The 57,542-nt window shown below is 35.2% G+C and overlaps 1 protein-coding gene across 5 annotated transcripts; it reads right to left on the bottom strand.

Annotated features, from left to right (window-relative positions):
- Nucleotides 1–5,725: 5,725 nt before the first annotated feature.
- Nucleotides 5,726–56,208, bottom strand: LOC117983566 (uncharacterized). 5 transcript variants are annotated; one of them, XM_034970164.2, is made up of 3 exons: nucleotides 56,020–56,208; nucleotides 7,681–7,806; nucleotides 5,726–6,801 (listed from the first exon to the last, which is right to left on the bottom strand). In XM_034970164.2, exons 1-3 carry the CDS (start codon nucleotides 56,108–56,110, stop codon nucleotides 6,560–6,562), a joined length of 459 nt encoding a protein of 152 aa, XP_034826055.1. In that variant the 5' UTR covers nucleotides 56,111–56,208; the 3' UTR covers nucleotides 5,726–6,559. The 5 variants fall into 5 exon arrangements, with proteins under 5 accessions (XP_034826055.1, XP_034826051.1, XP_034826054.1 ...); XM_034970160.2 differs by lacking the exon at nucleotides 56,020–56,208 and adding an exon at nucleotides 46,178–46,675; XM_034970163.2 differs by lacking the exon at nucleotides 56,020–56,208 and adding an exon at nucleotides 32,019–32,251.
- Between the last annotated feature and the right edge of the window lie 1,334 nt (nucleotides 56,209–57,542).

Here is a 57,542-nt window from a genome sequence, read left to right as displayed (position 1 = left end):
ACAAACGCATGATAGTATATTGTGTAATAATATTTACAGACACAATGAGAAATTCTACATGGAGCCACAAATCAAATATTTATTATATTTATCTAATCATTTATAAAAATTCAAGAAAAGTCGCAAAGTTTCCTACAAACAAATCTGATCTCAAAATAAACGGGCTATTTGTTTGCTTTGGAAATGATTTCAGGCAGTTGAGAGAAATATGGCTTGTAACGAATTGTTTGGTTTTAGACTATTGACGTCAGCAGCTGGTAATGTCAGTATAGTACCCGACAGATCGAGATGGCAATCGGGGAGGGAACGTCCCGCATACCCGCACAGCCTTCACGCTAACCCGGTGCGGGCGAGCGCGGATGAAGTGCGGGTATGCGGCACGTCCCCCCGACCCGATATACCTACCCCGATTGTCAGCTCAAACTGTACTCTTTTGTATGTTTGAAAATGGAAAAACTTTTGTCGTTTACGGATTGTGACGTCATTATTCACCTATCTGTCGTCTATTCCTCTCTTATTTACTGTTGTATTTTTTATTTTTTATTTTTTTATATATATATTATATACATACCTACGTATATTATGTATATTTATTTTATTTAATTAGTACACCTCTTCCGCTTTCTTGAATTTTTATAATATCCTCTACCCTAAGGTTGCCTGGAAGAGATCGCTATTTTAGCGATAAGGCCGCCTATTGTACTTGCATTGTTATTGAGCACAGAATGAGAATGGCCTACACCATAGTCCACCACGCTAGCCCACTGCGGATTGGGAGACTTCACACATCTTTGTGAACATTCATAACTCTCATCCATGCAGGTTTTCTCACGATATTTTCCTTCACCGTTAAAGTAAGTTATGTTTTATAACTTAAAACCCACATAACCCCGAAAAGTTAGAGGTGTGTGCCCGGGATCGAACCCGCGACAGTTTAGTTTACAGGTTAATTAGCTAGTAACTTAATAGGTAGGTACTTAACTAATAAAACACATGGTCACTCTACATAAAACACGACAGATCCTATAAACTGCCATCCGAAGGTTACACAGCTCAATCTCTCATTTCGAATAATGACCACATATCGACAATTTGCTATCAAAATAATTGGACTATTAACTTGTATTCAATTATATTGGACTAGCTTATGCTTGCGACTTCGTCCGAACTACACAAATTTTAAACCCCTATTTCACCCCTTTAGGGGTTGAATTTAAAAAAATCCTTTCTTCGTCTATACGTCATAATATAGCTACCTGCATGCCAAATTTCAGCCCGATCCGTCCAGTAGCTTGAGCTGTGCGTTGATAGATCAGTCAGTCAGTCAGTCTTTTTACCTTTTCCTTTTATATATTTAGATAATAGTACTAATTTATAATAATTATCAGAAAATATACATTACTAGCTGTTGCCCACGACTTCGTCCGCGTCCCGCGGGGCGGCGGGAACTGTATTTTCCCGTGGATTTTCCAAAAATATTCTTTCACACAAACCTTATCCTGACAATTTATAAACACAAACAAAAAGAATTAACCAGTTTGGTGTTATCGTTCGGAAGTTATATAATATAGTAATATATAGCTTATTCCCACGACTTCGTCTGCGTGGACTACACAAACAAACCCTTATTTTACCCATCATAGACGTCCAAGACAACACTAATTATTTCAAATTGCCCGTCTTAGAACTAGCACCATTTTCATAATAATAATTATAAGGTATTTGCAGGGAAAATTCAGGCAGGCGCTTGCTTTTTCGTCTCACGTAGGGAAAATGTGTAATCGTTTTATTTCCGTTTTGATACTTGACTTAAGTTCGCTTTGAGTCCATTGGTTTACATGTTGTTTGTGAATCCATACTAATATTATAAATGCGAAAGTGTGTCCTGTCTGTCTGCTAGCCTTTCACGGCCCATCCGTTAAACCGATTGAACCGGACCGAACCGGATGAAATTTGTTACAGAGATAGCTTGTATCCCGGGGAAGGACATAGGCTACTTTTTATCCCGGGAAATCAAAGAGTTCCCACGGGATTTTTGAAAACCTAAATCCACGCGGACGAAGTCGTGGGCATCATCTAGTTTGGAATAATACGGTGCATCAATTCTGAAATTCTGAAGCTCTGACGGACGAAGACGGAAAAGTGCAAAATGTCAAAGAGGTGACTTTGCACTTGTCCGTCCGCCCGCGTCCGTGGCACGGATCATATAATATTATCCATACTAATATTATTAATGTGAAAGTGTGTCGGTCTGATAGCTTTTCACGGCCCAACAGTTTAACCGATTTTGATGAAATTTGGTACACAGTTAGCTTACACAGAGAAGGATATAGGCTACCTTTTATCCCGGAAAATTAAAGAGTTCCCACAACATTTTTAAAAAACCTACCTCCAGGAGGACGAAGTCGCGGCATATCTATAGTAATTAATTATTTATTAATTTATTTCAATTAATTTTGATATAAAGGTATGCGTAAATTAGAGTGACCCCTAGATTGTTATCTGATACCTGATTTTCTTAATTATTAGGTATGTGAATGAACAATCAATAGTCAATACCTACAGTCAACCCATGGCCCAATATAGGGTCGTGGACTGTAGTATTAAAATGATATTGTGATTTCTTGTATAGTGGTAGTTTATGGGGCTAGAATTCATTATTAAAGGGTTTCTTGACAGACAGTCAGACGGACAACGAAGAGATCCTATAAGAGTTCCGTTTTTCTTTTGAGGTACGGAACCCTAAAAATTCTAAACTTAAAAGGAATCTTAAAATATGCACCTATAACTGCAGTCAACATACCTACCTACCATTGATATAAATGACAAGATATGCCCAAGCGAACAAAATTTTTCACGGTTTTGGAACCAAATAAATCAGCGCCGCCTCTTAGATACTAATGAACGACCCGCTTGAAATCCAGACGTCACTGAGGTTTCATTGGTGCTAAAGCACCACTGAACCGGTGCCATTTTGTTTGTTCAATAGCCCTGTCCATACAAAGTAATATGTAAGTCAATGCTACCTACATAGTAGCATGAATACCTCGTAAGGAGTTATTGCATAAAACCCGTGTATGTAACATCTTGTTTCAACGCTTAGACTAACTTGATATGTTGAATCAATAATATCTATTTCAATGACTTAATTCATAATACTTAGAATAGAATAGAATAGAATGTTTTATTTATTCATGTAAACTTTTTACAAGTGCTTATGAATAGTCAGATAGTTTTAATTTACCACTGGTTCGGAATGCCGTAGCCTTAGATAGGTAAGTAAGAATTAACACATGCTTCGAGATTTCTTTGTCGTGTTATTATAATATTAGGTACTAGCGACCCGCCCCGGCTTCGCATGGGTGCAATGTAGATACTAATGTGGTGTCAGTGAGGAGTGATTAATAAATAATCCATGCTTCCATATTAATATTATAAATGCGACCTACTTTGTTGTAATAATATTTGTTAATTTTTGATGGCAGCAAAAGCAATCTATATCTACTAAAAATAAAATTGAAGTGTCTGTCTGTAAATTCGAAATAACTACCTCAAATTAAGCTCATATTGTTGTTTGAACTGTACCATAACTGAATCACACGTTTTTAAAAATTTTGTCTGTCTGTCTTTCCGAACAAACTGTTGAGCCGTTCCGAAGATTACTTCGGAACGGCTGAACCTATTTTGACGTGACTTTTACAGACAAGTAGAGGATTAACCAAGGAGTTACAAGACTACTTTTTTGAACGACTTTCAAAAAAGGACGAGTTGTGTTTTCTACCTATAGGTATAATTTTTAATCGAGAGAGAAACTTTGCGACACTGTCCCATAAAAAAATTGGATTCCAACTCCTCAATCCTGATGCTGTATAGGACCTGGCCACAAAAAATTATGAGATTTAAAACTGTTTTTGAGTACAATTCCGAAAAATGCGCTATCAGCAGCTCACCACACCACATCACAACAATTATTTTAAGTACAATGCCGATAAAATTTGTAAGTATATATAAAATTCAAAGTCCTGACTGACTGACATAATATCAACGCACAGCCTAAGCCGCTGGTCTTAGAGACATGAAATTTTGAGGGTGTCTTCTTTGTAAAGTGTAGGTATCCACTTAGAAAGGATTTTTCGAGATTCCACCCCTAAGTGGGTTAAATGGGGCATGGAAGTTTATATGAAAGTCCGTAATTTTTGAGGTTACATCGATCAAAATTGGTATTTGGGATTTCGGTCACAAATGAAGAAATACATGTTTCAGGATTTTTGGAAAATTCGCCCATAAGGGTGGTAAAATAGGAGATGAAAGTTTGTATGGGAAAGTTTTAATTATTGATATATTAACTTGAAATTTGGAAAGTAGGTTTTTTCTTGAGGTTAGGTGTCTAGCTAAGAAACGACTATGAGAAAATCCCCACCTAAAGGGATGAAATGGGGGTTGGAAGGTTATATGTGTTATTCGGTGCTGTTCAGCGTGCGTGTCCTGATGTTATAATGTTTTTTTCTGAAAAAAAAAAATGGCATTTGTTTCCTGTAGGCCACGCGGGCGAAGCCGCGAGCAGAAGCTAGTGTTTCTATAAATTGTTAAGTTTCCGAACGGAAGGAAGTGCATACAAGTGCATAATATACCTACGTGTCTATATTTATGATAGCAGCAAGCACAGTAATTGATAAAAAATGTGTTTCCGTGTCTTGAAAGCATAGTTGTGTATGAAAACGTGTAACAAGTGTCGTTAATTTATACAATGATTGCGATTTATGTGACAATCGAGGGCAACATGTAATATTCTACACTAGCTTATGCTCGCGACTTCATCCGCGTGGATTATACAAATTTCAAACATCTATTTCACCCCCTTAGGGGTTGAATTTTCAAAAATCCTTTCTTAGCGGACGTCTACATCACAATAGCCTAGCTGCATGCCAAATTTCAGCCCGATCCGTCCAGTAGTTTGAGCTGTGCGTTGATAGATCAGTCAGTCAGTCAGTCAGTCAGTCAGTCACCTTTTCTTTATATATATATATATATATATATATATATATAGATAATAATACACTTGCACTAGCTTATGCTCGCGACTTCGTCCGCGTTGACTACACACAAACCCCTATTTCCCTCCCTTAGGGGTTGAATTTTCTAAAATCCTTTCTTAGCGGATGCCTACGTCATAATAGCCTGCATGCCTTTCAGCCCGAACCGTCCAGTAGTTTGAGATGTGCGTTGATAGATCAGTCAGTCAGTCAGCTTTTCCTTTTATATATTTAGATAAACGGACTAAACCGATAAATCAAGTTGCAACTATTTTGATCGCCCGCGCATTTCAAATTTTCAATCAGTGCCATCGCACTGCGTATTAATTCCTGTTTCTGCTTTCCATCCTTAGATAAGTAGGCACTTATGTTTAACTTACTAGCTTATGTCCCTGACTTTGTCCGCATGGTTTTATTTAAATTTTATTTAGGTCTTTAAAAATCCCGAAGAATTCTTTGATTTTCCGGGCTAAAAAGTAGCCTAGCCGTCTTTCAACTATCTGTATGCAAATTAGTTGCTTAATTATGGCGTGAAGGTAGGACAAACAAACACACTTTCGCATTTATAATATTATTATAGATAGTATAGATTCACAAGTACCTACCTAGTTTATATTTGTATGAGAACTGTAAAATGATTTAATTATAAAAAGTGGATTATCATGACGTGTGTGTGAAATAAAAAGAATAGATTCCTTAAAACTATTTGTTTTTAAATATACTATTTATTATTAAAATATAATATTTTTACATTGGTAACATTAAATATAAGTAATACGTAGGTAATTTTTTCACAGTCAGTTCGCATGTTAGTTGTTGTTACTTAAATAACATTAAAAGTAAGTAATAAGAATCAGTCTTACGTCCTCTAAAAAGACTGAAAATTATTACAAAATCTCATTTTGTTTTTGGTTTGTTCGTGTTCTTAACGTTACAATAATGTAACGATATAATAACGTTATTATAATATAATAATATTTCTAAATTTAAAATTTCAATAATATAACGTTATAATAACGTTATTTGAATAATAACATTATATTTCTAAACGTTACAATAATATAACGCTATAATAACGTTAATTAAATAACAATATTATATCCAAACAATTTTTTTTGGTGAACAAAAACAGATTTGATTAATTAATCGCAAATAAAGTATATAAAAAAAATACTTTACGTTAGTAACAATGTTTATTTGTAACCTCTATACATGAACGTATAAAATATACGCTCATGCCTATATTTAAGAAGATCTTGGGTTACATAAAAAAGCTTATCTGAACTTCACGAATGATTTTGTCATGTGTAAGAAGAAAAAACAATTTTAGTTTTTTGATAAAATTGTCAGCGAAATTCAAATAAACTTCTTAAAAATCTTTGATTTTGCCTTTTATGACTCGGTTCGGTACATTCGTAATTCGTATGTACCCCCAATGTACTACACAAACACCATAAATGCATTGCCCACCCAGTTACACTGGTCAATAAATACCTATTTTGAAATCAATTAAACAGTCTGTGAAATCATGAGGACGCTGTGACAGTTGTCCTTTCATTGGTAACGGTAATAACGCTACACGATGTAACGTTACTGGGAACGGTACTGACGGCGTTACTTTGGCTCTCGATATTTGTAACGTTATCTGGCGAATTTGAGCTCTGTGCTAGCGCTGCAGTGATTGGCTGCGTAATTGGTTGTACTGGGGGCTGGTAGTTTGGATAGTGGATTCCCACCACTTCTTCGTAGCTCGGCGGTGCCAATGCCTCTGTAAAATGGAAAAAGAGGAATATCATGTCATGAACAATGGTTGAATGTGTTGTCCATTGATGTTGGAAGGCCACCCCATCGTGGTGTTGCCTGTACTTAATTGACTTTTATTATGTATGTTATATTTATGCGTTATATTCAAACTGCTATCCAATCCAATTTATATTATAATGTAGGTAGGTATGTACAAGAAATTCCAGGATTTTAAAATATTATTTAGTTACATTAGCCCTTGACTGCGATCTCACCTTATGGTAAGCGATGATACAATCTAAGATGGAAGCGGGATAGCTTGGAATAGGTATGTCAGTTTTATCAAACGCTATATGCATCCTATCGGTTCTACAACCGATACATACCGGTAATTTAGCGGTCCGGTATATATCGGAACGCTAAATTTGGCTTTACTGCAGGAGTTCAACACAGGAACATTTTTATTTACTGCGGTTACCACTATTACTATTATAGATTACTACTGCTGCTGCTACATAAAAAGCTGTGATAGCCTAGTGGTTAGGACAGGGGTTTGATCCCGGGCACGCACCTCTAACTTTTTGGAGTTCTGTGCGTTTTAAATGGTTTTAAGTAATTAAATATCACCTGCTTTAACGGTGAAGGAAAACATCGTGAGGAAACCTGCATGCCTATGCCACCAATCCGCACATGGCCAGCGTGGTAGACTATGGCCTAATGCACATGGCTAGCGTGGTAGACTATGGCCAGAGATAATTTATTACAAGTACTTGTAATAAATTATCTCTGACTATGGCGAAACCCTTCTCACTCTCAGAGGAGACCCGTGCTCTACAGTGAGCCGGCAATGGGTTGATCATGATGACTGCTGCTACATTATTATTAGTGTAATGTTTAATCTTACCATATTTGGGCGGTGGGGGCAAATTGGCGGGACTGACGTATATAGTAGGCTCTGCCTGCGACAGCGACGGCCGCTGGCGAGGGGCAATGAACGTTCGTCTCTGTTGCGTGCTGCGCGTCTTTTGTCCTGGAAACAAAGGAAACAACGTGTTATTTACTTTATAAACAAAATAGCTTATTCCCGCGACTTCGTCTGCATGGACTACACAAATTTCAAACCTCTATTTTACCCCCTCAGGTGTTGAATTTTCAAAAATCCTTTCTTAGCGGATGTCTAGGTCATAATAGCTATCTGCATGCCAAATTTCAGCCCGATCCGTCCAGTAGTTTGAGCTGTGCGTTGATAGATCAGTCAGTCAGTCACCTTTTCCTTTTATATAATTATTTAGATGATGACCGAACTAGAGGAATACTCTTTGCAAGGTATCTTTTTGATGTTGCTATTCAGGAAACCTGAATTGTCTTGCGCCTGGCAGAATTTAATAGCAATAAATTTAGTATGACCAAAAGGATGGTAACTGGTAGGTAACTGATAACTATGAATATAGTTATTCAATGAGTATTCATCTTCACATGCATTCCAATATTATATCCACAAGGATTTTATAATTTTTGTATCATAATTCACAAATGACATTCAGTAAAATTAAATTAATTGATGAGGTATGGAAGCCATTTTATAAAATACCTACCATAGCCATTCAATTCATTTATTTTACTTAAACATACTTAATAATATTATTATGAATACAATTTGGTAAAGGAACTATATTTTTTCTGTTGAGAAAATATAGTATACCCGTCGTCTTACAGTTTATATTTATTAAAATAGAGTCACAATAAAAATAAAATATGTAGTTTGTTAATGTAATAGAATAGTCTCCTAGTAATTAGGAAATAATGAAAAGGAATTAAAGTCTTGCTAAAATTATCGTACCTATTAGTAATAATCTTCCAGCAGCCATTAATATAATGACTACCACAAAACATACGCACGATAGTGTTATATACCATACAAAATTAATAAAAGGCTCATTGCTATCATGGTTTTTATCACATTCAACACAACCGAAGGAATTTACAGATCCATTCAAATTAGATTCCATTACTAAAATTAACTAAAAAACAATTAAAATATGGTATTTATTCGCGGTATTATAACATACTTTTTATACAAAAAATATCGGTTTTAAAATACCGTGATGGACTAAAATCACTGTCCAAAAATAACGTTATATATTTCACGTGCCCTTTACGGTGGTTAAAGCATAACTAAAGTCGTTTGTTTTAACTATGTTTATATAAATAATGATATGAATCGTGTAGTGTTATCTTTGAGATTACATGCGATCAAATGGATTACTAAACAGTTCTTTATAGGTACAACGATGACGTCTATAGAAGCCTAAATTACTTTTTTTTAAATTAGGCTAAGCTTGTTGCATTATATATTTTATTTTTCAGAGTTCAACATCAGTCATAGTTTCAACTAGTAAAGTCGTCGTTGCCAACTGCTCAAGTGCTCTCTGGCGCAGTGGTAAGCGCTGTGGTCTTATTAGAGGGAGGTCCCGGATTCGATTCATGGAAGGGATTTGGAATTTTATAATTCCTAAATTTCTGGTCTGGTCTGGTGGGAGGCCTCGGCCGTGGCTAGTTACCACCCTACCGGCAAAGCCGTGCCGCCAAGCGATTTAGCGTTCCGGTACGATGCCGTGTAGAAACCAAAGGTATATTGGGCTTAATAAAAACTGCCATACTCTTTCCAGTTTAGCCCGCTCCCACCTTAGACTGCATCGTCACTTACCATCAGGTGAGATTGCAGTCAAGGGCTAACTAGTATCTGAATAAATAAAAAATAAATAAAAAGTTGGCTGGCTGTTCAAAACCTTAAAGTTGAAAACTGCATGACTTTATACCTAGATAAAATTTCCGTGATACCAATTAATGAAAGATTGAAATCAGATTATTTCAAGTAGAATGCACTCATCATTTGTTACGCAAACCTAGGTACTTAGTTACGTAGAAAGTTTTGTTTTTATCACAATGTGTTATGAATGACTCAATACTGAAGAAAAAGTGTTCCAAGATGTACCTAGGTATCTATTTTAATAAATGACGTCAAGTCGAAAGGCTTATGAGTCAAATATTCAAGGGGTAGATTAGTCCTACATCAATGGCCACGTATAGCATGCGACAAGTCGAGATAGCAATCGGGGTATGAGCCACCCGCGCTCGCCCGCACTGGGATAGCACGGGGGCTGTGCGGGTGTGCGGGGCGTTCCCTCTCCGATTGCCATATAGACCTGTCGCAACCTTATACTAGGGCCTCTCAAATTAGGCGACTGAAGGCGTGCAACGCAGTAAAAGGAAGTAAAAAAACCCGGCCAAGTGCGAGTCAGGCTCGCGCAATGAGGGTTCCGTACTACAGTCGTATTTTTTCGACATTTTGCACGATAATTCAAAAACTATGATGCATAAAAATAAATAAAAATCTGTTTTAGAATGTACAGGTGAAGACCTTTCATATGATACCCCACTTGATATAGTCACTCACTTCGAAATTGTAAATAAATATTAGTTATATAGTAAATACTAATTATTAGTTCATGACCACAATTTAATTTTTTTTTGTGTGATCTAACTCTAAATTCACGGTTTTCAGATTTTTCCCCAAATGTCAGCTATAAGATCTACCAACCTGCCAAATTTCATGATTCTAGGTCAACGGGAAGTACCCTGTAGGTTTCTTGACAGACATACGGACAGACAGACAGACAGACAACTAAGTGATCCTATAAGGGTTCCGTTTTTCCTTTTGAGGTACGGAACCCTAAAAACATACCTACTTATTTAAAAAAAAATTAACTGACCATCTGATTTGAAACAAAATTCTGAAAATAAAGATGAAATTAATTGTATATGCCGATTGTTGCTATAAAGCTGTCAAGCTGTTCTAAAAATTTAAAAACTAAACTTTGTTGATAAAATTGTTGCATACAAAGATGAAAATAATTGATGATTGTTATTTATTGTAAAAGTTCTAAGTTGTCATTTATTAGTTAGGTACTAGCGGATACCCGGCGCGACGTGTGCTACTACGCTAAAAAAAAAAAGAACGCGCCTAATGGTTTTAGTGGTCTATAACCATCTTCACATTAGTACCTTTCTAATGGAACCGATTTGGGGTAGATACATCAATCGATGGTTGTAAAGCCTATAACGGGCATAGGTAGAAACATTTTTGATTTATTTATTATCCACATCTAAAGCTCCTTTATAAAAGAAAATAGCAAAAGTATACCAAAGCGTGATATGATAGAACAACTGCAATAATTAGTTCATCACCACTTTTCATCCACAAAAGAACATGAAGTCGGTTAAAAATCAGGTAGGTTATAAGTTTAATAGGCATGACTTTGTTCTTTCTGTTGGAAATTGATAAAGTTTATTTGGTACCTACTTAAACAGATATGTACCTATAATGGAAATCCCTCACGATAGTTTAAAGTATGCTAAAATTAAGTTTAGTTTGCATTTGTCGCCATATTGCTCAGTTTCTCTCTCTTTTTAGGGTTCCGTAGCCAAATGACAAAAAACGGAACCCTTATAGATTCATCATGTCTGTCTGTCTGTCCGTCCGTATGTCACAGCCACTTTTTTCCGAAACTATACTGTTGAAACTTGGTAAGTAGATGTTATTCTGTGAACCGCATTAAGAATTTCACACAAAAATAGAAAAAAAAAAACAATAAATTTTGGGGGTTCCCCATACTTAGAACTGAAAATCAGGATTTTTTTTCATCAAATCCCATTACGTGGATATCTATGGATAGGTCTTCAAAAATGATATTGAGGTTTCTAATATAATTTTTTTCTAAACTGAATAGTTTGCGCGAGAGACACTTCCAAAGTGGTAAAATGTGTCCCCCCCCCCCCCTGTAACTTCTAAAATAAGAGAATGATAAAACTAAAAAAATATCTTCTACTAATTTTCTATCTAAACTTCCTCCAAAAATTGGTTTGAACGAGATCTAGTAAGTTGTTTTTGACTTATAGTGTAAAATGTCGATAAAATACGATTGTAGTACTTACGGAACCCTCAGTGCGCGAGTCTGATTCGCACTTGGCCGGTTTTTCAAGGAACAGATAATAAATGTCATGTGACTGTTATCATTTGGAATATCTGGAATATCCAATGAAAGAACGATGTGATAAACCGGCTCGAGAATGTGAGATTATGATTGATCCTTCGGTAAGTACCTACCTAGGTACCTATACTTGTGCAGTGGTTTATTTTATACTTTCTATCTAATGCCGGCAAGCGTTTCAATCAGTACCCTTATTAGGTATAAATGCGAAAGTGTGTTTGTTTGTTGGTTTGTCTTTCAATCAGTTCACGTCGCAACGGTGCAACTGATTGACGTGATTTTTTGCATGGGTATAGAATATTAAGACCTGGAGAGTGACATTGGCTACTTTTTATCCCGGAAAATCAAGGAGTTCCCACAGGATTGTACAACCGCTCCACCGAGTCCACGCGGGCGAAGTCGCGGGTATCATCTAGTATTTTATAAAAAAAATTATAGTGGTTTACCTACACTTCAAGGGAATTTCTAAATAATTTTAAATACATATCAAATATTGCGGACCGGCAGGATTCGAACCTTTGAAAGTAGTTTCGATAGCTGCAAAGTGTCACTACTAGATGGCATTAAAATAATAAGTTAAGTACAATACATGGAAATACTTAAAATAAAAATATATATCAAAAACGGAGCAAAAATATTCTATCTATTATCAAATTATCTATCGTAATATGTTCTAGGCTAAAGTAGCTGATATTCAAATTTTTTACTATGCCACTTCACCTATCCAATTACCGAATATGATACACATTACAAAAAATATAATATGATATGCGCGATCTAAATCTAAAGTAGGTAGGTATATCTACACTAATATTATAAAGAGGAAAACTTTGTTTGTTTGTTTGTACTGAATAGGCTCAAAAACTACTGGACCGATTTTAAAAATTCTTTCACCATTCGAAAGCTACATTATCCACGAGTAACATAGGCTATATTTTATTTTGGAAAAAAAATAGGGTTCCGTAAGATATTTGGGTTTTTCGGACACAAGGTGTAAAAAATCAACCAGAAAAGTTACTTATTTTGCGTACGCTGCCTAAACTATAAAAGATAGAACCATAAAATGTTCTAATTAATTGTAGATCTTATAAATATCTACAAAAAAGTCCGCGACACACTATACCCATCTATGTCGAGTGAGGCACAGCAACCATTTTTTTATTTAAAAATCTTGAATTTTTTTGGACTACATTTAAACGCGTTTATTTTACTCATGCTATTAATCCTTATAAAGAACAGTTTATGGAGATAATGTGGCTAATTCCGTTGTACACAATTTCTAAACTAAACTAAAATGACACGTCTAAATCTATTGCTATACCTTTCATAATGTTGCTTGCGGAAAAGGATAGCACTAGTTTTAGACCTGTTAATTTAGTTTAGTTTAGAGATTGTGTACAAGAAAATCGGCCCCAATATTTGGTCTTTGAATGATTAAAATTGGACGTTTGGTTTTGAAGTTATGGCGAAATTAAAATATTACGATTTCTGCTGCACGGCCCGTTGTTATTATATAAAGAGGTAATGTCGTTAAGTTTGTTTGTAGGGGGTAATCTTTAGAACTACTGAACCGATTTTAAAAATTCTTTCACCAGTAGAAAGCTACATTATTCCTGAGTGACATAGGCTATACGGGATCTTTAAAAACCTAAATCTACGCGGGCGAAGCCGCGGGGATCAGCTAGTATTATATAAAGAGGTAATGTCGTTAAGTTTGTTTGTAGGGGGTAATCTTTAGAACTACTGAACCGATTTTAAAAATTCTTTCACCAGTAGAAAGCTACATTATTCCTGAGTGACATAGGCTATACGGGATCTTTAAAAACCTAAATCTACGCGGGCGAAGCCGCGGGGATCAGCTAGTTATAATATATAGTGTATTTCTACGGCTATACTCACGTATTCAGTCAACTGGATAGTATAGCCGTAGAAATATACTATATATAATGGAAATCACTCACGATAGTTTAAACGCTAAAATAGGTATATTATCTAAACAAAATAATACATACTTAGCGTCAGAGCTCGTAAGCAGAAGAAAATCATAATCCAAATAAGGAGCATAGTCACTAAAACCATCAAGTACCACATAGTGACTTGGGCCACGCCCATTTCCTCTTTGTCAATTTCGTACTCGTCTGGCTTGTCATCATTCATCTCATCATATACGGGAAAATTATAATTGGGTTGACCATACGGCGCCATTTTTCCAAAACACTTTTGTCACTTCTTCATTAATTCTCAAACCACTTTCAGAATGTTTGACAGCCAAACAATCTAAGTGACCCACTTCGCGTTTAATTATGAATTATGACACACTCTCAAAAATTTGCTACCACAAATTATTAGAATGGCTTCACTTACACTTTTGTCACTTCTTCATTAATTCTCAAACCACTTTCAGAATGTTTGACAGCCAAACAATCCAAGTGATCCACTTCGCGTTTAATTATGAATTATGACACACTCTCAAAATTTTGCTTCCACAAATTATTAGAATGCCACTTCACTTACACTTTTACAATTACGTCAACACGTAGTTTACAACTTTTGCGTTAAAATTATTAAATTGCCTTTTGTTCATTTTGAAAGACACAATGTAAGAAATACTAGTTTGAAATAATACAAGTGATGATTCCGTGATAATCCCATCTGAAGTCGTTCAGTGTAGCTTTATCTAGGGATTTATCGATTTATTTATCTTGGCTATCTTATCTCTCGAAAAATGAAAAAGAACTGTCTGTTATTCATAAATTATATAATTCCCATTATTACCTACTTAATTGTCCTCGCAACCAATGGTTTATATTTTAACTATTTAAGTGAAGAATTTGATTTTTCTTAGATTTTTCAAGTCACCTTGCTCTAAATCTTTTGGTGATGGGGGTCTACGTTAAAGAGAGTTAATAAATAATAGTTTACAGTGTCTAAGAATACTTAGTAATTTAAAAATTTGAGATTATAAGAGAGATTAAGTATTGTCTTGATATAAAATAAAATAGTTTATTATCAGAGTGTCTACAAAAATATCAAAATGTAGTTAAAATGTCTGATACCGATTTTATAATATTGTTGTAGGCATATTACTAATACAGAACTCTGTATAGGTATGTACTTATACTTGATTAGATTATTTTTATCATAACTTGTCTTTTTTGGCTTGGCTTATCGTAAAAATTTTCCATTTTTAGATTCATGTGCAATAAGTACCTATATATTTACAAATTTACCCTGTCTACCATACTTTTACAATAAAATATTCTCTACCATTCATCATCTCAATTCATCACCGGCCCATTACTAAGGACAGGTCTCCTCTCAGGATAAAGTGTATTTTTTTTAATCTATAGACTAGCGCTTGGCTGCAATCAGACCTGTGGCCCTACCGCGGTTGTTTGACAGCTACAATGTCACAATCGCAATCATCTCTGATTGGTTAATGCTCGCTCACTATTGGCCACAATGCATTGTTGCAACAAGAATAGCACAAATTCAGCCAATCAGAACAATTGAGATTGTAATAATGATTGATGCAGCTTTTAGACAATCGCCCTGCTGCTGCGCGATTGCGGTAGAATGACAGCTACAATGTCACGATCGCAAGCACCGCTGATTGGTTAATGCTCGCTCACTATTGGCTACAATGCATTGTTGCAACAAGAATAGCACAGATTCAGCCAATCACAACAATTGAGATTGTAATAATGATTGATGCAGGTTTTACGAAATCGCCCTACAGGTGACAAGTGATGATGCAGCCTAAGATGGAGCGCGCTTGCCTAGAAGAAACTTGCCTTGCTTGTTTAGGCTTTACCATGCTAACCAAGTGTGGATTAACAGACTTCATATACCCTATAAAAAATATTGAGAAGTCTCACACATGCGGGTTTCCTCGCGATGTTTCAAGTGCTCCGGAAAGCTCGAGATGGGACCGAACCCTGGACAACCCAAATAGGACACCGACGTCTTGACCTGTCTCAACCATTAGGCTTTCTCTAAAATTATTTTTATAAATATTTTCATACCAAACTTAGTATAGAAAATAGCCGAGCAACAGGGGTTCGTAATTCTTTAGATAACTTGATCTCGAAAGTGTGAATAATAAATTTAATATTAGAACTTACTTATCGATGCTACCTTTATACACATTACTACAAAAGACATCACCAACAATGTTGAAAACACCGAAATGTACACTACATTCGAAGTACTTCCCACCGGAGAAGCCGGTTTTACTAACGCGTAATAATAATCAGGCACCATATTATTGACCACTAACCCACTTTTATGTTAACAGTTCACTTTTACGTTAACAAACCACTTTTGCGTTAACATAACACTTTTACAGTAACTTTTTGTTTTTCACTCTCAGAATTCAGATACAGTAAGTAACGTTTATTCTTTTAATCTTTTTACTATTTTCCAATTTAAAACAGTAAAAGTTTAAAAAAACACTTCAAAGTCAACACTTCTAAGTTTGACTAAACAAACTTATGGTGACGTAAAATGAATTCCATGTTGGGCAGTCGTCAATCGTGTACAATCAACTTTTTTGTCTGAAGATTTTGTTGTTAAATAACTATTTTTCTCTCAATCAGTTACTGTCAGAGAAATCGATAAAACGATATTATCAGTTCAAAATATCATTTTTGTATCTCTATTGATATTAAGTATATAGGACATGTATTGAAATGGATATGTATTAAATTTTCGGCATTAAATACGTCTATGAAATGCCATGCTCTATATTTTTTGCTTTTTTACAATTTTGACCAAAATTCATTAAGTAGGTAAGTACCTACTAAAAGTTTTGAAGCTTTTGACTGCAGCGTTGTGGACCCTTCTCATTTTGAAAAGTACCTAACTCATATTCAGTAGTGACCCTACGATGGGTTGACTGGTGGATGATGATGATGATATAGGCTCAAATCTTGTCTTTGACTTTGCTCAGACTTTATGAGAGAGAGCTAGCACGTGCCAGACCTCCGTTATTTTATAAAAGCTGAAGGTTTATCTGCGTATTGTACTCGGGGAGGAACGATCAGCGACTATGAAGTTTTGATCATGGTGGCTTTGTGATATAACAGGTAATGTGGCTAATTCCTTTGTACACAATCTCTAAACTAAACTAAAATAGTGTGGCTAATTCCATTGTACACAATCTCTAAACAAAACTAAAATGGCACGTCTAAATCTATTGCTATCCCTTTCATAATGTTGCTTGCGGAAAAGGATGGCACTAAATTTAGACCTGCTAATTTAGTTTAGTTTAGAGATTGTGTACAAGAGAATCGGCCCCAATATCACGTCTAAATCTATTGCTATCCCTTTCATAATGTTGCTTGCGGAAAAGGAAAGCACTAGATTTAGACCTGTTAATTTAGTTTAGTTTAGAGATTGTGTACTAGAGAATCGGCCCCATTAAAAGTGTAAAAATCCTACGTCAAACTAAAAAGTCCCAGTGTAGGTACCCAGCTAAGAATTAGTTCTTAGCTGGGTACCTACACATAATTACATTGGAATGTGTGTAGTTTACATTTTACAAAATAAAATTAGATAGATACTCACTCAATTGCTGATAAGCCAGTATTAAAACAAATATTACTAAAAATAACATCCAAAAAATAAAAGCCGGATACATTTCAGGTTTTAATGCTCACTTTTAATTAATTAATTACACTTTTCCGATTAATTAAAAGGTTGCCACGAGTACAATGTCAACAATATTGATTCTGAAAACCGTAAAGCTATATTAATTTTGCCAATCTAATCGTAATTTTATCTGTGAAAAGAAATAATTTGCCGATAATAACTTTTAAAATTTTCTCTGATACTACGACGTGTTCTTTACGTTAATTTAATTAAGACTTTGTGTTCATTGTGTTACAGTCGATTTGGGAATGAATAGCTATTTTATAAATACTTGTGACGTCACTTAAAATTATAATAATATTGTTAGCTATGAATAAATTACACGATAAGTACACCTATTAAGTATGTATAAGTAATATGAAATACTGATTGAGATAGATACCTTTTTTTTTTCGAGGGGGAAATGTTCTGAAGATACCCAATCGGGTTATGTGGAATTTCCACCCACTAAAACCCCCTCGGTGGCCCTCAGCGCGTTATGAGAGGCTCCGGGAACTCTAAAGAACGTACGCTGAGATAGATACCTACTATATAAAATACATTATATTATAAAAGTATAAACTGACTGACTGACAATTTTAATCAACCTGCAGGTTGATTAATTGTCACTCAGTCAGCTTAGAGACTATTGTGTCTAGAAACTTGAAATTTTGCATGTAGGTTTTCTGCATTAAGAAAGGATTTTGAAATATTCCAAGCCGGCGAGATCTTTTAAAAAACCTCAACCCACATGGGTGAAGTCGTGGGAAACAACTGGTGTTTGTGTCTGTTTACTTTAGTAGTGTTTCAATTTTATTTATTGATCCAAAATAAACTGCACAGAAGTGTGTAAAGGCGGGTGTTTTATTATTGCTAAAGCAATTTTGTCACCATGATCAAAACTTCTTAGTCGCTAATCGTTCCTCCCTGTACCACAGTCCACACAAGTAGATATCCCGTGCCAGTACTGAGGACACAACGCAGAGAAACTCAGATTTTACGCACTGCCTTGACTGGCTCCCTCTCTGTCACTCTTAAAGTTAAAAGAATATTACTATTGGTGCCTTAAATACAAGGGCACCAAATACAAAAATTAAATTTTCTAAAATTAGAGGAGACCTCTAAAGTGAGTAGGTCTCATGTTGAATAATATTTATGATTGCCGCCTGCCCGCGTTGCAGCGTGCGATAAATTCAGGCAGCGCCACCTATGTTGAGGATAAGAAACTAAGTTTCATAAGTTAAAATTTTATTCTACTAGAGCTCATAGTCATCATCATCATTATGATCCATCACTATTGAGCACGGGTCTCCTCTCGGAATGAGAAGGATTTGGCCATAGTCCATCACGCTGGCCAATTCTGGATTTGATGGCCAAAATAATTATTTTTTACTAATACTAAGTATAATACAATATAAATCAATATCCATGCTAATATTATAAATGAGAAAGTGTGCCTGTCTGTGTGTCTACTATATTTTCACGGCCCGTCCGTTCAACCGATTTTGAAAAAGTAGCTTATTGTTGTAATGTGATGCAGCTTGCATCACATTACAACAATAAGCTACTTTTTATCCCGAAAAATCAAAGAGTTCCCACGAGATTTTTAAAAACATAAATCCACGCGGACGAAGTCGCAGGCATCATCTAGTAAGTGATAAGGATAAGGACTGATATTATCAAACATTGTTTTAATACAAAGAAATATTGTCATTAATATTATATGTAGTTAAATAACGTGAAAATTCATCCTAAAGGTTGATTCACATTGGTAGCGAATCGATGGGAATATACGCATTTCTTTAGAACTTCGCTTGCCAGCCTGAACTTGCGACGGACACAATAGCTCTGGATAGTGAGTACCTACTGCTGAGTAGTGGCATAGGCTAGGCTACTTTTATCTCTGGGAAGGGACGGAAATGTTAAAACCCGAATCCACGCGAACGACTTTCGCATTAATAATATTAAGCATGGAAGTATGAATGGATAAAAGAGTTGTAAACTCGAAACGAGAACTCACCATAAATTTTGACCAGCACACCGTATAAAATCCAGAAAATCAGTATATTAAACACCATAAAAATGAGCATAGACGACAGATTAGACATTTTGGATCGAAAGTTCCACAAATTGGTTGTATTGTTTGCGAACTGGGACGACAAATGGGTGTTTTTATCGGAATTAAATAAAATTAAGAATCGTGTCGTGATAAGTAACCTACTATCGGACGATTAAATATGTATGATAATAATTGATATTATTATAAAGAATAGCGTCCAGTGATACCAGTAAGCGTTTAAATCTTCGGCTGAATTTCGCTCATTTAGTGCACAAGTGTGTGCGCTAACACAGGTGTACTCTCTATTCTCCTTTAATAATTTTTAATCTAAATCTCTCTATAATATAAAAATGAATCACTAAATGTGTTGGTCATCGCAAATCTCGAGAACAGCTGAACCGATTTCGCTAATTCTTTTTTTATAATATTCCTTGAAGTACGAAGATGGTTCTTACGGAGAGAAAAATTTAATTCAACCTCCCCCTCAATTTTCTAAACTCCACCCGAGCGAAGCCGGGGCGGATCAGCTAGTATACATATAAGAGGATTGACTGACTGACTGATCTATCAACGCACAGGCTCAAACTACTGGACGGATCGGGATGAAATTGGCATGCAGATAGCTATTATGACGTAGGCATCCGCTAAGAATGGATTTTTGAAAATTCAACCCCTAAAGGGGTGAAATAGGGGTTTTAAGTTTGTGTAGTCTACGCGAAGTCGCGACCATAAGCTAGTTTTCAAATATAAAAAGAAAAGTTGATTGATTGATCTATCAACGCAATCGTTTTTGGGAAATTAGTCAGCTTATTTGCTAATTTGGTATTTAATTTTGTCCGCGTCACAGTAGGTAGCTAAAAATATTACTGTGTACCCTTCTATAACAGAATTTGTTGTGTTTTACGTATATATTGGCTAGTACATCACTCCCCATATTATAAATGCGAAAGTGTGTTAGTTTGTTTGTTTGTTTGTCGGTTTATTATTCAATAACGTCGCAATAGAACAACGGATCGACGTAATTTTTTGCATGAGTATAAGTTAAAGACTTGGAAAGTAACAAAATTTATGCTACTTTTTATCTCGGAGTCCCTATGGGATTTTTAATGATTTTAAATTTTTAACGACTTCAAAAAAAGGAGGAGGTTCTCAATTCGTCGGAATCTTTTAATACATGCGGACGAATTCGCGGGCATCAGCTAGTAATTAATACTACGTCTCTCTGCCAAAAAGAATGTGTACCTACAATACCTAATACCTACTCATTTTCTTTTTCATTATATTTAATTTTAAAATAAAATTAAGTATAGCATAGCATAGTATTTTACGTGGTTACCGAACCTTATTGACATAATAAAAATATATTTTATTGTTTAAGTACAACAATCTACATTTTGTGCTATAACATATTTTATAGATATTTTAATACTTCCTTTTATGATTAAAAGAAGTTTGTACTGAAATAATATAAACAACTATAGGTGCCTAATGAGGTACACTTGCCTAATCGTACCTGCGCCTAAATCATACCTGCGCCTAAATCCTACCCCACGAACTGAGAATTGCAATAGCGACGCAAATTACAACAAATAGAACCAACTATACGCCATATGTTGCTAGACTATAGTGGGCACATTTTATCGCGCCTCGGCTACTTTAATATTCTTCAATTTTTTATCATAAAAAATATTTTCCAGCAGAAATTACTCTATTTTTATTCATTTACGCATGCTGACGTCATTATTCGCTTTCTGTTCAACGGGACGGTAATAATTAATTATGTAAAAAATAAATAAAATTCATGTTTTTTTTTAAATTATTCTCACTAATAATGAATTCTAGCCCCTAAACTACCACTATAAAAAGAATCACATCTATTTATTACTACAATCTAACACCCAATTCCTGAGAGGAGACCCATACTCGGTAGTGACCAGTGGGCCAGTCTCTTGCCGCTTGAATGACATTGACAGGGGGCGCTGTTGGAAAATAAAGGCTTAGAATATTCAAACAAGAACAAAGAGTACACTTGACGGGAACGTTAATTCTGATTTTCGCCACGCGCCTTAGATAGCCTTGTCGCACTGTAGATCATAACGTCATAGACAGCATAGCTCGACGTTGAAATTTGAAGCGCACAGTCTACCTACACACTACACCTAATGACCTAACATTCGAACTCGAAGACTAACTGGCGACTTCCTATTACAATAGTCTACTTAACAATGAGTAGGTCGTCTTCCATGTCTGAGTTACTCATCAACTCACTTGAAATTGAATCATTTTAATGGATCTAATAAAGTTAAATGGCTAGATCAGAAATATTAATTCTTGAACCCTATACAACGTTAGTTTTAGTACTTAGGTGATACGGTTGTATGCACCAAATAAACTGACCTAATAGCAGTAAATCTAAATATATAAAAGGAAAAGGTGACTGACTGACTGACTGATCTATCAACGCCCAGCTCAAACTACTGGACGGATCGGGCTGAAATTTGGCATGCAGATAGCTATTATGACGTAGGTGTCCGCTAAGAAAGGATTTTTTGAAAATTCAACCCGTAAGGGAGTGAATTAGGGGTTTGAAGTTTGAGTGGTCCACGCAGAAGTCGCGAGCATAAGCTAGTCCTTAGATAAATCATTCCGTCCTTTTCCGTTGGGCACACTGTTATAAGGATGGGCACTACTTGTGTTCCCGTCATTAGAGTTATTCCTATCCTATTCGTCAGTAGCGCCATTCCTATCTAAGTAGGTATAGGTATTAATATGGTTTTATCCCATTTCTTTCATCCCTTCTATGGGGATTTAGCATTTTCGGCTTGTTGTTAGGCCTCTGTCTTTTTGAATAACAATAAATAATTTAATGATAATATATTTATTATGTAAATGGAAACGTATTTTACTTAATTTATTAGACAAAACTAACTTCTAAACTGCCATCCCCCTTCCAAGTTAGCCTACTACTAAATAATGCAGAGCTAAGTTGTGATGGAATAAAAAGAACAAAAAACTTACGTCTTTCCACACAAGATCCAAAACAGAACCATAGCCAAAATAAATATAAGCACATAAAAATAAAAAGTCCAATCATAATAGACGATATCAAATCCATTGTCATTTCTAAACACACTAAAAAACACTTAACAAAATACCAGTGTGTGCATAATAAAATATCTTATCATCAATTATTGTGTTATCTGTCTTTATATCGTGACGGGAATTTAAAAAAAATCGAACGCGATTTCATATTTGAATATGGAACTAACGATACGGTTGGTAGAACTGAGCGAAAGTATGGACGGATAGATACTAAAGACGTAGCAGAGCATGCGTTTAGTTGGCGGTTGGAGTGATTGGGCCATGCCGCACATTTATTTATGTCAATTTTCCCCCGATCTACCTATTTACCTATATAGGTATAATGTTACCTGAGTATACAGTTTCAAGTAGGTACGTGCAATAAAAACAAAAATTTATATAACATTATATTGTATAGTATGTACCTATTTGTGTGTATGTTTATGTATGCCTATATATCTATTTATATCTATATATATATATAATTCAAAGTCCTGACTGACTGACATATATATCAACGCACAGCCTAAACCGCTGGTCCTAAAGAAATGAAATTTGGAGGGTCTATTCTTTGTAAAGAGTAGGTATCCACTAAGAAAGGATTTTTCGAAATTCCACCCCTAAGTGGGTTAAATGGGGGATGTAAATTTGTATGAAAGTCCGTCATTTTTCAAGTTATTTGCATGAAAATTGGTATTTGGGGTTTCGGTTACAAATGAAGAAATACGTGTTTCAGGATTTTTGGAAAATTCGCCCATAAGGGTGGTAAAATAAAAAATAGGGGATGAAAGTTTGTATGGGACAGTTTTAAATATTGATATTATTAATTTGAAATTTGGAAAGTACCTACTTAGGGTTTTTTCTTGAGGTGTCAGCTAAGAAAAAAAATGCCATTTGTTTCCTGTAGGCCACGCGGGCGAAGCCGCGAGTAGAAGCTAGTATATATATATTTATAGCTACATTGCGACTCTCTGTCTTACAGTTCTATAAGTTCTTAAGTATGGGTTGCCTGGAAGAGATCACATTAGTGATAAACAGGTTGCCCTTTGTTTTTTAAGTGTATCCTGTATTCTTACTCTCTGTAATTTTAGTAACAATAAAGTTGTTTTAAATTAAATTAAATTAAATTTAAAGAAAAATGTGACTGTCATACTATAAAATTACTTCTAGGTTAAGTACCTACTTAGCAATTCATTATACCTATCTATATCTAAATATATAAAAGGAAAAGGTGACTGACTGACTGACTGACTGACTGATCTATCAACGCACAGCTCAAACTACTGGACGGATCGGGCTGAAATTTCGTATGCAGATAGCTATTATGACGTAGGCATCCGCTAAGATAGGATTTTTGAAAATTCAACCCCTAAGGGGGTGAAATAGAGGTTTGAAATTTGTGTAGTCCACGCGGACGAAGTCGCGGGCATAAGCTAGTTAATATTATAAAGCTGTGGTAGCCTAGTGGTTAGGACGGCCGCCTTCCAATCAGAGTTCGGGGGTTCGATCCCGGGCACGCACCTCTAACTTTTCGGAGTTATGTGCGTTTTTAAGTAATTAAAATATCACTTGATTTAACGGTGAAGGAAAACATCGTGAAAAACCTGCATGCCTATGAGAGTTCTCCATAATGTTCTCAAAGGTGTGTGAAGTCTTCCAATCCGCACTTGGCCAGCGTGGTAGACTATGGCCTAACCCTTCTCACTCTGAGAGGAGACCCGTGCTCTGTAGTGAGCCGGCGATGGGTTGATCATGATGATGATGATTATGAAGAGGTAAAGTTTACTACTGAACTGAACTACTGAACCGATTTTGCAAATTCTTTCACCAGTAGAAAGCTACCTTATTCCTGAGTGACATAGGCTATATTTTTTTTTTAATTAGGGATCCCGACGAAAATTGTAATAAGCTACCCTGCAAAGCCGGGGCGAATCGCTAGTTGGTAATCAAGCTTATGCTCGCTTCAAACCCTTATTTTACCCCCTTAGGGGTTGAATAACACTGCCTTACAATATGAAACTGTTATCTAGGGGAAAAATCTGAAAACCGTGAATTTAGGGTTCCAACACACAAAAAAAATTGTGGTCATGAACGAATATAATTAGTATTTTCAATTTTCGAAGTTAACTATATCACGTGGGGTATCATATGAAAGGGCTTTACCTGTGCATTCTAAAACAGATTTTTATTTATTTTTATGCATCATCGTTTTTATAATACGACTGTACTACGGAACCCTCGGTGCGCGAGCCTGACTCGCACTTGGCCGGTTTTTTGAAACGGCTTCGATTTGGATGGTATTTAAATAATTCTTTACTTTCAAAGTTAATCTAGATGAGTACGAGTATAATTTCTGAGAAAATTGGTTTTCACACAAAAAAAATAGAAAGGTCGAGCGAAGCTCTGTACACAAACCCAGTATAAGTCCCGCAAATTGCTATTGCGCTGGAACCATGTCTCATCAACATCGAAATGACGTCATTTGACGTAGGTATATTTAAGTAAAAATATACCATCAGCTCGAAACTTCAGTCTAGTGCTGACGTAACTAAAATGGCGGCCACGCGTATTAGCAATTTGCGGGACTCATATCTATAAATACGCAAAGTTATAAAAGTAAAAATACGCAAACTTACGTGTCATCCTTGAACAAATAAAGCCCATAAATGAAAAGATGAGTAGTCCACATACAATTGAACAGTAAAACCCTAAAGTAAAAGATACGAGATTGTCCATAATCTGCTCTGATAGCCAAGAACTATCCACATTTGTAGAGCAATCCTGCATATCCATACAAGTATCCATTGTTCATTTATTAACACACACAAAAATTATAACAACCTATAAATAATTAAAAGCCGTACCTACTCAGAGTCGCTAAATCGTTAAAACGAGACAGAGCTATATTGACACCTGTAGGGCGATTGTCTAAAACCTGCATCAATCATTATTACAATCTCAATTGATCTGATTGGCTAAATTTGTGCGATTCTTGTTGCAACAATGCATTGTGGCCAATAGTGAGCGAGCATTAACCAATCAGAGATGATTGCGATCGTGACATTGTAGCTGTCAAACAACCGCGGTAGGGCCACTGATATGAAGAACATTGTAACTAATGTAACAATGTTTTCTAACTATACCATCAGAATACTTACTAAGTGAAAAAAGGTATCTTTCAATCTGGGAACCGTATTTATATTATGTCCACTAGAACAATTATTAGGTACATGACAAAGAATTTCATTGTAGTTCAAGGTAATCCAGATATCTGTTAAAAAACATTGTATTTTCGGTTAACGTAGTTAAGTTCATAATACAGAACGCAAAAATTAATAGTAGAACAACTTACTTCATTACGGATGCGGCTTCATTTAATATAACGTTTTACAATGTTTAAATGCAACAACATTGTAAAACGCTCTCTTGAAAACTTAGCAAAATCAGATACAATGTTCCTCACATCAGGTGTCGAATTATCTCTCACATAAATCTGTCTCGTTTTAACTCAATCTTAAGTAACGTTTAGCGATTCTGAGTACGGCGGTAAGATTGTTATATTCATTGACAACGAGTAGATATAGGTACGTAATATATTTTAATTTAAAAACAAGTAGTAAAAAAACGTTGCGTAAGTATGACTTCACTTATCAAAACCAAAAATTCAATTAAATAAAATCCAATACATAACAAGACTGAACTATATACTCTCGTGATAAGAGGTAAACAATAATTTATTTTATTAGGAAACTAGCTTATGCTCGCGACTTTGTCCACATGGACTACACAAATTTCAAACCGAATTTTCAAAAATCCTTTCTTAGCGGATGCCTAACTACGTCATAATAGCTATATGCATCCCAAATGTCAGCCCGATCCGTCCAGTAGTTTGAGCTGTGATAGATCAGTCAGTCAGTCAGTTAGTCAGTCACTGTCAGTCAGTCACCTTTTCCTTTTATATATTTAGATAAAACCCGATCAGGGGCGTGTCAGAACACGCATAACGCAGAGTTCCGTAGTCATGGTAGTTTCTAATTTATCATTATTTTCGTTAAAGATAATTTTTAGGGTTCCATACCTCAAAAGGAAAAAGGAACAATTATAGGATCACTTTGTTGTCTGTTTGTCCGTCTTTCAGAAAGTGTGTCTCAGACAGACGCACACTTTCGTAAGGGTTCCTTGATTACTTGCGGAACCCTAAAAGCTACGGATAAAACCAATATTATTCAGTGTCACTGGGAAAACGTCTTGATACGGGTCGTTGATAGGGTCAAATGCTATCAAAATATGACCCACTAGCTGATGCTTTGGCCCTTTGTCCGCGTGGAATCAGGTTTTTTTAAAATCCCGTGGGAACTCTAAGATTTTCCGAAATAAAAAGTAGCCTATGTCCTCTCCAGGGTCTTTATATATACCCATGCAAAAAATCACGTCAATTGCACCATTGCGACGTGATTGAAGGACAAACCAATAAACCAACAAAACAACAAACCAACAAACAAACACACTTTTGCATATAATAAGGGTACTGAGGGTACTGATAACGATTTCGCTATTAATTTTGTACGTAAGTGTTTTTAATAAATTAATAATAATATGGTGATAATTAATTTTAATTATACCTACTTAAGTACTTATACGACGACGACCTCCCTGGCGTAGTGGTGAGCGCTGTGGTCTTAATAGTGGGAGGTCCCGGGTTCGATTCCTGGCAGGGGTTTGGAATTTTATAATTTTTAAATTTCTGGTCTGGTCTGGTGGGAGGCTTCGGCCGTGGTTAGTTACCACCCTACCGGCAAAGCCGTGCCGCCTAGCGATTTAGCGTTCCGGTACGATGCCGTGTAGAAATCAAAGGGGTATGGGTTTTATTAAAAACTGCCATACCCCTTCCAGGTTAGCCCGCTATCATCTTAGATTGCAGTCAAGGGCTAACTTGTATCTGAATAAAAAAATAAAATAAAAAAAAAAGTTATTATAAGTTTTGTGTTTGAATCTAAATGTTTGCATAAGGATTGACAGCTATAATATTAAAAAACCTAATTGCACGCGGACGGAGTCGCGGGCATCAGCTAGTTTTTGATAATTTTAATTTAAAAACGAGAAGGTTTTTAATGATAAGAGATTTAATTAGGAAAATGTAATTTGTCCCAGTCTCCAACATAACCAAATAACGGGAGTCTGGTCTACCTACAGTGACGTGTAAGATGATTAAAGCGGGAAACAATTAATTTATTATTTTTCATAAATTGAGGAAAAACCAGATAAACTATTGTTTAAACAGCATTTATTACACCGTACACGAATGCCCAAAAATAGTGTGCCTACCTAATATTTTCAGGATGTGGTGAGTTTCTTTACTCCACCGTAACATCTAAATGCCTGAACAGATTTGGATGTAGTGGGTACATGTTGGGTACATGTACGGGTGGGTATAGTTAGAATCCTTGCATCATACCGAGTGACACTGGTTGAAGTGACACTGGTTATTTTTTCTTTGAAAAAAATCTATATAGTATAAAGCGGCGTCTTAGGTGGGGCAGTGGGGGTTTGAAAAATACTAAATCACTAAAACTACGAAATGAGGAAAATGGTAATAGGTATTGGATTATGTTAGGTTGTTAGACACTTAGCGGTATTGTTATAACGCCAAGTTTTGCTGGCGTTCTGGTTACACCCTGTATAAATGGAAAAGTTGACTGAATGACAGACTGACTGATGATCTATCAGCGCACAGCTCAAACTACTGAACGGATCGGGCTGAAAATTAAAAGTCAGAGATAAGCTTACGTGTAATCCTCGTACAAATACAGTATAAAATTGACACGATGAAAAATCCACAAACAAATGAACCGAAAAACACTAAAAAAATTAACACCCCCGTGTTTATACTCGTCACCCAGTCAATATCAACATTAGAACAGTAGGGCTGTAGTAATAAAATGATGAGTGATATGTTGTATATAGCGGTAGCTTATGGGGCATTAATTAATAGCATTATGATTTTTTTTTTTTTTTTCAAACTGCTAATGCGCGTGGCCGGCATTTTAGTGACGTCAGCACTATACTGAAGTTTCGAGCTGATGGTATATTTTTATTTCAGCTGCCGTCAAAATAACGTCATTTCGATGTTAATGAGACATGGTTCCAGCGCAATAGCAATTTGCGGGATTTATTAAAGAGAATATTTTGAAAAAATCACGATTTTTATTTATTTTTTACACGAACGCCACGCTGCACTGTATGGAAGGTGATTAATTGCGCCACAATCCATAAACTACAAATATTTTTAAATTATTAACATAAAAATAAGAGTAATTTCTGCGGGAAAATATTTTTTATGTAAATATTTTTTTAAATATTTGTCTTTTACGCCTTGTGACGTCATTAATCGCACAGCGTGTCGTTAATAATTAATTATTATGTAAAAATAACGAAAATTCTAATTTTAAAAAAAATATCATCTTTAATAATGAATTACTACCGCTATACAAAAAATCACATAATTTTATTACTATAGTAGTAACAAACCCTATCCATCTCTATGAAAGGTGCAAACTTCAGTCAAGTACAAACACAAGAATTATAATAACTATGTATAATGTATAATGTAACTAGGTATACTAATAATTTAAATTAATTTGCCTGTTACTAATCAAACAATTTATAATGCAACATTAATTGAAAAATTATAAATGCGAAAGTGTGTTTGTTTGTTGGTTTGTCGGCTACTTTTTATCCCGCAAAATGAAAGTTTCCACGGGATTTTTAAAAATCTAAATCCACGCGGACGAAGTCGCGGGCATCAATAATAAATAAGCTAGTTATGAATAATTAATCCGTACTTCATACTTATATTATAATGCGGAAGTTTGTCTGTGTGTCTGTTACCTTTTCACGGTCCAAGGATAGCTTGCACTCCGGAGACGGGTATAGTTTACCGTTTATGCCGAAAATGTATGAGTTCTAGTTCTCACGTTTTTCTAAAAAAAACAATAACAATCCATGCCGATGAATTTGCGAGCATCGTCTAGTTAATTGATATTTTAAATGTTATTTTGTAATTAATGGAAAACGTAATTTTTAATGTAAAACATAATAATTGTAATTAACGTAAATTGTAATTAATGGTTTATTATGATACGAGATTTTACTAAGACAATAATATTATTATTATATTCAAATGCAACTAAATAATGAGATTTAATATTGTATAGTATTTTATTAATATTGTACAGTGTCGTACGTACATATATCTAGATGATTTTATAGTGTTAAACAAAAATTACTACCCATATTATAAATTCGAAAGTGCTTGTTTGTTGGTTTGTCCTTTAATCACGTCGCAACGGAGCAACGACGGATCGACGTGATTTTTGCATGGGTATAATTCAAGACCTGGATAGTGACATAGACTAACGAAGTCACGGGCATCATCTAGTTAATTTATAAATTAGGTACTTACCTAAGTTTAATAATTATAAGGAAAAGGGATAATCTATTGATAAACCCAATATTATACCAGAAGTATATTATTTTATTTCAAAATATCCTCCATACTTAATATTATAAATGCGAAAGTGGGTCTGCCTGCTAGCTTTTCACGGCCCATGCGCTCAACCAATTTTGACGAAATTTGGTACTACAGCGATAGCTTGCATCCCGTGGAAGGACATAGGCTACTTTTTATCCCACGCGGACGAAGATGGCGGCACGGTTTTGCTGGTATAGTGGTAACTAGCCACGGCCGAAGCCTCCCACCAGACCAAATTCAAATTCAAATTCAAATTCAAATTTCTTTATTGCGAATATGGGTAAACAGTGCAGATATTACAAAACAAAAAGGTACAGCCAAATTCTGCCTATTAGCATGCAATATGTTATGACTTATGATATACCGAACAACGTGTACATAGTTTTGATTAGTCAAATTAAATACTTAGTCACAAAAAAATACAAATTTAAATGATAATGTTACAAATGTCAAAAATTAAAATAAAACTAAAATTTCTCTACAAGGTAATCATTAATCGAGTAATATGTCTTTTCTAACAATAGTTTTTTCAATTTTATCTTAAATAATAAAGGAAGTTCTCGCGTCTCAATTATATATTTGGGCAAGTGATTATACAAGAGTGGCCCAGTGGCAAAAAAACTTTTGGAGAAATGAGCGGTTCTACTAGGAGGGTGCCGCAGTTTAAGCACATGCCTTTCACCAGACAAGAAATTTAGAAATTATAAAAACCCCTGCCAGGAATCGAACCCGGGACCTCCCACTAACAAGACCACAACACTTACCACTGCGCCAGGGAGGTCGTCAAACCTTCACCAGTAGATACTTTCATGGTGCAGTGGTGAGCGTGGTGGTCTTCTAGGTAGAGGTCTGGGATCTTGTATGATGTGGTGGAAAGCTTTGACTATGGATGGATGGACTATTTATTTCACAAGTAGCGTGTGAAAAATCAAGAGAAAAATCAGAAAGCAAAATTTCACGAAGTTTGATAATTATGGGTACGTATAACCTAATTCGGCTTTATTTTTTGGCGCGCGCATGGTCATCGATCTGAGCTAAGATGCTAAAGAGTGTGCGAGCGAGAACACTCGCGTCGCTTCTTATTAGAAAAACATTTAGATATATTAATGTAGCAAACGATTGTGAGTGCGAAAATTGAAAAATAATTTGTGAAATCATTGTGAATAAAACAGTCACCAAATGAAATTATGCAAAAGTAGCAATAATGCACATCTCTAGTAAATACGGTCGGTATTTAGAGTTCTGTGGTATTTATATCTATTTAAAGGATGTATGTAACCAAAATACTGGCAAAAACTAAGACAGGTGACAGTACTGATGATTACTGATAATGATACCACAAAAAAACTCGAAAAAAAATATAAATAGATCCTATTATTTTTGTAAAAGTTTACGATATATTGCAAATAAAACATCTGACTGACGCTAGAGGTCAACGAACATTGCGTAAGTAGGCCACTCAGACTCAATGTCCCGTTGTAGGCGGGGCATTGACCCGAATTTTGTACGCTATACATTGCATGTTTGAAAAATACTAAATCACTAAAACTACAAAATGAGGCAAATGATTATTGGTACGTACCTATTGGATTTGGTTTTTGTAGTGTAACAATAACGTTCTGGTTACACCCTGTATAATATATAAAAGGAAAAGCTGGCTGACTGACTGACTGATGTATCAACGCATAGCTCAAACTACTGGACGGATCGGGCTGAAATTTGGCATGCAGAAGCTATTATGATATAGACATCCGCTAAGAAAGCATTTTTGAAAATACTACCCCTAAGGGAGTAAGGGGTGAAAATACAACCCATAAGGGGGAGGGGGGGTCGGACGAAGTCACGGGAATAAGCTAGTAGGTAGTACGTAGTATAAAAAAATTACTTACCGCAAAATACTATGATGCTGCATCGAATACAAACAAAGGTGACTACGGTGATAACTATCACAACAGGTAACAGAACGAACGGGTAACTACTCATTTTAAGTCACACAAAATATTATCACCTATAAACACAGTCATTATTAATTTAAGTAACCTCCTTATTGTATGCCTTTCGTTGTTTTTTTACTACCTACAATGCAGAGCCAATGAAAAAATTACCTACTGGGCTTTTTTACTCTGTGGCAACCAAATTTTGAAATTAGAAAATGAAATAGATTCTAAAACGGACTGTACGCTATACGTTAAAACGGGGTAAGTACCTACTAAATAGCACCTCTATTATTACAATATAGCGATATTAATAATTATTATCTTATCTTTAATAATATTTCGTATCGGGAAACAGAATTTAGAAGTGCTTTTTGTGACGTCAGTCGATTGGACGATGTCCTTGTGTGAGAACAGAAAATATTACTCATACTTATCTAGTTCTACAAAGAACAATCTTTTATAATGTGAATTTTATACAAAAGGGATTTATATAACTTACCAGTTAGAGCTTAGAGCTTCTGGGTATTATTTTAAATTATTGTACAAATGGTGAAAATAATTTTCCAGTGCCTAGACCGCAGGCGAAAATACTTTCAGGAAAAAAAGCGCTGTCACGGTAGGTAGTAAGTACTAAGGCTGCAACTTTACTACTGCCATCTATCATGCGAGTCTGTAATCGTTTATTAGCTATTCGACACAAGATGGCGATATGGGACATAAAAAATTTCAGAATGAAATAGAACGCAACCAATCCACTGTTTATTTCATGTATATTTGCTTTTTATTTATATTTTTAAAAGACATTAAAATATGAATACAGGAAAATAATAAAAGTATCATAGTAAAACACTCGACGATAGATGGCGGTAATTAACGTAATAATAGACAACTTTTTATCAGCAAAGCGCGTAATTTTGAATTTTGCATCACTAATATTATTTATGTGTGTTTCAATCAGTTTCAATTCGGAGTCGCAAGAACTTACTTAATTTGTTTATTTACATTCAAAGATATCTTTATAAAAATATATAAAAACCGTCCAAATGAAGTATTTAAAAAAAATGTATCTCAATTTAATTAATTTTATTAAAATAGTGGTTCTAGATTTTGGAGTCGACTATACGACTATTTTAAAATTGAGTAGGTACTTACATTTGCTTATTAGTCCTGTAACACTTCCAAAAAATAAATATTAACAGCAAAAGTGTAATTATTATTGGAGCCAGTATTAATTTCAGTATAGCTGATGTCATAACTTCACGTGGAATTTCAGAAGTATTCATTATCAAAAAAAACATTAATTTAATAACTTATTTTATTCACATTTTCTCACAACTCTAGGCAGAATAACTTTAAATTTAAACCATACTTTCTCACAACTCTAGGCAGAATAACTTTAAATTTAAACCATACAATCGCAATCAACACAATAGGTATCATAGGCGGATTAATAATTTAAAAAAAATTGGCGCGATTTCTGTTTCTGCCACAAATTAAGTAAAAAAATTAAAAAATACAGATTTCTGGATCTACCACTTATTTATTTAGGTATAATTTATTTAGAACAACTGTTTTATGATTAACTATGGGCCGTGACTGGTGAAATGGTCATTTATCAGTGTTTTAACTCTATCAGTTTATCTCTGTATGCAAATGAAGTTAATGTTTGCAATAAAGATTATATCTAATTATTATATTGTAGTAGGTACCTACCTAATGGGAAAATTAACTAAGTAGGCATAGTTCAACGTAGAATCATTTTTAAGGTTCCGTACCTCAAAAAGAAACCTTATAGGATCAGTTCTTTTTCTGTCGGTCTGTCTGTCTGACCTTTGACGATGATTGACCTAAAATCATGAAATTTGGCAGGTACCTAGGTCTTATAGCACATCATCTAAGGGGAAAAATCCATAAACCGTGAATTTGTGGTTGTACCTACATCACAAAAAATCCGGCCAAGTGTGAGTCAGGCTCGCGCAATGAGGGTTCCGTACTGCAGTCGTATTTTTTCGATATTTTGCACGATAATTCAAAAACTATGATGGATAAAAATAAATAAAAAATTGTTTTAGAATGCACAGGTGAAGCCCTTTCATATTAACCCCCACTTGATATAGTTATCTTACTTCGAAATATGAAAATACTAATTATTAGTTCATGACCACAATTTAATTTTTTTTGTGTGATATAACCACAAATTCACGGTTTTCAGGTTTCCCCTAATACCAGCTATAAGACCCACCTACCTACCAAATTTCATGATTATAGGCCAACGGGAAGTACCGTGTAGGTTTTTTGACAGACAGACAGACAACAAAGTGATCCTATAAGGGTTCCGTTTTTCCTTTTGAGGTACGGAACCCTAAAACACGGGATTTTTGACAACCTAAATCCATGGGGACGAAGTCGCGGGCACAAGCTAGTAAAACTATAAACCACGACGTAGGTAAGTATATAAACAGTGTAATTTTTAGGGTTCCGTAGCCGGATGGCAAAAAACGGAACCCTTATAGATTCGTCATGTCTGTCTGTCTGTCCATCCGTATGTCACAGCCACTTTTTTCCGAAACTATAAGAGCCATACTGTTGAAACTTGGTAAGAAGATGTATTCTGTGAACCGCATTAAGATTTTTACCCAAAAAAAATAAAAATTTTGGGGTTCCCCATACTTAGATAGAACTGAAACTCAAAAATTTTATTTTTCATCAAACCCATACGTGTGGGGTATCTATGGATAGGTCTTCAAAAATGATATTGAGGTTTCTAAGATAATTTTTTTTCTAAACTGAATAGTTTGCGCGAGAGACACTTCCAAAGTGGTAAAACTAAAAAAATATTAGATGTACATTATCATGCAAACTTACACCGAAAATTGGTTTGAATGAGATATAGTAAGTAGTTTTTGATTTATGGTGCAAAATGTCGATAAAATACGATTGTACTACGGAACCCTCAGTGCGCGAGTCTGATTCGCACTTGGCCGGTTTTTTTTATCAGCCAGGGTGCTAGACCTTGATCTTGAACTAGGTAATGTAAACGACCTAAGACTATTATACTCACTACGAAGCATAGGGGCGTAATCATTAGTTTAAATGTCTTTGTCTAACTGCCTAATGAATATGTAATTTAATTTTTCCGCATTATGGAATAATAATTACTTGGACGTAGAAGGTACAAAGCATATTATTAAAATATTATGTTTAATAATAATAATAATAAAAAATATATTTATTTAAGAAAAAATATTTACAGGTTACACAAATTCAGGTATAATCATAAACTCGAAGCTTGAGTTTTTCCGTATACCGAAGCCGTTAACATTAGGTATCTACACGTCACACATATCTTATTAAAAGCTAAATAACAATACTTATAACTAACAACATTGGACCAAATGTAGGATATTTTAAAACTTATATTTAGTAGGTAAAAACGCAATTATTAAAATTATAAATGAATGTAGGTAGGCAAGTAAAAAGTTCGTTACCGCAAAGCGGAGTACCTAGTTAGGGTGTGGTTATCGTGCTACGGGCGTAACGTGTTTATATTATTATGTCTTTTCTTCAAACTGAGATTTTAGGGTCCCGAATTCCGTAGTAAAACAAATACAGAATGTAACCAGAACGCTGGCAAAAACGAAGATACGTGATAGTACTGGTGATTACCGATAATATTATGATACCACAAAAGACAAAAAAAATATAAAAAACCCTATAATTTTGTAAAAGTTTACAAATAAAACATCTGACAGACGCTACAGGTCAACGAAATTGGTGTCAATGCCGCGTCGTAGGCGGAGCATTGATCCGAGTTTTGCACGCCATACATTGCGGGTTACACCCTGTATATAGCTACCTTACAGTTTCGTTAACGACAATAAACTATAAGAGCTGTCAAGTTGAAATGTAAGTATAGATAGGTGTAGAAAGTTGATACAGAGGCATTAAAGCAAAAAAAACCAGGTAACAGTCCTCGGCAGAAAATATTGCACATCGAACTTTAGAAACAGATTTCTGCTTTGTAGAGCGTTATCTCTTTCACTCATACCTATTCGACGTAAACGGCATATTATATGAGATATATCGATATTTAAAAATAACGCAGCTACACAACACTACATCGGCGTCACTTACAAAAGTGGTAGAACATGTACCTTGTTGTGTAATGTCTTAAGTGCTTCAATAGTTATTTGTTATGCAAGGGTGCAAAGATGTTATTTTGTCCCAAGAATTCAAAGACTCAAGCGCAAATAAATTTGCACCCGTGCGAAACACACAACTTTTCATCTCACTACAGCGAGGAAAACGCTAGAGTGCAGGTTTCAATAAAAAGTTTCTAGGGCACAACCACAAGTCAGGCAGTGAAGGAGGTTCTAATTCAAGAAGATTCTATTAACGAATAAATTTTTTGTCGGGTGCGTTTAGAATTTTTTAAATTCAAATAAAAAAAAATTTAAAATTAGAATTAAATTTTATAATAAAATTCCACAAGCAATTTTAGACTTGCCTTTAGACAAGTTTAAAAAATCCATATTAGACAGTCGCAGACTATGTAAATGATAAAAAAGCTTGGATTTGACTCGCTCCAGCAATGCACGGGGCTGCAATGGCTTGTATAGTACGGTATAATAACATTGTAAATTGAAAAATTAAAAAGAGCAACCGCCGAGTTTCTTGCTGGTTCTTCTCGGTAGGAACGGCATTCCGAACCAGTGGTAAATTAAAACTACCTGACTATTCATAAATACTTGTAAAAAGTATACATGAATAAAAAACATTCTATTCTATTCTATTCTAAAAAAATCATTTTCATAATTCAACTAACTTCATTATAATATTGTTTACTCAATAAAGCTGAAACGGAGTAGGTAGGTATTATGTTTAATTTAATTAAATAAAAATTAATGTTCCAACTTGTCACTTAATACCTACCAACTTAGTTTAAAATAATAAATAGTAAAGACAGTAAAGACGAACTGCGTTTCTGAGCGTTTCATTATCACGTAGTATTTTTAATAGAAAGAAAAAAGTAAAGTAGGTACGCAACCATAGACGACAGTTCGTCACGTTCGAATTTCAACTCGTACTTTGCGTCCTAGAGAGTGTAGAGAGCAAAATTACCACTTTCCACTCAGATTTCAAAGGGCAAAAGGATTGTTTCCGAGCGAGTGAGATGAAAAATAATTTTGAGATGTCTTAGAGAAATTTCTTAAGTAGAGAAATGATAATGTAATGAGAGGATGGGATGAGGATGAGGAAGGCTGCTGAGTTTGGAACTTCCCTTTTACCTTCGAACTTGTTGACTCAGTGTTGCTATAGGGTTTTCCAAGATGATAATTCGGTATATCTTATCAGTTATCATTTATCAGTTAATTACTCTATGATCTCGCTTCAGTGTTTATTTATTGTGATGCAATATGAATAGGTACTTTACCTACTGATAATAAATTGTTAAGATTTGTAATTAACATCTATAGTCTATACTAATATTATAAAGAGGTCAAGTCTGTAAATTTGTTTGTAGGGGATAATCTCTTGAACTTCTCAACAGATTTTTAAAATTCTTTCACCAGTGGAAAGCTACATTATCCTTGAGTGACATAGGTTAAATTTTTTTTTCAAAACAAATTAAAGTTCCTTACGAAAATTGTAAAAGCTACCCGTACGCTTCGAAGCCAGGGCGGGTCGCTAGCCTTTATATACAAGCTCTACGGAAAGCTTCAATCGTATTTCAAACGCCATTCGTGTTATCGACATTTTGCACGATAAATCAAAAACTATTATGTCTAAAAATAAATAAAAATGTGTTTCAGAATGTATAAGTAAAGCCCTTTCATATGATACGGCCCACTTGGTATAGTAATCTTACTTCAAAAGTTGAAAACAGCAATATTTGTTTATGAACACATTTTAATTTTTTTCTTGTGATATAACCACAAATTCACGATTTTAAGATTTTTCTTCTCATGTTTGCTATAAGACTTACCTTCCTGCCAAATTTCGTGATTCTAGGTCAACGGAAAGTACCCACTAGGTTAGGACAGACAGACAGACAGACAAGAAAATGATCCTATAAGAGTTCCGTTTTTCCTTTTGAGGTACGGAACCCTAATTATATGTAGGAAAACAGTAAGCAAACAATAGAATTAGCCGGTCAGTTCACGTAGTGGAAACACGGCCTTAATAGATTTTTAGACACCAAAATTTGTATTTTTGTATTTCTTACCGCGTGCTCTACTAATGAATGATTTGAATTTTTACTTTCTTTTTAGAGTTCCGTAGCCAAATGCAAAAAACGGAACCCTTATAGATTCGTCATGTCTGTCTGTCCGTCCGTATGTCACAGCCACTTTTTTCCAAAACTATAAGAGCTATACTGTTGAAACCACGTTGAAACTTGGTAAATCGATGTATTCTGTAAACCGCATTAAGATTTTTACACAAAAATAGAAAAAAAAACAATATATTTTGGGGTTCCCCATACTTAGAACTGAAACTCAAATTTTTTTTTTAATAAACCCATACGTGTGGGGGAATCTATGGATAGGTCTTCAAAAATGATATTGAGGTTTCTAATATCATTTTTTTCTAAACTGAATAGTTTGCGCGAGAGACACTTCACACTTCCAAAGTGGTAAAATGTGTCCCCCCCCCCTGTAACTTCTAAAATAAGAGAATGATAAAACTAAAAAAAATATATGATGTACAATGTACATTACCATGCAAACTTCCACCGAAAATTGGTTTGAACGAGATCTTGGTAGTGGTTTTTGATGTATCGTGCAAAATGTCGATACAATACGATTGTACTACGGAACCCTCAGTGCGCGAGTCTGATTCGCACTTGGCCGGTTTTCTTGACTTGTAAACCTTTCGTAGCATGACGTGTAGGTGCGACGGGTTCTACGTCATAGAAATACGAAGTTACTATTTCCTATATCCATGATCTACGTACGACACAGTGTTATTTTTTACGTTATTTACTATGAGATGAAAACTAAGGTTGAATATCACATGAGTTCCGGTTTAGTGTTGTAAAAAATCAGTACCCTTATTATAAATGCGAAAAGTGTGTTTGTTTGTTGGTTTTTTGGTTTATTGGTTTGTTGGTTTGTCCTTCAACCACGTCGCAACGGCACAACGGATTGACGTGATTTTTGCATGGGTAATAGCTAAAGACCTGGAGAGTGACATAGGCTACTTTTATCCCGGGAAATCAAAGAGTTCTCACGGGATTTTTAAAAATCGCGGGCATCAGCTAGTTGTAAGATAGGTATTATTGTCTTTTCGTAAACACGAAACACCCGCTAAATAGACAAAGTTGTAAAATAGGTATTGATAAAATTATTATCGTTCTTCACAATGTAGTTACATAGTTTTTGTTTTTATTTCCATGTCGAATTTGTAACTAATGTGTTATATTTCTGGTAACTAGTAAAACTAGATAATATTTATGCAAGGAACTGTAATCACAATCTTTACTTTTTACCTACTAATAATAATTAAAAAGAGTTTAATAAACAGTTTTACCGGTAAATAGTGGTGTTGATTCTGATGTTTTTCTCTCAACTAATTTTAGAGTACCTATCTGCATCTTTTAGCTTTTTAATATAGCTAAGAAAGACGAAAAATGAATTTTAAACTAAAGACTAAATAAATTCTCTTCTAAATTTATTCTTCTAAAATTCTAAATTTTAGTGCTACTCTACTTTAAATAGTTTTAAATATCCTGTGGCCCTACCGCGGTTGTTTGACAGCTACAATGTCACGATCGCAATCATCTCTGATTGGTTAATGCTCGCTCACTATTGGCCACAATGCATTGTTGCAACAAGAATCGCACAAATTCAGCCAATCAGAACAATTGAGATTGTAATAATGATTGATGCAGGTTTTAGACAATCGCCCTGCTGGGATCGCGCGATAAAATATGCTATTTTAACTACTATGCTCAGGACTGGCACCCAAAGTCACATAGTTAAAAAGTTTTAAATTAAATTTAGTGCTTTCAAACTGGGTCTATCCCTTTCATATTCGTAAGAAAAAGATGCGAACACTCTAAAAATTTAGTTGTGATCAGAATCAGTACCACTGTCCTTAGCTCAGGTCTATTTTGCAGGAAAACAAGAGAAATCTATAAATTATTGTGCATCCTCGGGAAATGAACTCTCGATGGAGTCTATTTCCTCAAACGTGCTGGAAGTTGCAACAGTCAGGGATTTGTCGCGAACTAACTATAGACCTACCTACTTCTGTAACAGAACAAAATACCTTTTTTTTTAAATTCAGATACAAGTTAGCCCTTGACTGCAATCTCACCTGATGGTAAGTGACGATGCAGTTTAAGGTCGGAGCGGGCTAACCTGGAAGGAGTATGGCAGTTTTGATTAAACCCATACACCTTTGGTTATTCTACACGGCATCGTACCGGAACGCTAAATTGCTTGGCGGCACGGCTTTGCCGGTAGGGTGGTAACTAGCCACAGCTGAGGCCTCCCACCAGACAAGACCAGAAATTTAGAAATTATAAAATTCCAAATCCCTACCTGGAATCGAACCCGGGACCTCCCACTAATAAGACCACAGCGCTTACCACTGAGGTCGTCAATATTTACAGACATGATTTATACAATTTCTGTACCTGCCTATAGAAATTGAAATAAATTTTAATCGGAGAAAGCAGTTATCTATTTAGAGAAAAAAAAAATTTTTTGTCTATCCGTCTGTCTGTGCACGCTTCACTCTGAAACTACTAAATGGATTTAAATTTAACGCAACTTCAAACTTGGCTACTAAATATACCTAGCTGATATTCCGGGTCAACCTATGGGATAGTTTTTAATCCCGAAAAATAAATATTGTTCTTTCGGGATAAGGCAATTTTTTGTCAATATAACTCCGACAAATCTAAACCGTTTTTGACAATTTTTAGGATACTAATGAACGACCCGTTTGAAATCCAGACGTCACTGAGGTTGGTGCTAATAGCACCACTGAGTCGGTGCCATTTTGTTTGTTCAATGGCCCTGTCCATACGAGTAATATATAAGTCAATGTGCTTACCTAGTCGAAGAGTAATGTTTACTCACAACACCGTAACATTGAAAACCTACAAGGGCCAAAGGGAGTTACATAGTTTCATATTAAATGCATAAGAACTTAATAGAATTAAGGTTCACCTTATTGGATGGAGGGAAACCTGAGACTTGATAATCTTATAAGTCTTTAGCTTTCACGAGGATTATTTATTCATCATCATGATCAACCCATCACCGGAGGAGACCCGTGCTTTGTAGTGAGACACTGGTCTCCTCTCAGAGTGAGAAGGGTTTTGTACTTTTGGCCATAGTCTACCACGCTGGCCATGTGCGGATTGGTAGACTTCACACACCTTTGACAACATTATGGAGAACTCTTAGGTATGCAGGTTTCCTCACGATGTTTTCCTTCACCGTTAAAGCAAGTTATATTTTATTAATTAAAACGCACGTAGCTCCGAAAAGTTGTGCGTGCCCGGGATCGAACCCCCGACCTCCAATTAGAAGGCGGACGTCCTAACCACTAGGCTATCACAGCTTTTGTTTATTACATCAGGAAAATTATTTTCACACGGAGTTTTCAGTATGTCGATGGACAATTTTGTTTTTAACCTTCTAAAGAGCTCTAGGTTAATCCTACCTTTCTAGCGTGTAAACTGCGCGTGTAAATTGGTTTCATCTTGGGTTTCATTGTTTCTTTTATGTTGTCATAAGCCTATCGTAGACGAAATGAATGAAATAATTCATTTTGTTTGAATGACGAATTGACACCCAGTTCGACAAAATTTAGCGAAAGTAGAACATCGGATATACTTGGATATACTATAAATTTTTAGTGTAGTTCATTTTGTTGTCTGTCTGTCAAAAAACCTATAGGCCTATAGGGTATACTTACCGTTGACCTAGAATCATGAAATTTTGCAGGTAGGTGGGACTTATAGCACACGTAAGGGGGAAAATCCGAAAACTGCGAATTTGTGGCTACATCACAAAAATAAATTAAAATGTATTAATGAAAAAATAACTAGTATTTTCAACTTTCAAAGTAAGATTAATATAGGTACCAAGTGGGGTATCCATTTATGAAAGAGTTTACCTGTACATTCTAAAACAGATTTTTATTTATTTTTATGCACTATACTTTTTGATTTATGGAAAAAAATACGACTATAGTACGGAATCCTCGGTGCGCGAGTCAGAGTCACACTTGGCCAGACTTTTTGTGGTAGCACGTCCACAAAAAAAAATACACAAGATATACTTAAACTAAAGAACAATTTCGGAATCTATGAGACATTTCGTTTGATAATTGATACCAAGCTCGATAGATTTATCTAGATTTTTTTGTCATATTCCAGTAACATTCGCCATATCAATAAAGACATAAGTACCGAAAGGAAATTCCCTACTCAGTGGCCATATCGAGTTCGAAGTTTCATACAATACTCGGACGAATAGAGATGTATGTAGATCACTTGACTACGCTCGCGCAAGCATCTCACATTTTAATAAGTAGGGACTTAATGTAGTAAAAGACAAATACACATATAAGTACCTAACTAATAAACTTTAATATTACAGTCGGATTGATAAAATCGAAGTGTGATCTTGATTTTTAGGGGAGATAAAAATACAAAATCAGAATAAACAATAATTATAGTATTACTATACAATGCCCGCGACTTCGTCCGCGTTTCTTAAAATTCCCGTGAGAACTCCTTTGATTTTCCGAGATAAAAGGTATAGCCTATGTCCTTCCCGGGATGCACGCTATCGCTGTACCAAATTTCGTCAAAATCGTTTGAACGGATAGGCCGTGAAAGGCTAGCAGACAGACAGACAGACATACGGACAGACAGACACACTTTCGCATTTATAATATTAGGATAAATGGATTATGCGCTACAGAAAATCACAGTGAGTTGAGTGACCGCGAAAAATCGGCCATCTTTTGACTTTTGCGTAAAGTCGTGTAAAGACATACTTAATTATAAATAATATGTTTGTCTCTGATTTAATTTTCCAAAATTAGAAGCTTATCCTCGTAGGAGTTTATGGACTAAGTAGGTCAGTAGGCACAAAAAAAATAGTTTTAAATCACGATCAAGAAAAAATATGATTTTTGTTTTATTCGACCTTTAGAGGCCATAGAAACATTATTATTAAGGAATATCTACCTATGAGTAGAATGATATAGAACTCTCAAAACACTTTCACACATAGTAAGGCCGTGAGATTCAGTTTAATTAATAGGTTCGTATAATCTAATGTTACTAACATCAATAATTATTAATGATCTAAATCTCTTGCAACAGAATGTCATAACCGTATAGGAATTTGACCTTTTAACGTTTTGCGTTAAATACAGAGTGTAACCAGAACGCTAGCAAAAACGAAGACAGGTGATATAAGTCCCGCAAATTGCTATTACGTTGGAACCATGTCTCTATAATATGAATGACATAAAATTATACCATCAGCTCGAAACTTCAGTCTAGTGATGACGTCACTAAAATGGCGGCCACGCGTATTAGCAATTTGTGGGACTTATACTACTGATGATTACTGATAATATGATATCACAAAAAAACGCGAAAAAAATATTAAAAAATCCTATAATTTTGTACAAGTTTACGAAATATTGCGAATAAAATATCTGACTCACGATAGAGGTCAACGAACGTGGCATAAGTAGGCCACTCGGAGTCAATGCCGCGTTGCTACACATTGTGGGTTTGAAAAATACTAAACACTAAAACTACAAAATGAGGCAAATGGTTATTGGTATTGCATTGTGTTTAGATAGTATAGTAATAACGCTAAGTTTTGGTTACACCCTGTATAATTACTGGAATTAGTAAGAAACTATGTCAATGTTAGGTAGATGAACGACGTCCAATTAATGTTTTACTAACTTCACTAGAATCACTAACTTTGTTTGGTAAGATAATATTATTAGGTAAATTATAAAAAAACCGGCCAAGTGCGAATCAGACTCGCGCACTGAGGGTTCCGTAGTACAATCGTATTTTATCGACATTTTGCACCATAAATCAAAAACTACTTACTAGATCTCGTTCAAACCAATTTTCGGTGGAAGTTTGCATGGTGTACATCTAATATTTTTTTGTTTTATCATTCTCTTATTTTAGAAGTTACAGGGGGGGGGGGGGGCACAAACACACACTTTACCACTTTGGAAGTGTCTCTCGCGCAAACTATATTCAGTTTAGAAAAAAAGCCTTTTTAGAAACCTCAATATCATTTTTGAAGACCTATCCATAGATACCCCACATGTATGGGTTTGATGAAAAAAAAATTTGAGTTTCAGTTCTAAGTATGGGGAACCCCAAAATTTATTGTTTTTAGGGTTCCGTACCCCAAAAGGAAAAACGGAACTCCTATTTTTCTATTTTTTGTGTTAAAATCTTAATGCGGTTCACAGAATGCATCTACTTACCAAATTTCAACAGTATAGCTCTTATAGTTTCGGAAAAAAGTGGCTGTGACATACATCCAGACAGACAGACAGACAGACAGACATGACGAATCTATAAGGGTTCCGTTTTTTGCCATTCGGTTACGCAACCCAAAAAAGTGTTGTTTAAAAAATAAATAAAGGTCGTCGAACCTAGATTTCTATTAAACGAACGGTGACAACCAGCCCAATTAGTAATAATAAATACATAGTACCTAATCGGAACTAACGTTGCCGTCAAGTATCCCTTTTGTTCTTGTTTGAATAGTCTGCTTTTGTTCTACAACTAACGCCCCCCTGTCAATGTCATTCAAGAGCCAAAAGAGCCTTGTCAGTGGCGTAGCTATCCAGGGGCTAGGCGGGGCAGTGCCCCGGGGCCCTCAAGCTCAGGGGGCCCTCGAATCATTACCAGAAAATCTCGATCGAACTAATTTTTGAAAATTTCTTCCATTTTCAAAATAAATATGACAGGTTGTAACCCGACTTTATTAATGGCAACTCAGTTGAGAGAAATTCGAAATTTATACCTAGGGAATTCCCCTAAATTCTTTCTGTGGGTTGGCAGTGTTTTCAATTTGACAGATAGCGATATGTGCGTTTTATTATTCTTCGATGTGAGTTTTATTGTGAATTCGAGTCAAGATTTGTTTTTCGAGAACGGTTAAAAAATTAATGCTATATCAGGAATAAGTAAGTTTGACTTTTTAGTACTGGTACATATAGTTTTTCAGTTTTATTTGATTTTAATAATACCACTCATTGATGCCCCTTACGTTGATAAAGGGGCCCCCATTCTTTGTTTTGCCCCAGGGCCCTTGGTTACCTAGCTACGCCACTACTCATACTGTACCTAGATAAGCAAGCAAATATATAATATGTACTTACATAATTGGACATAGTATGCTATCTCTTTGTATATTAAAACTTTTAGGTAGGTACCTACTTGATTGTAAATTTTATTTAGAGTAAGTGCTTACTAATGGATCCGGCATGGATAACATACCGGATCCATTAAAGTACCTATAGGTACATGCAGTGGCGTGCAGGTCATAGAGGCATAAATGCACTGCTTACCCCAGTTGTAATAGCTCAATGCATATTTTTCACATGCACATAATGACCTGCCAGTAAACAGGTTCCTACCTAACTAATGCCTACCCTGGTTTCAAACCCTGTGCACGCCACTGGGTACATGCTCCTTGCATATTAACTAGGTAAGTACATACTTCGTTATAAATTCAGAGTAAGGTCATATTATGTTACATAGCTAATTAAAATGTCTAATGTCGATTGTCAATGCCTCAAAGATTAATTAGAAAAAACTGGCCAAGTGCGAGTTGGAATCGCGTACCATCCAAACTATCCATATTAATATTATAGATTCTAAAGTGTGTCTGTCTGTCTGCTAGATTTTCACGGCCCAATAGTTTAACCGATTTTGTTGAGTACAGAGTTAGCTTACATTCCGGCGAAGGAAGGCTACTTTTTATCCCGGGAATTAAAAAGTTCCCACAGGGTTTCTAAATCCTAAATCCACGCATACGAAGTGCTCAGGTAGTGTAATATAATTAATAAAATATTAAATGGTGACTTACCACTACTTTTGTAAACGACAAAGACAACTCTGACGAACATAATTAACAGTAAAATGAAAATGGGTATCATTCCCATAATCCTCCCAAAATCCATATCGTCCGCACTTTCTTTTCTACTGTCCCCTAATTCTAGTGCACTGTCATTAATCTCTCTAATTAAAACGTCATTTACCACTATCCGTTCCATTTTCACTTCTAGTTCTATGGTAGGTGTAGTTAATTTTGGAAAAAGAATTGTAATAATTATAATAAATATTTTTGTTAGAATATTTTATGAACACACCCTCAGTTTTCTTTTTAAAAAAATTTAACAATCTTTTTATTTAGATTTTTTTTGTTTTATTGTACCTACAAAATAAATAAGTATCTGTCCTTTTTGTCCTCACTTATGAATTATTAAAAAAAAATTACTGTCGATTTTTATTACGAAAATATTTTTAATCTGTATTTTATGCAACAGAGTGTTCAGAACATCTGTCTTTCCGCGACGCGTCGTCGAGTCGACTGTTTGCCACCTTGAGCAAAATGCTAGGTACTAGGACCGTAACGACTGCCGCTTCATTATTCTCTTATCAGAACGTTTTTTTGGAGAAAACACTCAAAATATGACGGTTTTGCTTTATGAAAGATGGTTGATTGCATTTTATTGATTGGATTGATTAATAGATATAATTCATAACCTCTACGTCGCCATTATCTGCCAGGAAATTGATATGGATAGGCGAGGGGTAGGCAAGTAATAGGTAGATACTTATTATGAATAAGACTTGATTTATCTTCTCTACATAGTATAAAATAAAGTCGCCTCCCGCTGTCTGTATGTATGATGTATGTATGAACGCGTAGATCTTTTAAACTACGCAACGGATTTTAATGCGGTTTTCACCAATAGATAGAGTGATTTAAGAGGAAGGTTTAAGAATTAAACTATATCTATAAACCTTTCTCTTTAATCACTCTATCTATTGGTGAAAACCGCATTAAAATCCGATGCATAGTTTAAAAGATCTGACGCGTTCATACATACATCATACATACAGACAGCGGGAGGCGACTTTATTTTATACTATGTAGAGATTCTCAAAAAATTTGAGATCCCTAGGGAAATTGAAATAATGTGAATTAGGTCGGAAAAAATCCTATCATTTGAGAATTTCCGAGGCGTGCGCTGCACAAATGGTCAAAGTTACACGAAAACAATGTATGATGAAATTATTTCTCTTAAAAAGTTCTACAAAAAAGTCCACGATAGCATAGGTACATGTATCTTTTATGTTTGGCTCACAATAATCGATTTTATGGTTTTCAAATGTGATCTGAAACAAAGCCTTACTTTCGAGCGTGTTTTACTGACATACTATTCGTTCTTATTAAAATAAAACAGTTGATCATCTGTAATATTCCATTTAGACCAAAATAGAATAATATCTTACGAGATATCACAAAATTAAAGTAATATCAAATATCGTAAAATTAAACAAAACGAGACGTAGGCGGCGCGGTGCCGGGGCACCTATAATCTCCTCACTGACACCACATTAGTATCTACATTGCACCCATGCGAAGCTGGGGCGGGTCGCTAGTAAGTAATAAAATTATCGAAAACATGTTCGTGTCTAATCGGTCCAATCTTAGATACCTACGCAAAGATAGATGCTTATTTTTAGACTCGCATAATTAATATGTTTTGTATGCTTAAGTGTCACTAAGCAAATATTATTAATGTGATACCTAGGCAATTGATGGTTTTAAAAGGTTTTAAATAAAAATGACGTAATTTCATATCAATTACATCTTTTATTAGAAAGACTATGGGCAGTAAATCGTTTGCATATAATATTGCATATACATACAATATAATTATTAACTCTTTGTTTAGTAAACTTAGTAAGTACATATTACATACTATTATATTTAACTACTATGCTACTCTTGCTATGAGTAAGCTGTATATGACGTCCGCCTTCTAGTCGGAGGTCGGGGGTTCGATCCCGGGCACGCACCTTTAACTATTAGGAGTTATGTGCGTTTTAAGAAATTAAATATCACTCGCTTTCACGATGAAGGAAAACATCGTGAGGAAACATGCATGCCTGAGAGTTCTCCATAATGTTCTCAAAGGTGTGTGAAGTCTACCAATCCGCACATGGCCAGCGTGGTAGACCATGGCCAAAACCCTTCTCACCTTGACAGGAGACCCGTGCTCTGTAGTGAGTCGGCGATGGGTTGATCATGATGATGACTATGCTACTCTACTAGTACAGAAGCATATTAGGTAATTTTTTAATCTGTAGGCAAGTACATTTTGGAAATTTTTCTTATCCCTCACACACGAATTTGATTTTATGCGATTCTTTTTGTAAGGTCGCGGATACATCTGTAAGTTTTACACACGTAAGTAGCCTGCATAAATAATTAACAAGAAATTTACAATTGTAAAGTGTTTACATTATAATGGAATGAAAACCACTTTGATATACTTTATCATACTTTTAATCACGGTTTGCTTATTAAATTGGCTTACAAGTAAGTAGAATGCACTGCCGCCATTCCGCGCGTCACCAGCGAGAGTAGAGTCTACCCTAAACCATAGACTCTCGGAGAATGTCAGAGGTTGCTAGGACGAGTCCAGACTATCCATAATTCGTCTAACACACTATCAACAACACAGCTAACAATTTAGTACATTTTTCGTAAATTAATCATGTAAGCAAGCTACCTACGTGAACTTATAACTTGGTGTAATAAGTGTTTATGTCGTGAAATTACGATATAAACAACATACAAGTACATTTATAACAAACGTATAAGTAAATTTATATAAGGCCGCGATTACATCTGTAAGTTTTACTCACGTAAGTAGCTCATCCAATTTAATTGACAACAAAATAATGTTAATGTACTGTAAGTGTTTACATGAGTAAATTTGTCGTAAGTTAATCACGTTTAATCACCTGTAAGTTTACTCACGTAACAACTTGTAATTGTTGTTACGTGTTGTAGTTGTTAATGTTGTTAGGTACAACTTGTAATAAATCCAATAAATGAATTCAAAATTCAATTATTTTCATAAAATAGGTAAGTAGGTAGGTACTTGAGATAAATAAGGAAACTTTAGTCTGTAGGTATAACTACAGACTTATCCAGAAATCTCTTACGTCATTGAAAACTAAACATCTCCAAATCAAATATTAAACAATAAAAACCGGCCAAGTGCGACTCAGGCTCGCACACTGAGGGTTCCGTACTACAGTCGTATTTTTGCGACATTTTGCACGATAATTCAAAAACTATGATGCATAAAAATAAATAAAAATATGTTTTAGAATGCACAAGTAAAGCCCTTTCATAATATGATATCCCACTTGATATAGTTATTTGCTTCGAATATTGAAAATACTAGTTATTAGTTCATGACCACAATTTAATTTTTTTTTGTGTGATCTAACCCTAAATTCACGGTTTTCAGATTTTTCCCCTAAAGCCAGCTATAAGACCCACCTACCAGCCAAATTTCATGATTCTAGGTCAACGGGAAGTACCCTGTAGGTGTCTTGACAGACAGACAGACAGACAACAAAGTAATCTTATAAGGGGTCCGTTTTTCCTTTTGAGGTACGGAACCCTAAAAAACAGTCAACAATGTACTTTTTACCTAATAAAAAATACCAAATAAATTTAAACTCTAAGTAAAAGGTATAAGGATCAAAAGAATTGACAATAAACGGTTTTTAACTGCTTGTTATCTTATAGACTTTAGTAAAACTTGGTCAACTAGGTAACCTACATGGCATGAAGTTTTGAAATTGTTCGTATTAACATTTCCACGTCGGTGTACTAAATAATACCTACCAGCTGATAGTTGCGGTTTCTACGTGATCAAACCAGAAAGAAAGAGGTCCCTAGGATATAGGGTGCGTTGGGGTAAGATCATAAATGGGGGAAGACCGTATTTGTTAAATATATTCCGAATTAGTACTTATTTTTCTAAAAAGCGTGGGATGCCATTTTGTATTGCCCCACGTAGTCCATGTTGGTCATCCCAACGCATCGCGCGTGATTTATACACGTTATACTGGAAGTGTCGTCTTATAGGATAATAGGACGTATAAGAACGGATATTTTCTTTCTATGAACTCTGTGTTCTAGGCCACAATGGCGATTTTAGAGGGTAGTCCGATCTTTACCCATGAACGTCCGATTTTTCCCAAGGTTTTAAAATTTTATCCATATTTTAAACACCCGATAAACAGTAGTTGTTTCATTAATAACTACATGGAACACATTCTATCTGTAGCTTTTTCACTATAATTTATTGTGCTAGGTAACTATTGTAACTTTCATGCAAAATAAATTTGGCCAACATCTTCCAAACACAACGAAAAACTGTCCGAACTTACCCCAACGCACCCTAATTATTTTAAAATATCTTGTTAACAAGGTATTGGACTAAGAGCCAGCACGTGCCAGACCTTCGTTATTTTATAAAAGCTGAAAATTTATCTGCGTATTGTCCCCAACACTGGGAGAAACGTTTGTTTGGATCATGGTGATTTTGGGAGATAACACGTAATAAAGATGTAAAAAAAACTTGCGTCAAAATATAAAGTATTTTTTTTCTCTTCTGAATAGTATTGAACGTCACGAAACGACGGAATCACGTCATGCGTGCACCCTTAAAGTTAAGGGTGTCTGGCGGCAGGGGGTTGCCACGACACAAAGTGTCTGGCAATGCATTTATAGGACCATAAAAAAAATTTGAAAATAAATATAGCCTATGTTACCTACTCAGGAATAATGTTACTTTCTACTGGTGAAATATTTTTTAAAATCAGTTCAGTAGGTAGTTCCAGAGATTACCCCGTACATACAAACTTAAAAACATTATCTGTTTATAATATTAGTATAGATAACAGGCTTCTGCAACTGTGCTAAATTTCAACTTTACAGCTCTCATAAATTATTTTTAGGGTTCCGTAGTAAACAAGGAACCCTTACAGTTTCGCCATGTCCGTCCGTCTGTCGGTGCGTCCGTCCTCGGTTAATCTCAGAGACTATAAGTGCTAGAAATCTGTAATTTGGCATGGCAATATTAATCAAGCCGACAAAGTGGTGATGTAAAATTTTGATAAATATTTTTTTTAGGGTAGCTCCCCTACATGTAAAGTGGGGATGAATTTTTTTTGTCGTCTACCCCATAGTGCGCGTTATCGTTGAATAAGTAGGTCTTTTAAAAATACTGTGGGTGTGGGAACATCATTTTTAGATTTCTAGATCCGTTTGTAAAATATGTTTGTATGGGGTTATTCAAGGGGCGGACCAACAAATTCCTTAAAGGCCGGCAACGCATCGGCGGCTCCTCTGGTGCTGCAAATGTTCATGGGCGGCGGTAATCACTTAACATCAGGTGACCCGCCTGCTCGCTTGCTCGCTATATCTATTAAAAAAAAAAAAAAAAAAAAAAAAAATGATGTTTTTAAGTGCTAATTTTTATTAGAGTAAAGTGCGACCCCCTTTCCCCCCCCCCCCACCCCCCCCCCCCCCCCCCCCCCCCCCCCCTCTGTCAGCCAAATGGTAGTATATAGGAACGTGCAAAACTTCACAGAAATAGTATAAATATAATCAATTTTAAAGTAAAACTATCATGGCTAAGTATAGGGTTCACAGGTTAAAGAGTTATATCTGTTTTTCGAGGATTGTGACTACGGAACCCTACACTGCGCGTGGCCCGCCACGTACTTGCCCAGTTTTTTAAATTGATATGCCACACAGACAGACAGACAGACTGGACGACACTAGAAGGGTCCCTAGGGGCCCTGAAATCATGCATAGATAGATAGGTACCTACTGTAATAGGGTCATTATAATAATTATAGCTACACGTTACAAGTTTTTTGTCCGTTGTTTTGTATGTCACAATTCTTATTATGCAAATGGATGTTGTTGTAAATAACATAGTATTAAATAAATGGCTACCTTAATTATTATTAAAACGTTGACGCAGAGATTAAAAATAGATTTTGTACTACTTATCCTTGAACTATTGTCTCATTAATACGTACGTACTACGTAGGTATAGTATAGGTTCAGTGAAATGAAAATGAAAATGAAAATCTTTTTTATTCGTATAAACTTTTACAAGTGCTTACGAATAGTCGGATGCATCTACCACTGGTTCGGAATGCCTTTCCTGCCGAGAAGAACCAGCAAGAAACTCGGCGGTTGCTCTTTTCAAATATTTGATATAGGTACAAAATTATGCCATGTATAAAATAGTATAAATGTGCGTTGCTGGAACGAGCTGCAGGTCAAATCCACGCTCTTTTATCATTTAGATAATCTTCAATTGTGTAATATGCTTTTTTCAGGAGCATATTTTTAATAGATTTTTTAAACTTGTGCAAAGGTAAGTCCAAAATAGTTTGCGGGATTTTATTATAAAAGGTAATACCAATACCCACAAATGACTTTTGGACTTTCCTGAGGCGGAAGGCAGGAGGCATTTAGCTGCAGTATTAACTAACGCTATTCCACGTGAACGTAAACAATAGGGGTATAATAAACCATACTCTTATTTTTTTTAAATATTTTTTTTAATAATTATATTATTAAGTTATTTTTTACTATTAATTGTTTTGACTGGTAGAATAGAATATATCTTTATTCAAGTAGACTTATTACAAGTGCTTTTGAATCGTTAACTAGTTTAATTTACCACTGGTTCGGAATGCCGTTCCTACCGAGATAGTAGTTCCTTTTAGATATTATAATATACAATAGTACATTTTCATATGAATTAAAACTTTATTTCTTCAATTACCTATATCTTTTATTGTTTCCCCGCAGACGTACGGGACCCTAAAAACGAACAACAGAGGGCACAGTGGACGAAACGAGGAAGGACGAAGATTGGGTCACCGGAGACCCTCCGGCGAACGTCGTTGGCTGGGTCGCGGTTGATGCGCGACCCAGTCGCCAAAAGCGACCGAGAGGGATACGTTAAAAAAATTCCCAGCGTTTAAAAAATACATGCGACAATACGGCATGCTACAAAACATAATATTGGGGCCTAGCAGCACGCGGCAGTCTATTTTAGGTCTACAACAACGTGCTCTAGACTTGAATTACTTGTAAGGTATCAGTAATTCAATGTCGTATTTATGTATGTAATTGTACTGACGACGCTGCTACATTTTAAATTAATCAAGCATGCAGCACTGCAGCCATGGCATGCCTCAATGTCGCATTTGTTGCTTTGCTCATGCGTGAAACAGCTTTTATCACACTGTCACGTTTGGTTAAATGTCTACCTCTGCCAATCCGTAATTGGCCAGCGTTATGGATAGTGGACTATGACCAAAGTCCTGTCACGTTCTCAGTAGTGAGCCGGCAATAGGTTGATGATGTTGATCATACCTACCTTCCTAATGGCCAGGCTGATCCAAGATCAAATCTAAAATCACTTCATATATCATTATCTAAGTGCCCAATATAGCTACTAGTTGGTATAGCCTGATAATATCTAATTGGATTGTATCAAAATACCTTCATACGTCACTAATGTGATCTGTTTGTTGATATATTGATTGAATGCTTGTGTTTCTAACACAGAATTCAAAATAGATAGAAATAGCGTGAAATGGTTGCCCTCGCCGCGCAGATGTGCGTTGATATATTAGTGTGTGTTTCTTTGTCTAGCGTTATCTACAGCTTAATTAATTACGTCAATTACTTTGAAAGCTAGAAATTATATTATAATCATAGACACGCTCACTGTACCTGTAGCCCTGTGTGCTTAGTATGGGGGTTTATAAAATCTCACAAACGTTAATAAAATTCGACGGTCGTCAAAATAAAATGGACCTAAAATCCTTGATTTGAAGTCAAAAATTAAATACCACTGATTTTAATTTCGTAGCGTTAGCGTTAGCATTTAGCTATAGAGAGTAAAACATAAAAAACAACTAGGAGGTTATTTTTGCCGGTAGGTAGTTAATTAATTTTGCTGTCGTTTTTTTTATTATGTGGATAGTTATATTTTCCAAAAACGTCATGTTTTCTTTTTGTTTATTAGATAATATTTTATATAAAGTTTATAAGAATAATTTAAAAAGCTATGTTTTGATTGCAATCTCTTTTTCGGTAGGTATATCCTTCTCACATTTTTGTTTCATTATGGCTTCATAAAAACAGATGCCATTTCTATCAGGTACTAACTTAAAATTCTGTGGTTCCTAACTAAGGGGTCGATGGATTTTCATGTATTTTTATCAAATTAATGTCGTGCAATCTGTGCACTATCGATAGTAAATTTGATTCCTGATCGATAAAATCTTTTTTAAATTTGTACCCAGCTATCATTGTCATTGCACCTTCGATATGATAATGATATTATAATTATGATGTACTTGAGGGATACGATCTGATTATTAAAGCATCTCATAAAGATAAAATTATTCTCTCATGAAGTCTCTACATGCTAGAGTCTAGCATGCTAGACAAGGCTAGACCTATTTCCCGTGAAGAATAAGGTTCACTAGGTCGGTAGGTATGCATCAGGGTTGTTGCGGATACCAATATTTTGACGCGGATGCAGATGTCTGAATTAGTGCAAATGTTCCGCATTTACGGATGCGGATGAGAGTATTCGTCACACCCTTGTTGGGTACCATTGTGCACTTTTTTAATTGGCCAGTCAGCGAACGAAGATATCAATAGCAAACACTCGCGAGGCACGCGCCACTCTGGCCCAGCCCTCTATCTTTACAGGTCGTTACTTGCTGCAAATATTCAAACACGTCAAAACGGAGCAACCAGTGGAAGCAACGCGCAACGGACCGACGCGGACGACGCGACGTTATTTTTCGCATGGATATTGGTACTTACCAATATGCATAATACTGGATATTATGTCTTTAGCCCTGTTAAAGACAGGGCTGACATCTCGGGAAATTTTTTTTTTTTTACTAGGTAGGTACCTACCTATCTAATATTTCTAATATATATATATCTAAAATTTTTTCTATATTATACTTAAATTGGACTAAAAGTATAAAATAACTTATAACTGCCTACCTACCTATTATAAGAATTTATAAGATTTTAAAACAAACAACAAGGAAATCAATAACAATTTTAAGTAGGTAAATGCTCTGAAAATGATTGCGTGAATTTTCTTAACGACAGCTCAGTAATATAATAATTAGTTAGTTATAAAAACAATATACCTACTTTTAAAATTTCATTTCTTTAGCAGCTATGGAAGTTATTTTGAATAAAAATCTATAATATTAAAACGTCTTGTAATGGAACAGCGAATTTTCTACCCGTGATAAACTGAAACTTTTTAGCATTACAGCGCTATCTAGTTTTTAGTTTTGATAAGTACCTAAATAAATTTGAATAAGTAGTTCATCCATTCTCTTATAGATGCCAGTAGTCAGTTATTTATCTACTCAACACTAGATGGCAGCACCAACATTTAAATGGTGAAACTTGTCATTTTTATGCAAAATATTAAAATCATGAACTTCGTAATGACAACAATTATTATAAGTAACTTACAATTTTTAAATTTAAAACAATAAATGAAATTATTTATATTTCATTTACTATACCAATCTGAAGTAAACAGTTTGTATATTATACTCTAAGTAGGTATACCTACCTAAAAACCTTAAATACCTACTTAAATTAACTAGGTAATCCAGAGGTAATCTATGGATGGATCTTTAATGAAAAGAGAATGATTTTTTACTACTTTAGTGTACCTATTGTAATAAATGTAAGGAGGCATGGGGGAAAATACTCTTTTGTGTACAAATCAGAAAGAAAACACTTACCGAAAAATTCACAGCAATGCAAACACAAGCATGTCAGTCCGTAAACAAACACAAGTAAAACAAATGGCGCCAACAGCACTAAAATGTCCATTTTATAAGCGAATTGTATTCGAAAGTAAAACAAAGGTGAACTTCGGAGGTACCTTTATCAAAAAAAACGGCACGCAACTGATACAGTGTGATATCTATCAATACCTGTAGAAGATTTGATAATATAATAATTAATGGAAATATGTTGCGGTTAGGTAGTCGATTTAGATAATACGGGAAGTGTCTGGGTTTTAATTACAAACAATATTAAGCGTTACATGTTTAAGTTCAACGGGGTTTTCCCTAAGTAGGTCAGATATCTACTTCAAAAAGATGACTTTAAAATGACTGAGAAGATAAACTCTAAAAATTCCCTAAAACTGCTAAAAATGAGCCGTAAATAATTGTGATATTAATGAAAGTTTTTTTTTACTTTTAATTTAGTTTTAAGTTTATTTAATAGAATTATTGTCTATTCGTATTTATATAAAACTTGTGTTAAATTAAAAAAATTATAAGTCCATTTAATATTTTTTGAGTAGGTAATAAAACTGATTTGAATTTAAGTATCTACGTCAATTGTGTAACTTTTTGCATATTGCCTACAACTGCCCCCCCATTACTGTTAAAAAACCACCCTGGTATGGCACCGGTAGTAAAAGACGCACTCATCCGATAAAACGACTCACTTTTGAATAATTGTTTCACTTGTGCATCTGGCGGAAAACTGCATCAATCAAGAATACGATAAATTCTGGCTGGCTACATACGATTGGCTGAATTTATCGTATTCTTGTGGCATATGGCAATAATACAGTGTAACCAATTATATTCAGGGAGTGTCAACCATTCAGAGGTGATTGCGATCGTGAAATTGTAGCTGTCATTTTACCGTAATCGAGCACCTGATTTCAATATCAGTTTAAAGACAAATGATCCAGTCTTTCATCTTAAATGTTTTAATTTAACCATTCTTATGGCCATAGTGCCAGACGCCAGTGCTGTGACTGGCCAAACCAAAATTGTTACAACCGTATCTATCTATTACCTATTCCGATCCCTCACTCTCAGTTTTATCGTGATCACGATCATGGATCTTAAAAGCCAACAAATTATTAGATGTTTTAATATTAGTCTTTATGCATTCGGTAATTATATGCATGTAACTTATGACTCGTGCATTTATAATAAGGGTACTGATAATCGTACCGTAGGGCGTACTATATCAGTACCCTTATTATAAATACGAAAGTGTGTTTGTTTGTTGGTTTGTTGATTTGTCCTTCAATCACGTCGCAACGGAGCAACGGATCGACGTAATTTTTCGCATGGGACCTGGAGAGTGACATAGGCTACTTTTTATCCCGGAAAATCAAAGAGTTACCACGGGATTTTTAAAAACTAAATCCACGCGTACGAAGTCGCGGGCATCAGCTAGATTCTTCTTAATTAAATCAGTACAACCCGTCGGAAATATCTGAGAACCTGGCTTA

Source organism: Maniola hyperantus, chromosome 7, assembly GCF_902806685.2.
Source record: "Maniola hyperantus chromosome 7, iAphHyp1.2, whole genome shotgun sequence".
In the NCBI taxonomy this organism is placed as follows: Eukaryota; Metazoa; Arthropoda; class Insecta; order Lepidoptera; family Nymphalidae; genus Maniola; species Maniola hyperantus.
Note: the sequence above shows the minus strand (reverse complement) of the source record. Positions and strands in the feature narration are given on the sequence as shown.

What these genes read in the sequence shown, in the direction of transcription:
- LOC117983566 (XM_034970158.2), bottom strand. Translation starts at nt 14,032, where the DNA reads ATGGCGCCGTATGGTCAACCCAATTATAATTTTCCCGTATATGATGAG. An exon ending in CTTACGAGCTCTGACGCTAA is followed by an intron (nt 7,807 to 13,839) that starts GTATGTATTATT and finishes CTTTGTTTCCAG; the next exon opens with GACAAAAGACGCGCAGCACG. An exon ending in GCCCCCACCGCCCAAATATG is followed by an intron (nt 6,802 to 7,680) that starts GTAAGATTAAAC and finishes TCCATTTTACAG; the next exon opens with AGGCATTGGCACCGCCGAGC.